This window comes from Periplaneta americana, chromosome 14 (assembly GCF_040183065.1).
Source record: "Periplaneta americana isolate PAMFEO1 chromosome 14, P.americana_PAMFEO1_priV1, whole genome shotgun sequence".
NCBI classification, from domain to species: domain Eukaryota; kingdom Metazoa; phylum Arthropoda; class Insecta; order Blattodea; family Blattidae; genus Periplaneta; species Periplaneta americana.
The window spans coordinates 83,939,579-84,011,667 of record NC_091130.1 but is presented as its reverse complement, the minus strand read 5'-3'; the positions used below and the strand labels follow the sequence as shown (position 1 = coordinate 84,011,667).

General features: G+C 35.0%; 1 protein-coding gene across 1 annotated transcript; it reads left to right on the top strand.

Moving 5' to 3' along the window:
- The first annotated feature begins 25,896 nt into the window (after positions 1-25,896).
- Positions 25,897-56,821, top strand: LOC138713523 (protein starmaker-like). Its single transcript, XM_069845694.1, has 2 exons — positions 25,897-26,267; positions 54,682-56,821. The coding sequence occupies exons 1-2, from the start codon at positions 26,241-26,243 to the stop codon at positions 55,885-55,887; spliced, it is 1,233 nt and encodes a 410-aa protein (XP_069701795.1). The 5' UTR covers positions 25,897-26,240; the 3' UTR covers positions 55,888-56,821.
- Positions 56,822-72,089: the final 15,268 nt, after the last annotated feature.

Below are 72,089 nucleotides of genomic sequence, written 5' to 3'. Positions count from 1 at the left end.
ACTACGATGAGTCGATAAAAACAGTTTCACAAATGTCTGGTCTCCAAGATTTATAGCAGCCGCCACGCCGAGCACAATGGAGCAGGTTCTGTTGTTTTGCTCCACTCCTTCCCACAACCGTTACACAAACCGCTGCGCATGCCCCCTTTATTCTAATTTTTTATTTTTGAGACTGACGTGTCGGCGAACAAATATGGCGGTACAGTCACCTGCACTGTTTAAGACAAAATTTCGTCGACATTTTCACAGCAATTCAACAATGGTTTCAGACACAGGCCTGTTGTTTTGAAAGACGGGACATGACAGTAGCGTTGCGATCGGAAGAACAACTGAATGTCACATAGCGTGGTAGGCCTATTGCTATAGCCCAATTCACACGAGGATAGTTTACAGGAGTCAAGTATTTGAAGCAACTCGACTTTCCTTCAACTTTCCCCGTGTGATATGGTCGAGACAGTCAAGTTGTGACTTGGCGGTCAAGCAGAATTTGAGTTGACGTTTCGTCAACTTTTGCATCCACTTTCCCGTCACGTGACCAACTTGACTCCACCAGTTTCCTCGTGTGAATGCTAACTTGTAGCAACTTGCAAGCAGATATTGTGGATAGTGTGCGTGTATGGTTTGTTTAAATTAATAGCTAATTAATTTAGATATCGAATTTGAGATTAATTTAACTTTCACACCCCACATTTTAAAAATTACTAATTCTGCTTACAAATCACTTGTATTTGTTATTTGAAATCATTCAAGCAACCACCTGTTTTTAGGTTAGGCCTACACCTGATTAGAAACAAGTAGAATATGCTACTATAATTATTTGGAATCCTCGTTGCAAAAACAGCGTTCATTCTGTCGAGCTGATACAGAATAAATTCCTTAGGTTCCTATATTATAAGATATTCAAAATACCTTGTCCATTCCAGTTCCAAACTAGATTATTGAGATGAATTTTTGGTTTCCATACGCTCAATGACACAAGAACGACTTACTATATGATATTTTTCAGAAAAATATAAACAAAAATAATACTGATTCCGTTGAAATATTCCATTTTATATCCCTCCAAATATATATAGGCCTAGAAGAAATTTGGTATTTCATGTCATTAGATCGAGACAAATATATCAAAACTTTTTTCTTGTTTTGACTCTAAAATTTATTACCGGTATCGATTTATTAAATTTCTGATTTGTTAATCATAATAAGAAAGATCTTTTTCACGTTTTCATTTCTTTTATTTCTGTTGGTAATGAGTAACATATATTAAAGTCGTGTCGCTGTTATTTCCAGTGTGACTCCTCCCCTTTGCTTATGTCTTAGGAAGTGAAGGCTCTATAAAGTCTAGGTAGGTAGTATCGTTCGCCATTTTTGTTCTTTGATTGCCGAACTACCAGAGGAGGAATCTATTTGCTTCACCGTTAAACATTATCATGTAGTAGCTCCTATGATAATAAATCATACGCACTGAAATTGAGCAAATAATTGAGCGGCAAATCACGTCCTCGTGTGATTTCTGCGAACGCCAAAGAAAGAGCCGAAATGGCGGGAGATTATATTAAGTATTTATCGAACCTTAGGAAATTCATTACATCACCAATAGCGAATGACAAGACGCACACGTTTAAATGTAGCCGACCTGCAACGTGATTGGCTGCCGGAAATAAGAGCGACGGTTTTTATAGTACCTATTTTATAACTGCTGTCCATGTGAATCGTTATCAATAATTATAAATTAAATTTGTGTAAGAAGGTGCTTTGATGGGCATCTAGCCTGTGTACTTACTTTTCTGTAAGTCATAATAAATAAATAAATAAAAATGAATATATAGACCCTATTTTTAGAAGTGCATGAGACGTCCGAACTTCCGTGGAATATACCGCACGAGAAAATTTCAATAATAATAAGATTGAAATTAAACAAGAGGCAATTATTTCAGAAACTTGTTACGAAACTTGAGGAATAAGGTGTCCAAAACATTAATGTAGAAGTGGTTGGCGAAACGGTAAAAAAAAAACTTAAAACAGTGTACCTTTAAACATACAACATTCAGTGCGCTTTTTTTTTTACGTGTGTAACATGGTTTCAAGTTTACTGTCTCCGTGTGATTTCAAATATAGCGTCAAATTTAAAGGCTTCAAGCACTTGACTTCTGTAAACTATCCCCGTGTGAATCAGGCTATGGTAACAACGGTTGAATTGCCAAAGTTACAATTCCCACGTGGGGAGTGCTTAATAGCTCTCTTGGCTATATTTATTGTGTACACAATGTTAGCATTGATAGGTTTCCTCTTTGATTCTCTGTCGATTTTTGTATTGTTTCTTTTACTTTCGCATTAATTGTCAATTAATGTTTTAACGTCAGCCAACTAACGTCAATTGGTAGCTTCTATCAAGTGACAGCGTGGTATCCATATAGGCAACATAGCGCTATAGTTCCAAGTTCGGCCGTTTAACTGTCATGTTCCATCTTAAAAAAAAAAAAAAAAAAAAAAAACAGATATAGCTCAGGGTTAAGACGCGAGATCCGCGATCCAATGGATGCTCTCGGGTGTGAACACCTAATACGCTGATTACCTGGTTGAGTTTTTCTTCGAGTTTTTCCCCTACTGTAAGGCGAATGTTAGGTAATGCAATGGCGAATCTCCAGATTCCACTGACACTAGATAAGCTCGTAGTTGATATGGCGTCATCAAATAAAAGTTCTAAAAATCGACAGTACATAGTCTGCACATCTTTAGGTGGAAACTGCATCTGGATAGTGCAAGGGAAATATAAGGAAAAACAAGCAGAATATAAGAATAACGGGAAGGGAAGAAGAACTAGGAGAATACAGTTAGTACTAGGGGACTACAAAGAGAACAAGCGGAATACAAAGAGGAAAAAAGAAGTGGAAGGAGAACAAGATGGAGACAAGGAAAATAATGGGAAATCAAAGAGAACAAGGGGAAGATGAGGAGAACCAGGGGAATACAAGGAGAACACGACGAACACAGAAAGAACAAAGGGAATACAAAGAGAAGAAAGAACGTATAAGGACAAGTGGGAGAGAAGGAAAACAATAGAAAGTCAAAGAGAACAAGGGGAAAGACAAGGAGAATATAAGGGGGGAAAAGGGGAAGATATGAATCATCATGGGAAGATGACGACATTAAGATGAAGATAAGGAAAACGAGGTGAACACTAGGAGAACAAGGGGAATACAAGGCGAAAAAAAGGAAACAAGGAGAACAAGGTGAATACAAGAAGACCAAAGGGGAAACAAGGATAAGAAGGGGAGTAGAAGGAGAACAAGGGGAATACACAAGGAGATTAAGTTGAATACAGTACAAGGAAAACAAGATGAATAGAGTAGAACAAGAGGAATACCAGAAGACAAGGGAGGTAGTTGCATTTTTATGTGACAGTAAATTCCCAAGTCCCCCCCCCCCCCGCTATACCTAATGGGGAAAGAGGAAAAGACGTAGCTCTGCGTAACAATGTAAGATTTTTCTGTCTGTTATGAAATACGTAAAGATTAAGACGCTGTTATGTTCCTGTGCGAATCAAAGGTCTACTTTCGCATCCCGCATACGATACAGATCTTTATAACGTCAACATATGTTCCTAAGGTATAGAACAGACGTAGTGCTGACCCGATGTCACATGAGCTCCCTAATTGCAAATGTATAACTTCGAAACATATCTGCATAGCTCAGTTTTGTACAGAATAAAATTAACAAGAAAAATACGTTTAATACTGAACAGTCAGTGGATCGATGTTAACGAGATCTGCGTGGATTATATTTATGAAACTAACGGTGTTACATTAACCTCTTATTGCATTTTTTGTATTAGATTTAGTAATCCCTCAGGAGCAGTTTATTACAATAGATATCAAAGACATTTTCACTGAAGGCGTAGTGCTTCATCAGATATAACAGTCCTAATATGTAAGTGGATTTCCACGCATCATTCCACGTTCCGCAAAAATTAAATAACGTAACTTAACATTTGCTTTACAATTAACTATACAAATGTACAACTATTCAAGCACTACTCTACAAAGTAAATAGATTTTACGCACTTATAATAATAATTAAAACTGAAAACGCGGTTGGTATGGTATTGTCGGCCAATGGAGTCTTTGTTACGTAGTTCATCCACATTTTCAGTTTGTGTAGTCTATTTCGTGGATCTAAAGGTTCATTGAGAGAGTAACGTTATACGTATAAGGCTATGTTTTCCGGTGAGATTCTGAATCGGCTAATTTCCACTCTTCTTCACTGAAGGCCTTCATAATCTTTGTGACACCTATCACTTTGTAACAATTGAGAAGGAAGTAATGGAGCGCCTGGATATAGAATTCTGTTCTTATGTTCCTCGTAATCATAAACAAAGTATTCTTTCATGTGCAATAAATATCTTAGACGAATATCTTACAATTCATTTTTGATTTTTCAGATAAATCAGTTCAAGATTATAAATTTATTTAAAGTTTCTCAATCATATGATTTATCATTTGTTGCAAATTTTATTGCTAATACATCTTACTGAACAAAATATATGAACGTTTACGCCTATACGGGATCATCAGATATTCAAATTTTATAATGATATCTAAAACGTAGGCTTAAATCCAATAGGGTTTTCACAGTGATAAACATAATAGTGATTTAAATAATTAATCATGAGTTATATGCAATAAGAATGTAATATCGTTGTGAGAAATATGTTCAATTTGACTGATTTGTATATAGTTTCGCCGATTTGTCGAAAATATAAAAATATATAAAATATAAATGTAAAATACATAGAACTCATGTTACATATTTTGTGTTTGTTGAATGGCATTGTTTCATATTAAACAAATTAAGAATCACCTGATGAACAATCATATATAGAAGATTCCAACAAAACAAATTGTATTTCATGTGAAACATACATTATTACAACATTGTAAATTTTAATTACAACATCAGTAATATTTGCATAATATCACGTCGAATCTTTGTCACATAGGCATAAGTACAAATATTTTACATTTTTAATAAAATTTTAACAATTTTTTATATAAAACAGTGCCATTCAACAAACACAAAATTTGTAACATGAGTTCTATGTATTTTACATTTATATTTTATATATTTTTACATTTTCGACAAGTCGGCGAAACTATATACAAATCAGTCAAATTGAACATATTTCTCATAACGATATCAGCTTCTTATTGCATATAACTCATGATTAATTATTTAAATCATTGTTATGTTTATCACTGTGAATACCCTATTGGATTTAGACCTACGTTTTAGATATCGTTATAACTACAGTGAGTTCAGTGTCACTACAGTGAGTGAGATGAGAGTAAAGTGAAAGACTATTATCAGTACCAATGTGAAACTTATGCAGGGCCTATACATATGTAGATTGTATTGTAAAATTATGTTCACTTATTAATTAGGTTATTTTATGTATTATTATTCTTAATTGTAATTATTGTGTTAAATTGTATTGTGTATTGTATAATTGTATTTGTATTGTATAATTGTATTGTGTATTGTAATTTTATTGTGTATTGTTTATAGGTCTTTTGTGTATACTACTGCCACCGGGTGCTTGCCCACTTGCAGTGTAAATACATACATACATAACATTTGAATATCTGATGATCCCGTATAGGCGAAAACGTTTATGTATATTCTTCAGTAAGAAGTATTAGCAAATAACAATTTGCAACAAATGATATATCATATGATTGAGAAACTTTAAATAAATTTATAATGTTACACCAAGCAAATTACTCTACTTTGTTTTAGGAACGAAGATACGCTATGATTGGATTCTTCAGAGGTTTTCCTCAACCGCAAGACGAATGTCAGGCAATTACATGGCAAATCCTCGGTATCATCTCGCCAATAACAATAAGGTAGTAGTTAATACAGCTTCGTTAAATAAAAGAATTAAAAAATACACTTCACGAAAATTCTGCCAGCTAAAACGCTTTGTATTCGGTCGGGATTGAATCGAGACGATTATGGTAATTAGTGGATAAATATCAGATATATTTACATTATTAATATGATAATAAAATGCACTAACTTTTCCATTAATTTTTATTGGACATTGCGTTACGAAATAAATGAAATGAAAGATAATTCTGCCGTTTAGAAAGGCACAGAAATGCTAGCTTACCATTACGCGTAGATCCTGAATAGACATATTAATCTTTCTTGTTATTGTTACCAGGTGTTTGAGAAAGGAGTAAAAGAGATAGGAATGAATGAGTACCATTACGCACAGAGATTGTACCGATATGTTAACCGTTATTGTAGTGCATTGTGCGTGAGACACATTGATTCGAGGCCGATCTCACGCTCACACGCACGCGAGCTGAAATATCAAGTATTTTATCCATGAAAGACATTCAGGGCCGTATTCATAGACATTTTTAGCGCCGGCTTTCGGTAAATTATCAGCGTTTTTCGTATTCATAAACCAGTGTTAGCGATAGGATATGATTTGAATTCTGTACTAGTAACCAGTGGATAGACGGGGCTAGCTTAGTACGCTCGTAGCGCGTGCTGCGAAATGTCTATGAATACCACCCTAAGATTTTATTTTGAAGTTAACTTTATTTTAACTCCTGTTCATTGTGTTTCGCAGTCTCCGAATACCGCCATTTTAATATTGATGTGAAACATGTGTGCATAGCCGCGTAGAAGATTGCGCTAGTCTCCAACCGATGGCGGGAGCATCTCTACCGGCTTAGCAGGAAACGCATACGGCTGATTCGGCTCTCATCAGTTGTTTCATGGAAGAATGAACGATGGTACATTGTCATATGTCTTGATCATGAAAATGGTCATCTCTGAGCCAAGCTACACATTCGAACCACCGAAATAAGTGGTGGCTAATGCTAAGAAAGCAATAAATCAGTATAATAAAACACATTGCAGTAAAGAATGAGATTTGTATCGTTTACAAATTTTGTGCAACATTTGGAATATATTAACTATTTATTTTGTGTTTTGTTATTTTCAACAAAAACTGATGAATAATACATAACAATAATTTACATTACAAAAAATTGTGGTTTGCTAATGATTAATTATGAAATAAATTAATATATAAAAAAAAATGTTCTCCCACTCATTTTCCTTGAACCTGACTCTTCCTGACCAGTGGTCTCACTCAGGGACCCTTGGCAACTCTGTTATCATTTGTTGAGAATGGAGTAATAGACTGGCTTGTAGACTATGTATGAATTGAAAGTTGATCCCTGCTTTGTGGTATCTCTGATCATATATAAATTTAACACAAATTCGTGTATGTGTTGTGCCCTAGGATGTAATACCCTGTAGCACTTTTTCTATTGGTCTATTATCTTGATCATTATATGAAATATTATAACGCGTTATAAATGTCTCGATAAGGAGTAGTAGTAGTAGGGTTTAAGAAGGGCGCGTCAGCTACTATGGCTATTTGCGCCCTTATCTAAAATTCTTAATATAAGAAATACATAAATAATATAATAATCAGTGCTAAAAGAACTTAAAAGCGTCGTCACGATAAAATGAGGCACACAAATGCAGTAGACATAAGGTGATTTCTACAGAATCATAAAAGTGAGCAGTTCTACCACACTAGGTGGTATTCAACACGAACAAATAAAACAATAAAACTAAGGCCACGAGAGATAACTTGTGAATCACATTTTCAAACTATAAAATTTTATAAAATATTCGGATGTATAGAGTCCGAAATATCAACAATGTAAAATCAAATATAAAACAACAAATGCAACCTCCGGATGTAAAGGGTCCGGAGGATAAGTAAAACGGATCAATAAAAAACTAAATCACCTTATCCAATCCTGTATTTGATAAAAATCTCAGAACTGCATTTGTACAATTAAAATCATTTCCAAGAGCGTCACGTAATGTCGGCCGAATTCCATATTGCCTCCGTGCATGGTCATATTTCCTGCAACGCAATAAAAAGTGTTCCACCGTAAGTGGAACATGGCACATATCGCACTCCGGCTGAGGTTCGCCACGTAGGAGATGGCCGTGTGTCAGATGACAATGGCCAATCCTCAACCGGGTGAGTAAAACCTTCTCGTGTCGCGACGCTCTTGTAGACGAATCCCAAACTCGAACAGTATTCTTTATATTTCGTAATTTGTTTCCCTCTTGTGCAGACCATTCTCCTTCCCATTGCCACCAAATTTTATATTTCACGTAGTTTCGAATGTCCTGCCACCTCTCGCGCCAATATACCAGAGAGCCATTCAGTGCGCCAGCCCTGGCTGCAGCATCCGCGGCCTCATTTCCTGGAATCCCTACATGGCCAGGAATCCACACTACTCCAATCTCATAATCAGAGCAAAGGAGAGTATGGAACAGCTGCTGAGTTCTTAGGACAAGCGGATCATCACAATTAAAAGACTGCAAGGACTGGATGGCACTTAAAGAGTCGGAACAGATAAGAAATCTGCCCCGAGGTTGCCTAATTAAAAACAATAAAACTCTGTAAAAAGCGTAGAGTTCAGCAGTAAAAACACTAGTATATTGGCTTAGTCTGTGTTTAAATATCTCTCCATTTGTAACGAAGGAACAACCAACACAATCATTTATCCGGGATCCGTCAGTAAAAACTAATGAATAATTTGGATATCGGGATAAAAGTTCACTAAAACGAAGTCTATAAACAAAAGCTGGTGTAAAATTCTTAAAACAGCGGCTCAGACTTATATCAAACATGGGACGTCGCATAATCCATGGTGGAGTGTGGTATACTCCAGTGTGCGAACTGATGGTAGATGTATATCCAGCTCAGAGAGCAGTTCACGAAACCGCACACCTGCTGGACGAGGTCTCCGTGGATTTTCACTGTATCGGCCGTAAAGAGACGAATGATGGAAAGAGTCGTAAGAATTGTGCTCAGGCTGCGAGCGGAGCTTAACAGCATATGAGCACAACAAAATATTACGTCGCCGATACAGTGATGGTTCTCCTGCTTCTCAATACAGGCTCGCTATCCGACTGGTTCGGAAAGCCCCTGTAGCTAGTCGTATCCCATGGTGATGTATAGTATCTAAAAGACGTAATTTAGATTTATTTGCTGAGCCAAGGAAGTTAATAAGTTGTACAAGAATGTATTGTCTAGCAGGAAAGGGAATTTACTGAACTCTGATCAGTCGCGAGCAGACGTTGACACATTCGTGAATACACATCACAATCTTCAATAAATGTATTCATTCACGCCACATCAAAGTAAGATGGATACTTACGTTCATGTTTAATTCTAATTGGCTATCAATGACGGATTGTTCACAGAACTACTTTCCTGTACGGAATTCCATTCTATTCACATATGATGTTATTGTAGTGATAGATATTCCGATGTGCTAATTTTCATTCTGTCTTATGATGACACTGTGGTTTTTTAAAGCATAAACGTCTTAAGGGTAGTTTGCCGACTGAAGGTGAGATGCTGTTGTTGAGAATACAAAAATTCTTTGATTCAAGTTTGCAACCTTTATTGTTAGGTTTTTGACGTTATTAAGTTTTAGTTGTTTTCGGCTTTTCGTCAGCTAAAACCAGACATGGATTGCAGAAGATATTTCAAGAAAGTTCGGAAGAAATTGCGACTTCAGTTGACGGGCACAAGAACGAACGAAGGTAACAACTAATTTATGTAAGTCATCCTAAATATTTGTAAAACCAATAAATCAAGTATAGTATTATTTGCAATTAATATAGTTTTGGACCTTAAATTACCTGAATTAAGAAACCAAGTAGACTTCTAATAGGTCTAAAAAACCCCTACCAAAAGTTTAAGGACAACCCTCCATAAAAGATGTTTTATTCCTGTCCTCATACTTATGTGAACCCCCCCCCCTCATTATGCAGGAACCAAATGCGTGTGAAAAGTGAATTTTTTACTGCAAACCCAATCTGTCTATCTTCCAAACTTTGGATTTTATAACACTTTGTCTGTTATGAAAATTATTTAAGAATGATATATTTTGTAGGAAAAAAATAATTACAGTACTCCAAAATGGTTTAACTTAACCATTTCACTCACGAATTATGTTTTTTGTTTAGAAAAGTTTAATTTTTTTTCTTGACTCTTTTTAAGTTTTTGTGAATTGCCCACAGTCTCATTTTTGCAGCATTATGCCTAGATTTCCAGATATGAACTGTCCACTTGAGAGGACAAGGTGACTAAAAGGACCTGTCAACAACTGACCACGAAGCTGCATTGAAGTTGCTGTCTTCTGTAGAGGACGCAGTGAATGAAAGGGTTAGATCAATGAATTTTGGAATGTGGTTAGATATTATCTTCAAGCATTGTCCTAAAATCTGCGCCTTCACGTCCACATTCACTAAATTTCGACCTATGAATATTTTCATTTTGTTTTCAAGGATGAAATACAACCTTTTCACACTTGTAGCAAACTGCACAGCTGATTTCTAAAAATGAGGGGAATAAGCTGGTTGACCAATGTTACCAATTCCCAATGTTATGATGTAGGCCTGAATTGTAGTGGTGGACCGGGTCCATTTGCAGCGAATTTCAGGCTCAAGAGAATTTTAGAAAATGACAATTTTTTCTAAAGGAAAAAAACAATCTGTATTACAATGCCAGCACGAATTGTTACAAGTTTTTAAAATAAAAAACAATAATTGCACAAGACGTACTTTAGATATGTTTAACTCTATCCCAAAATGTACCTACTATTCTAAATCAATCCATTCTGGAGTATTTTTTTTTCCCCTAAAAATATGTAACTTATCAATAAGTTTCATAACAGAAAAATTGTTATAATTCACAATTTGGAAAATAGACAGATTGGGTTTGCAGTAAAAACTTCACTTTTCACACGCATTTGATCCCTGTACAAAATCAGGGGGCTTCACATAAGCATAAGCACATATTTTATGGAGGAGTGTCCTTAAACGTTGGTAGGAGCTGAATCCTAATTGAAACGGGCATATTTAAAACAATTTATATATACAGTGGGCCAAAAAAGGCACAAAATTAGAAATACTCTATTTTCGGAAATACATAAAATTAATTTATAATGAATACATTGTTGGAAAGAGTAGACTTTAAAGATGAGCAGGACATTTTATTATATTTTTTGAGGCTCAATTAAAATCTTATGGAGATCAATACACAGTGATGCGAAAAATGTGATTTTTGAAGACAATTTATTACGGTACTTCAAAATGCAGAAACTGAATGTTGGTAAAGTTAATAGTAATTAATGAACTTTCAAATAACAAAAATTAACAATTATGCTCTATATTGCCGCCATTTGCCCTCACAACCATTTGTACGCGTCTTCTCCATTGTCCAATAGCACTGGATATCTGTCTTTGATCAAGCCGGTCCCAACATTCAAGAAGGCGTTGTTAAATGTTCAATATTACGAATTCTCATTTTGTAGTAAACTGATTTTTGTAGTTGACTCCATACAAAATAGTCCATAGGATTAAGATCTCGTTTGATACTCCAGCGGAAACCATCAGACAATCTGAGAAATGCGATCTTTCACGAAATAATCTCTGAGGAGGGATATCATGTCCGTATCTTTCTAATCAATCGTTGTAAACTTGAAACAGACCATTCTCGCTGAGAGAGGTTTCTTACAATTTGACGAGCAGATAAATTATCATACTGGTGCAAATGTTTAATGAAAATATTGTCGTCGTTCGTTAAGCGACCCATTATTCAAAAAATGAGAAATCAAAACGGAAGAAAACAAATGATGATAGCACAACAAATGGCTTGACCTGCTGAACTCGTGAGACCATAATGCTTAGTTCAGCATAAACGATCGGTTTTGCACTGCTTTACAAAAAATAAATAATGTTTAATAAATGGTAAAAAATTAAATATTACAGTACTTTCCCGGTCTACAAGGTCTGTGAAATTTTCCTATGAAATAAACTTTCAAGTGAAATCATTAGCTACTGGAATATAACCATTTAAATTTTGTGCCCTTTTTGCCCACTGTGTATATATAAGCTATATTAAGTATAATGAGTGAAATTAGCTAAGCAAGTATAATTTTGAGATAGCCTAAGAAGAAATAAAATAGTCAGTATAATTCCATTATAAGATATTATAATGGTGGTTTCAGAAAATCGTAATGAATTTGAGTGTGGTCACTGTTGGGAGTTGAACACAGTAGCCAACTGATCTGCAAGTCATTTGATATAAGTCAAGGTAGAACTTAACTTAAACTATGTGCATTTCGAAGAACAAAATATTGTGTCAGAAGGGTGCCACAACATATTTGGTGTCAGAAGCACACCACAACATATGCAAGGCATAACAAAAGCCTAAACTAACTTAACATAACCCAAACTTTCGTACTATCACCTCAGTTATATTGGTATGAATGAAAAAAGAGCTGTAAGGCAGTTGAAGGTGCATAAGCGGAATACGAACGAAATTAACTCAGCGGTAGTTTGGCCGTGATCTCTTTCCACACATATAATTGTTATGTCAGAGCTGAAGAATGCTGCATATGGAATTTTTGCTCTTCTAAAATTTCTTTTCCATTGGTTGATTATGAATCCGCTATATTTTTAAACATTATGAAAATGAATACTGTCAATTACAGCACACATTGTTTCACTAATTTTGACTTCCTAACAAATAACTGTTGAATTGCAAGTCTTTCCGTCTATTTCGCAACATACATATCTGGCGTAATCGGATGGTATTGTTAGCCACAGAAAGGTGTGGAAGAGTGACCCATGTATTCTCACTATTTATAAAAAGTTCCCAAATTCGTTACTGTAGATGCATGTTACCAACAGTCGAAAACTTAATAATGACGAAGTTTGATATTGGACTTTTCCTAAATATAACTTAATTTATTAATAAAATGTTCAACACCCAGTGAATGTAGAAGATATGGTACAATTATTTCGCTTTCCCAATATATGCAAATTGTATTCGAAATTTTCTCGCCTAAAATTCATTGTCCATAACTGGGTTTGATCCTGCAGACACCCACAAACACAGTTATAATTAGGAAATAGAAACCTCACCCAATGGACAGACGACGAGTTTCCTGGGAGCCGTTTTCTATGTAAATTCGTTTTAGGTTGTATAATACATTTCAATTCCTTTTGACAGAGCAAAGGGAATGTGGTCAGTTGGACAAGTACAATTTGTTACTTATAATTGATTACAAACTTTGTTCTGAACTTTGCACAAAATGTACAACGACGTAATCCTAGCAGAGCGATATATCAGCGTTCGACCGCATCATGCTCATTGGTCTGTTCAAACATTCGTGTTGCGATGCTATTGGGTCGATCTTGGAGCTGTAAACCTGTTCTGTTCTTGTTTTTTGGCCAAGTTTCAAGGCCTAAAGTCCCTCTATTGCCACTGGGAGTGACGTTTGGTGACCGTGATAATGACCCTATCGAGATAGGGACTACTGAAGAGGGGCGGGAATTCTGAAGGTCCAAACAGACCTCACACGACCTGATTCAGGGCTCCTCCTCGAAGACATCGAGATTGTAACAAAAAGGGCTTACTGTATAAAATCCGTACGCAATTAATCTGTTATTCCAAGAGTGTTTCAATTCATTAATTTCAATTACATTAAAAGAGTCTAACAGCAGCATATGTAGGCTACTGTATGTGCCAGCCGGTAGACCATCGCCCTGAACTCCTAGTTATATATGTTGATTTCTGAAGAAAGAAAACTGCAAAGCAGTCACACCTGCTGATAGCACTGCGTAACAAATTTTAACTTTTTTTTTGTGCGCTGGGCTTGTGATACATGTTTTCTATATAATTTCAGCCTCCTGAATACGAGTAATAATAATAATAATAATAATAATAATAATAATAATAATAATAATAACAATAATAATAATAATAATAATAATAATAATAATAATAATAATAATAATAATAATAATAATAATCCGTGGCGCTACAGCCCGTGAAGAGCCTAGAGCGACCAGCCGGCTGCTGGCCTCATGCCCACATGCCGAAGCAGAGAAGGAAGATCATCCAACCAGAATGGAGGTATTGTGTAGTTAGCACGATGATCTCCCCAGCTGTTACAGCTGGCATTCGCAACCAGATTTCGCTACCTATCGTAGCTTCCCAAGTGCATCACGATTCTGGGTGGGCACCGGTCCCATACACTGGCCGAAATTTCATGAGAAAATTTCTTCCCCCATGAGGACTCCAACCAGCGCGCATTCCGTAACGCGAGTCCTAGTCAGATGCCTTAGACCGCGACGACACGGCGCGGGACCCTGAATACGAATATGACAATAAAAACAGTTGTTGGTTACGGTTATTAAGAAATTTTCGAATTTACCTATATCTATTTAAAATACTGCTTTATATAATGACGATAAGGTTAAATATTCACTGTTCAAAAGATTACAGCTTTTTTTTTTTACATTTTATTTTACACTGGGCATCAGGTACAACACCAGCTGAAGTCCAACAATAGTCTGTTATCATATTGTTACTCCACTGTCCTTGGTATCTCTTTTCCATAGTTGAAATTTCTTGATGAAAGCGCTCACCATGCTCATCACTGAAATCGCCACAATTCTCGGGGAAAAAGTCAAGATGGGAGTGAAGGAAGTGAATTTTCAGGGACATTTTACAACCCATAGTTTCATACGCCAACAGTACATTTTTCACCAGTTCTTCATAGTTCTCACTTCTACAGTTACCCAGAAAATTCTCCTAGAATGCAATCCAGGTGGTCTCATTTCCTTCCAACAAAGATTCGAAGTGATTGTCCTTAATTATTTCTCTAATTTGTGGTCCATTGAGAACACCTTCTATTTTTGATTCACTAATAGCAGGAAATTTTTCCTGGATATGTTTAAATGCTTCAGTTTCATGATTCATCCTTTAACAAAATTCTTCATTAACGCCAACTTAATGTGTAAAGGATAAAGGGGGTAAATTTACTTTATTTGAGGTACAATTTATTACATTCCAAGAAGCAATGGTACAACCTTCAAATCCGCACATATAAACCATTCGTACTTTGAATATTGTCATTAAAGTACACTTTAAAGAAATACACATTTTACACAGAATAGTAACACCACGGAAATCTCCTAAAACAATTTTATTACGGCGAACCTGTTTCTTCCCCTCCAAATGGAACCGAAAAGGGCAATAAAGCAATTTCTGATTCTAGAAGTGGTTTTGACAGGATAGTATATTGCAAAATATAAACTATAGCAATACAATTAAAGTTCACAGTGAAAGAAATACACATCTCAAGTAAAATCAGTTAAACTCAAGCTAATTCATACCGCGAACCTCCAAATAGACTCGTAAAAGGGCAATAAAATCATTTTCTTTTCTACAAGTGCTTCTAACATGGTGGCCTACTTATACAAATGTTGTTTTCACATAATGGGTCTTCGCATTTGTAAAACAAAGTAGTTACACACGAAATACGGTGATTTTTTAAATAACATGCATAAATAATGATTTATAGTGTGCATCTCGGAAACCCGAACTGATGGAACATTTTGCTTGTAATTTTTGAATTCAGGAGATCGACATTAGTAAGAATTTGTTAGTTTTATGTCTGGCGCAAAATGACTGTTAACCAGTGTAATACGAGTATTGCGTCCTGCTGTAGTAACGTAGTCAGAACTGGAATTGGTTTTAATAAAATTGAAAAATATCCATAGTGACACCTGCGGCGGATAAAGTCGCAGTTAGGGTTTTCCTCGGGGATCTTCCGTTTCTACAGGTAGATATCACCATTTCGTCCAATCTACATTCTATCATTATTGCATAGTTCTTCCCGTTCACCGGCTAGCAACACGTAGAAAGAGTTGGTCTACGGACGAGCGAAGTTGCCTATTCGCAATCTGGATAACCAGCTGGTGCGGTTTTAAATGCGTTAATTTTAGGTAGATTCTGGCCCATTGTGCGCCCTCATATATGAGATAAATTTTCAGATCCAACAGGTGGCCCGAGTGGTATTCGTGAATCCAGCTCCGACAGATGGGCCATCCTGCCTCAGCTCCTCATAGAGCCAGGACATGCCCGCATACGAGTAGGGTGATAAGCCCCAGGGACCCGGAGCCCTAAACCTTCCATATTTCAGCATCAGAAACCCGTACTATCGCCGGGTTATTAATCGGATAAGTAAGAAAAAACCTTATATTTCAGTAGTAGGCCTATACATCCATGTAATTTGTCAAACAAACTTTTCTGACGAGACTGTGGCAAGATATCAAAATCATCAAGAGAACTGATCGATCCCAAACGTCTAATTTATTAAAGGCTGAAACGCTAAGGAATGGCAAAGAGGAAGGAAACATGGCCATTTGATACTGCCAATATTCTGAATGTGAAAGGCTCGCTCAAACAGAGATATAAAACTTGTGCTTAACTTGTTTACACAGAAATCGCATACGGTGTAGTATTCCCTTTTCCAAGAATCGAGGAGTGGGATGCTGTAAAGTGGGAGGCATCAGAACGGGGGTCATTGCGGATCCCGACAACGAACAGTTAGGCTGTACAGAGTATCTTCGTGCCCAAGTGACTTAGTTGGTCACAAATGAAATATAACAGACTGTCATCATCTCCGCCTTATCGTTACCATGATTATTCCTTTTTCATAGTCGTCCTGTTATTGTTCTGTCTTCATAGTACTGCCATCTTCTTTCTTGCCGTATCGTTTTTAAAAGTCATCATTTTGGTTACTGTCCTTTCTTTATTGTAGTATTTTGTATCATTACATCGTCATATCTTCATCGTCGCCATCGTGTTATTACTGTATCATCATTGTCGTGTCATTATTGTCGACATGGTATCGATATGATCATTTTCGTCGTGGTATCATTATTGTAGCATCATTGTCGTGTCATTATTGTCGACATGGTGTCGATATGATCATTTTCGTCGTGGTATCATTATTGTAGCATCATTGTCGTGTCATTATTGTCGACATGGTATCGATATGATCATTGTCGTCGTAGTATCATTACTGTAGCATCGCTTTCATGCCATTATTGCAGACGTAGTATCGATATGATCATTGTCGTCGTAGTATCATTACTGTAGTGTCATTTTCATGCTATTATTGCCGACGTGGTGTAGATATGATCATTGTCGTCGTAGTATCATTACTGTGGTGTCATTTTCGTGCTATTATTGCCGACGTGGTGTAGATATGATCATTGTCGTCGTAGTATCATTACTGTAGCGTCATTTTCATGCTATTATTGCCGACGTGGTATCGATATGATCATTGTCGTCGTGGTACCAATACTATAGCATCATTGTTGTGTCATTGTCGACGTGGTATCGATATGATCGTTGTCGTTGTAGTATCATTATTGTAGCATCATTTCCATGTCATTATTGTCGATGTGATCATTGTCGTCGTGGTTTCACTACTACAGCATCATTCTCGTGTCATTATTGTCGACATGATATCGATATGATCATTGTCGTCATGGTATTATTATTATAGCATCATTATCATGTCATTGTTGTCGATGTGGTATTTGATGTGATCAATGTCGTTGCATCATTACTGTATCTTCATTGTCGTGTCATTATTATCGACGTGGTATTGATATAATCATTGTCGTCATGGTATCATTATTGTAGCATCATTTTGTGCCATTATTATTCTATTGTTCTCTTTGTCATGCATCTGAAAACGGATGTAAAATTATAGCGTAAGGTTTCTATAATATTGTGCAGGCAATCATAGCCATGTAGTTGGCCGGGGTTCAGATTATCCTCGCTTTCTGATTGCATTGTTAGTTACATGGTAATTGTACATTTTTCACATGTCCAATTGTAAAGCTAAGGTCGATGAAGGATTCAGGAATAAGAAATCCCATAATAACCTACCATATGAACATTTATATGGAAACATCTTCTCCAAAATTCAGAAATTATTTCTCTATGGTCCACGAAAAACAGCTGTTGCCTCTTTACATCTGTGACTGGTCATGACATGACTTTAGCTTGCATTAAAATTCTGTCGTCACCGAACTGCGTTTTATGCCAGAAAGTTGAAGATGTGGATGAGTCTCATCTGGATGCATGTAAAACCTGGCAAAGTAGTCATGTAGGATTATAGGCTAGTGTTGCAAAATACTGGAAGTGTAAGACTGCTAATGACATCAAAGTTCAACTCAGCATTATTTGTATAACTTAACTATTGTCATGAAAGAAAGTGATTGCTTGATGTCCGCAACAATTTGAGATACCGAAGGGCATTGTTAGGAGCTCTTCTTGAACCTTAAATATTAGTTATTTGTATATTATGATATTTCTTTATATGTGTTACTTACATTCCAATAATAAGATGCTGTTAGATACAACGAACGTAAGTGCACCGTGAAGAGTAAAAATGTATGCTAAGCACAGCGGACGATAACGATGGGTTATTACTTATTACTAGGTCTGATAAATATATGCCGTTATACTACCAGTGCACTTCGTGCTCCTCTGACTGAGTACGTATCAGAGTTGGGGTGAGTAACGCAGTGTCTTTCGTTCGTTTGAACTCATGTTTATCATCACGGTAAGTTAGTCCTCAGCATTTGGGTTGTTGAAAACCACTCCTTTGACTTCGAAACACAACTATCTGTTAAAGAAAAATTTAAAAATATTATTTTCTTTGTTAAAGAAAAATTGCACTATTTTAAATACATTTTATGCTCGACCATGCCGAAATGTAGTAATTATACACCTGGTAACAGTCCTTTAATGCATGTCATTACGGAACACCTATTCATTAAAGTTCAGGTTTTCGATTATTCTCGGATATGCAATCGAAAGACAACGAGAGAAACGTCACGGAGGCTGGAAATCCAATACTGTCGCAGAAGGTTATGTTCTGTTACTATAATAATTAGCGTTAATTGTAAATAATATTCAAATAAATTCAACTTGTCATCTCGTTTTTCAATTCTAAATCAATTTAGTTAATGTTACATTACATCAAGGTCAATGACATTATTGTTCCTCGGAAAAAATCAATACTTTCGCGTCTGCGCACATCTCACAATTTACGAGCTATGAACAAGGTCACTTCCGATCTTCTGTCAGATACAAATAAAATTAATACTTCTGAATAATTTCAAGTTAGAAATAGGGTCGAACATAAAAAGTCGTATGAAACATGCCTATAATAGTAATTAAGACGCTCGTATGACAAACATACTCGCGTCTTAATTACTATCATTATAGGCTCGTTGCATAAAGTACTATTATTTTCTGCCTAAGAAAATACATCTAATATAACATTGACAAGTATCAGCCTTTTCATTTCACTATGTTAATATGATGGTGTATTAAGTTTTTGTTTTACATATTTTTTCATTTCATGTAGTGAATAACAAACCACATTTTCAATTTTTCAAGGGAGAATGATTACATGTTGCTAGAAAAAACAGCCCTATATGTAAAGAAACTTCCTTCCACTTCTGCAGAAACAATGGGGGTATAGGCATATTTGAAATATTTTACACAAGCATTATGTATCTCAAAATCTGTATCATTATTACAAATTTCCTCATTTGAAATTGTCACAATTTTCGTCCTCGGCATTACTCGGTTGTAATGTAACCGATCAACTAAAGTTCACTGCTAAACGAAACACTCTGAAATCTCCCACCCCAACGCAATTACGTACTGGTACCTGAAGTCAGAGGTGCATGAAGCGCAATGTAACAGCATACAATTCTTAGCCCTACTTATTACACTTTGGAATAATATACCACACGTAAGATCTCCTCGTGTGGGACTTTTTAACTAGAATAGACATCAAAGAAAATTTCTACAACAAATATAAAACAAGTAATTGGTCAGAATGAGGAAACCTAACACAGGTAATATCGATTTACTGTATCTGTTGTATTGTGTAGTAACGGTGCACCAATTTTGAGTCACGTGACATTTTAAAAATATTAACACATTTCATTTCCATATTATCAGGAAAGACACGGTTTCAGCTTTATAATATAGACCTTAAAACATCAAAATTTTATAAACGAAAACTTGTTATTTTGATTTAGTTGGCATTACAATATTAAAGAACATGATGAAATATTGTAATTACTAGCACGTGACTGCAACATGCGTAAGAAAAGTATTCAATTTTAAAACATTTTATTCGTTATATTTCCTACACAACTCAAATGACGGGCTCCACAGAATGCACACGTCGTCAAAATGCCAAGGGAAGATACCGAAATTTACAGTTCTGTAATATGATACCTTATAAAGCCATGGTAGATCATGCCCTTCCTCTCCTACTGCTGATCTTGAGATCACTCACAATAACATTTCCATGTTCTGAACTCAATAATGAAGATTTTTTTTTCCTAATCAAGATTTGGAAAACAAACGTCCGTTCCGACTTCAGAACTGATCCCTTCATTTTTCGCTCGGTCTCCAGCATCTCTTCTCTCATGGGGCCTGTAGCTGTAGAATTATCTTAGGCACAAAGGAGAAGTGAAAGGAAACGTAGAAACTCCCCGTCCATGTCCTTTTCGCTTACACAGGCTTACAAACAAACGCACTGTAAGGCACTCCGTCTGCATCAGTGGAGAATTTCAAGCGAACAGAGGAAGCCGAAAGTCCGTAAAAGCTATGATAATAATATCATGTAATGACACTTGACGTAATAATTATTTCCATATCACTTGCTGCTTTTAATCATTAAATAGCACACATGTCGCTTAAAAGATATTGCCTTTATTTTATTCATTTCTGGTATAGTCGCTCTCTTGAACATCTCCGAAGACTAACAAACCGACAAAGGAATTAAATTTCCCCCTTTTTCTTTTCCTTTTTCTTTTTTACGAACAAAACTAGTTACATCACTGTCGCGTATTTGTAGTTGCATCAATGGCGGAATTCGTATCTATCTATATTAATAATAAATCTGTAGCCGAAATTTTTCTGGTAATTTTCGATTTTCCAAAAATAATTCGTCCTAACATATATAATTAACCACCCTGAAACCGAAAATCGCTTTATTGACATTTTTGTTTGTATGTCTGTCTGTCTGCCTGTCTGTATGTTTGTTACCTTTTCACGCGATAATGGCTGAACGATTTTCGATGAAAATTGTAATATAAATTAAGTTCGTTCTAACTTAGATTTTAGGCTATATGGCATTCAAAATACATTATTTAAAAGGGGGGGGTTATAAGGGGGCCTGAATTAAATAAATCGAAATATCTCGCTTATTATTGATTTTTGTGAAAAATGTTACATAACAAAAGTTTCTTTAAAAATAATTTGCGATAAGTGTTATTCCTTGAAAAATTTTGATAGGACTGATATTTAATGAGATAAATGGGTTTTAAAATTAAAATAACTGCCATCTAAGGCCGTGTAATGAATTAAAAAACAAATGATTTCGTCTATAAGGGGCCTTGGACACCAACAATCGAAAGATATGAAATATAGCCTACAGAGAATGTTTCTGTGTTTGTATGAAGTAATATCGGAAGCTAAATTAACCGATTTGTATAATTAATTATTATTTCACCATTGGAAAGTGTAGTTTCTCTAGATGGACATAATACTATAATGTTATTACAGTAATTTCTGATATGATATAATATAATATAATATAATATAATATAATATAATATAATATAATATAATATAATATGATATGATATGATATGATATGATATGATATGATATGACATGATATGATATTATATGATATGATATGATATGATATATGATATGATATGATATGATATGATATGATATGATATGATATGATATGATATGATATGATATGATATGATATCATATAATATAATATAATATTATATGTAATATTATATAATATAATTTAAGTTATTTGAAGGGTTCAGAACCATAGTGGGCCAAGCGCCATTTACTGAATACGTAGAAAACAAGGGTTAAAATTAAGTTATTACCATAATTCAATGGAAACCTATAACAAGTAAAATAAAATATATACATTAAATCTAAATGATGTCAATCTTCATTAAACTATGGTTGCATGTAATAAGAATTAAGAAGCAGGTTAAAGGAATTGTCATTACACCAAATGAGTGTCTCTGGACCAAAATGATCGCATTTTAATTATTTGGATCCAATTTAAATGAAGTAACATAGTAAACGATTTATCCTTCTATCAAACACGAATGTTCCCTGGATCAAACGTCGTATTTTAATTATGTAATTACTTTATATTTATTTCTAACGGGTGCAGCGGAGCGCATGGGTACGGCTAGTAAAAAATAAAACTACAAAAAGAATATAAGTATATCAAATTATGAAAGTAAGTAAAACTGTAAACATATGCGATGAAATAATAAGGGAAAAAATTTGGTAGCATATTTAGGGATTCGTACTGAGTACCACAATGTAGAAGGACTTTATCGTGAATTACAGTATTAATAAAACTACAATGGCGAACATAGTTACAGTTTCAAATATTAGTAGAATAATGTATTTACGAATCAAATCTCTTTATTGTGAATATATTTACCTGCTGAAGAAAGGAAACGAGACAGTTTTAACTTCTATAAATATTTACAGAAAATTTAAGGGCCATATTCATAGACATTCTTAGCGCGGGCTTCCGGTGGATGATCAGCGAACTAACGTTTTTCGTATTCATAAACCAATGTTAGCGATATATGATATGATATGAATCCTGTACAAGTAATCAGTCGATAGCCGGGGCTAGTCTTGAATAAATCACAATTTCAGCCCATATTTATAGAAGAAAACAGTGGCTTCAAAAAAAAATTTTTTTTTTTTTAGGTTTTTAAACTAGGAGTTACTTTATCCCATTTTAACAAAAGCTATATAATAATAATAATAATAATAATAATAATAATAATAATAATAATAGTCGTCTTCATCATCATCATAAATATTCTATTAAACTACAGTTGGCAACTCGGGAATACTGAAACTGAAAATTCTTACTTCTTCAACTCTATTTAGATACGATATTATTCAATGTCATTCAAGCTCACACGAAAATAAATAAGATTTTCTCCTTGTTAATAATTGAAGACATTATTACAAAAACAACCTTTGTCAAAATTGTTATTTTTCAGGAAAACAATAAAAAGAAAAGAATAACACATGTCAGCTATTTCCGTTCAACTGGAGTTTTATCCTTGTGTCTATTCCACTTGACATGGTCCATTTTTTGACACTATAAACATTTAAAATAGTAGCAAATGCGTCCTTAACTCAATTTCATTAAATATGACTAGGACTGTTTTTGTAATAATATCTTCAATTTGTCTGCTTGGTTCATAAGATGTCAGTGAATGTCTAAGAAGACAAACCAGATGAAAATCTATCACGCTGGAACGAGTATCACAAGATCCAACAATTCTTCATGGATATTAAAATTACAATCAACTCCAGTAGTAATTATGATTGATTATTGTGAAGTGTTGCTAACATCAATGATTTCATCTAATTCAAACATAAACCAAAATAATTTTTAATTTTAATTTCTAATTGGCTTTCAATACCAAACCCCACTTCTTTTCTTCTACTTGTCATTATATATCGAGAAAAACTTACAATTTTAAATAAATTAAGTTTCTAATGGCGCATTTCGTCGACTGCTACAGTGGGTCAATTTTTAACAAATCGCTCACATGAGAGCTTCAGATTTAATAGAATATGCAGTGAAAATCACTAACAAACTCTTACAATGCTTTCGATATTAAGCTGTGAAATTTATCGTCATTTATATGTTTCTGTTCTTCTATAGCTTCGTTATTCCTGTCATTTCTAAAGACAATCATGGCGATATGTAATTGTTGTTGTAGAATATTGATACGAGCAGTGGAACATGCACTCTTACATTTAAATTTGTCACAGGTTTAGTTATAGATTTGTATGTCACATATATAGCCTGTGGTGTCCTTTCTGAACGCAAAATTATTCTAGTTGTTACGCCTTGTGAAATTTGGACCGTGATCACATTTCCATGATGAGCCTGCGTTCTAGGCCTACAATCCGTCACTGAGTAGCTAATGCTTGCCTTACTGTCTACTCGTATCGGAATAAAACAGTACTATCTCAGCCGGGGATGATGGAATGGGGAAAGTAACGGAGATAATGATGGTATTGATAGTGGTGAAAAGAGGAAGTGTAAATGAAGTAGATAGTGTTGGTGGAATGATAGAGGGAAACGGGAGTATCCCCGAGAAAAAGCCTCTGCAACGTCCTCTTTGTCCACCACATAAACTGGCCGGAGTCGTACCTAGGTCGGCTGGATGGAACACCAGCGCTCTAGCATTTGAGCAAATAGCTTACTACTACAATAGTGTAAAGTAATTATTAATAATACGCAAATGGTTAGCGACAGCGTCGCCAATGCTATCTAGAGGCTCGCTATGAGAACAAATACATAGCTATATTTAAACTGAAGAGAAGAATGTTAGTTTGATATTTAAGAAATGTAATAACTAAATAAATTCAAAGCCCTTTCTTTTTGTCATCTATATGAATTGTAAAATAAAATCTGAAGTTTAATAACTAAATGGGAGGAAGGAAAATTACTAGAAAAATAAATAATGATGACATAGTCATTTGAAATAATCGATTTGTTTGTTTAATTTACTAACTGCTATCTTCTTTCATTTTATATTTTTGTAGCTTTTGAAAGTTACAAATGAAGTGTTTGCTTTTTATACATGTGCGCTTTTAAGGACACTGAAATACTGTACTTGTCTACCAGCAAACTCATACAAATACTACTAAAAATTTTCACATTCACGCTGTGTTTTAGAAAGCAATTAGTTATCTTATTTCTAATTCCATGAAGACTTTCTCACATAACATTATAGAGCTCTCTTAAGATATTTTCATTTGTATGTGTAGATTTGTAAGTTCATAATCATTATGGAGAGATGACAATGCATCCCTACAGTCACTATGGGGTAGGTTTGTCATACTTATCTTCACAAAGTTTTATACCCCTAAACAGAGAGAGTGGATACTATCAAGACCTTGAATACGTGAAAAAATTGATTTATAAACAATAAAATTTCTTTATTAATAAACCGAAAAGTGCATTGTATTTTAAGACAGAATCCAGTCTATTAAACTGGTATCATTCTACATTACCAGTACATTGTTTATTACAATAGTTTGAGGTTTCTTGTACTAGTCATACTTTTCACTTTACTTCGTCAAGATAAGATACATTGATTCCTTTTCACTGCACATAAATTTGTAAGATTCAGTACAACTTACAGGGGCCATGTTATACTGAATGTCAACAATAGCCTTAATGGATGAGAAAGAGTTTATCTATTCCTCTCATCGTTAGCTACAATACTCAAATCATTCATAACCTCATTATGATATGGTCCTTACAATTACTTGTTTTTGGGGTACCTGCCAATTATTTCCGTTCATTTGAATATGGTGATTAAAAAGCCGTATATGGCACAAAATAACATCTCTTGAGTCATTTCCTCAAATTACAGGACGTAAGAAACAAACAGAAAAACATCGTTTTTAACAAATATCAACTCCCATGGACGCTGCTGTTAGTTATCTTAGCGAGCCGCTAGATGGTAGTCGTGGAGTACGTCGCCAATTTTTATCGTCACTTTCCACTATTGTAGTAGTCACAGACACTCACCACAAGTATCACTCAATCAGCGTTGGGAGTCGAACTCGAGGTCGACGAATACTATAGGGATGCCCTACCAGAGGCGCTGACAGAAGTTAAATATTGTTATGCTCCATATATTGCATCTTTTCGCCATCTTTCGTAATCTGTGAGAACTAACACAAAGAGTCTTAACGAATCGTTACGGAATACATTCCGAGAGCCTTGACTTCTCGCCAACCTGTTCGAGTGCACCATCTGTCCCACTATAATGGATTATATAAAAAAAAGAGATGTTGTGTACAAGTAAGGAGATGCATACAAGAATGAGAAATAAAGCCGTTCCGAGGCCTTGGGATTGTTCCCTCTCCGATATAAATACGAGAGAATTGGCAAACAAGAACAGCGAGAAGGGCAGTAACTGCCGATAAAGTTGCAAGAATTGAGAGACAATAAGAGTTAAAAAGACTGGAGAAAGGAAGACGATCCGCCATCACAACAGACGTCTAGTTTCCAAGCTACAGGAGTCGCGCTCACGCCGAAGCTGTCCGGAGCGTTGTTTACAAAACACCGGCAAAAAACCTGCACTTCGCTTTAATTGCTACGATGGCGTCGATCAAGCACTCGTTACTGGTAAGTAAGGTGTAATTCACTTTATATAGACTACCAGATGGTGAAAACAGATCAGAGCTGTCTTACAGTTTTACTTACTCAGTCTCACAGTCACAGTCTCTTTCAACTTACTCGTAGTTCCGTTAAGAAAGACACATTTTGTTCTGTTCGTAAAATGTAATAATTCATTACTTCACACGTAAAAATTTGACAGTAGAACTGTTTCCGCTTTCTATAACACTTATATATATATATATATATATATATATATATATATATATATATATATGAGTAGCTTAATATCAAAGACGGACATCTGACTTCAATCGAAATTTAGATAGCTGTGGTTTTTTATACAAATTTTCATGCTGTTGCCAGTTATAGTGAAACCATATGCAAACTCTAACATTATATTTATAAAATAAATTGCCTTAAATATTACAAAGAACACTGTGAATTAAAAAATTGCCTCTAGATCAAAACTATGGAGAAGACAGATGTCCGTCTTTGATATTAAGCTACTCATATATATAACGACACCGTATCAACGGCGAGATTGTTTGCGTCGGTAAAAGCGGTGATAATGTGATGAGACCCAGTCTGGCCATGGGATTAGAGCCTTACAGTTTTAGAAATACTCCGAACAACCGAGAAATGAACTCAACCGAGATTCGAATTCACGTCCTAGCGCAGTCAAGGATCAGATTTCAGCTTGCTAACCCTGGGCTACAGTGTTGAGTAACTTGTAATCAGACCATACCACCACCACCACCACCACCATCATCATCATCATCATCATCATCATCATCATCATCCCACTTCACGAATTTAGACTTGTGGTCTGCTTCTTCTTCTATTGCATTGTCTAATTTTAAAAGAAGCCTTTTCATATTAAGTCGTGAAATATGCTGTAGCATAGTTTCTTTAAATTTACCTATTATAATTGAAATTGAAGTGATCTTGGCGTATGTGCGATTCAACACACGTTTACACTTATTTATTTATTTACTTATTTATTTATTTATTCATTATTTATTTATTTATCTATTTATTTATTTATACATGCATTAATTTAATTTATTTTATTTATGAATATATTTAATTATTTAAATGCAGAGGCACTTTTTTTCCTCTTCCCGATACATTCACCAATGAAGAACCAAAATACTACTTCAGCTGTTACTTGAGTGTTTAGCCATGCTTCTTTCACAGGCATTTCCTTCCACCTTCCAGTTCGAAACCCAGTAAGGAGCCTTTGTATTCCAGAGCGAATTTGTGGAATATCCGCAGGAGTTAGTTCAACTCTGGCATATTTCATGAAAACATAAAACCTTGGCGTAGCATAATCAACTATGCCTTTCACGAGGGTTCGGCCTTTACTTGCCAAAGAACCAACAGCTTTCGACACTAGACTTAAAAACATTCACCTATATGAAATAGTAATAACAAAAGCGGAAGAAAACGACAAAAGAAAAATACACAAATAAGAAAACCACAATGAAGTCACGGCATGTCTATATCAAAGCATCGGGTTTCTGCCTTCCCAGTATCTCTCCGAACCTGTTATTTTTGCAGTGTTGCGTACCATATCTCAAGGTTCACACAGGTTACATATTGGTTTGTTTAATACACCAATTCAATGCAGATGTTTTCCCAAGTATTCATGGCCTCTACAGTTTAGATTTGAGGACAACCTTCATTTAGCCCAAATGCATTCTATAAACTGGTTGCTCTGGCTATTTACTTACTTACAAATGGCTTTTAAGGAGCCCGGAGGTTCATTGCCGCCCTCACATAAGCTCGCCATCGGTCCCTATCCTGTGCAAGATTAATCCAATCTCTATCATCATATCCCACCTCCCTCAAATCCATTTTAATATTATCCTCCCATCTACGTCTCGGCCTCCCCAAAGGTCTTTTTCCAGCCGGTCTCCAAACTAACACTCTATATGCATTTCTAGATTCGCCCATACGTGCTACATGCCGTGCCCATCTCAAACGTCTGGATTTAATGTTCCTAATTATGTCAGATGAAGAATACAATGCGTGCAGTTCTGCGTTGTGTAACTTTCTCTATTCATATTATTTTATAGCTCTCGTTGGATAGTTGTTGTTTGCATTCTTTTCATTGCTAAGTGCAAAGATGGTTTCCCGACGTTTCGAGGTTTGGTTCTACTTTTATCTTCAGGCGAGCAAAAAGAGGAAGAGACGAGAATGATTTCTTATTCGTTGTGGTCGTTACAGATGACAATCTATCTGTTCTCGTCAGAATTAGAAATAATATAAGAAAATCATCATCATCATCATCATCATCATCATCATCGACTTAATGGGTTCGGCCACCTGCCACTCCCGACTTCATAATTCTTAAATTTTTGTTCACAAGTTGAAATATAAGTTAATTTAAGGTATGATTGCATTCCGCGATCGGCCATGTTCTTATTGTTTCTTGTTTAATGAACCAGTATTACTATAGGCACACGTTTCAATATAAAATTATGCAATCACTCAGCCATCATTATTTCTACAGCGTGCGGTTTAAGAATCAGAATTATTTGTTAGGGTGACGTTAAAGCCATCAGATCTTCTCTCCACTTCACTATAAATCAAATTACTAGTTTAACCCGACATCGAATGACTTTAAGGCATCATTCACAACGGTAACTGTTTTAATTGGTTTATTTTACGGCGCTTTATCAACTGCGATGGTTATCTATCAGAGTGAAATGAAGGTAAAAATACCAGCGAAATGAGTCCAGGGCCCAGAGTCTAAAGTTACGCAGCATTTTTCTTAGTGAGTTAAGAGAAAATTCTGGAAAAAAAAAAAAAAACTCAACTAGGTTAATTGTCTCAACCAGAATTTGAACCCGAGCCCACACGTTTCACGGTCAGACATGCGAACTGTTACTCCACAGCGGTGGACTGAAAGATAACTTAAATTTATATATAACATTGATACGAGAACTAGAAATTCCATTAAATCTGACCATTCACAATAATTAAGTACCGGTACATGTAGATGTAACCGTAACTATGTAAAATTAGAAGCTTGTTAGTTACAAGATTTTAAGTTTCACTTTACAACAAAGAGAATATCAACCAATCATAAGACAAGAATGATGTGGGAATGGAAGATCGTAAATATAGAAACAATCGAAGTCATCATATTTTCCGGATGTTCTCAAACCTTAAAGGTACCTACGAGCAAACGAACAGTACTGCAAAACCTGAATATAATATCAAAACATTGTAACATAGAATATAGATAATACATTATCGATTCTATGAATTGACAACACAACTAGACCTGTGTATTCTTTACGTATTATACATTAATCTCTCTGATTATTTAAATACGTATTTTACAACAGATCTACGTTTAAGTTTGGAGTGCGAATTGAGCCTATTTCCAATCTGTAAAGTTTATGTTTGCATCAGTGCGAATAATTCAATCATAAAACAGGAATGGCATGATGATGTTACATCGACAATCGATTCGAAGACCAGGAAAAACCTATCATCATATTTTTTGCGTGTTCTGCGCTCTGAAGATGTTCATGGAACCGAGCAGATCTACAAAACATCAAGATGTCGACATTAGTGCCATAAGTAAGTGACAATATTTAAAAACACATTGCTCCGTAACAATACAAAATCGACTTTATACACAATTTACTCCATCATCAAAAACGTCATGAAAGAACCAATAGAGTTTATTCCCTACGCACTACGTATGTCTGCCAACTTGTTTTCCTTTTGTTTCTCAAAGATCATTACCATACTACAAACGAACATCTCTACAATATACTAAACTTCAGTCTAATCAAAATATTTGCCTGAGGAATTAACAATTAAAATATAAATACATAATTTTCAAGATAAAATTACCGTTGTTCAATATTTATCATTCAACACTCTGTGAGGGCTGTGGTAGAAATTGACACATTGCAACCAGTGTTTTATTTATTAACAGTTTACTTACTTACAAATGGCTTTTAAGGAACCCGGAGGTTCATTGCCTCCCTCACATAAGCCCGCCATCGGTCCCTATCCTGTGGAAGATTAATCCAGTCTCTATCATCATATCCCACCTCCCTCAAATCCATTTTAATATTATCCTCCCATCTACGTCTCGGCACCCCTAAAGGTCTTTTTCCCTCCGGTCTCCCAACTAACACTCTATACGCATTTCTGGATTCGCCCATACGTGCTACATGCCCTGCCCATCTCAAACGTCTGGATTTAATGTTCCTAATTATGTCAGGTGAAGAATACAATGCGTGCAGTTCTGCGTTGTGTAACTCTCTCCATTCTCCTGTAACTTCATCCCTCTTAGCCCCAAATATTTTCCTAAGAACCTTATTCTCAAACACCCTTAATCTCTGTTCCTCTCTCAAAATGAGAGTCCAAGTTTCACAACCATACAAAACAACCGGTAATATAACTGTTTTATAAATTCTAACTTTCAGATTTTTTGACAGCACACTAGATGACAAAAGCTTCTCAACCGAATAATAACAGGCATTTCCCATATTTATTCTGCGTTTAATTTCTTCCCGACTGTCATTTATATTTGTTACTGTTGCTCCAAGATATTTGAATTTTTCCACCTCTTCGCAGGATACATATCCAATTTTTATGTTTCCATTTCGTACAATATTCTGATCACGAGACATAATCATATACTTTGTCTTTTCGGGATTTACTTCCATACCTATCGTTTTACTTGCTTCAAGTAAGAGTTTATTTCTTAAATTTCACTAAAGAGCTAAGAAGACAGCTAATATTGAGTGTCGGATGCTGGATTTTGTTTCTAGCTGACAGTGCTTCGTTTCTACAAATATAAGTTGCTGTAATCTACCCATGGGCATGTCTTGATGTCATGTGTCTAGTTTAAAAGTTGAGACGTTTATTCTTCTCTGAATATGCAGAAAATTTCACTCACTTAATCAATTTCACTACTACTACTAATCACACATAAAAATCAGTTGATGTAAAAACAGGCTTACCTATAACTTGCCAAAACTTGAAAGCATCACTTCGATTTCACTGGTAGTTAGTAGTGTAAGTAGTAATGACAATAGTATTTATTAAACGACACTGCTGAGATTATTTAGCCTCGAAATTAAAAGTGGGTGATAAACGTCCGACAAATTTTGTGTGGCCCTCTACCAGTGATAGGTCATATGCATGAAGTCTACGACACGGGACAGACAGATTTAAGGCTAGTTCACAATAAACCGGGAACGGAAATGACAAAGAAAACGAGAAAGAAAACGGAAATATTGTTAAAATAAAATGTATTCAAATGTGAACATTCACAATTTACTATTAATTTATTAATTAATTCACATTTAAATACATTTATTTTGACAATATTTCCGTTCTCGTTCTCGTCGTTTCTGTTCCCGGTTTACTGTGGACCAGCCTTTACTCTCTTCCCGGAAGAATAGGCTACATGGTAAGAATTTTATTGTTCTCGGCCGAATTTAAGCCCTGAAACCTCAAATCCAATAGCCACATAATAACCACAATACAATTCAGGAATATCTACACTGATAGGAAAATTGATACAAGGCACAATGAACTTACTAATAGACTACTTAGCCTATACTTTGTGTAGCAGAACAAAGAAAATCTCACTTATAGTGAGTATGTAATAATGATATATTCAGAGAACATATTTTATTTCGTTTTGTTATTTAAGTATTAGTATTTTTGGGTAAAATGGAATGGGTAATATCGTTGTTAAACCTGCCACTATTTCGGTAGGTATTTCAAGAATTAAGTTGCGAATTAATTCTATTATGTTATGTGTGATATAAAACTTCTTGTCAATTTTCTTTCGCTTACACATATCAGCATCGTCAAAATATAAACATAGCATGGTTTCTACATTGTATACAAGAAGATTTGTACAACAGCTAGTGAATATTTTTGCGTACGCAGTAAAGCCTCTCTTAGTATCCACATTAGACGTAGGGAACCACTCTGCCTGAAAACAATTAACACCAAATTCACTGCAGTCCTGTACTAGTCCCATAAAAAACCTCTTCGCATCAAAATAATATAGTCTCCGTTGTATAACATACTGCTACTGCAATCGAATATAGAAATCGACCTTTTTTCGACAGTCATAGAGATAATAATGGTAAGCGTATACATAGTACACAATATCCATAGAGAAAATACAAGAATAATGGAGTTATCAAGCGATTGACAAATTATCCGAAACTAAAGTCACAAACAAGTTTTTTAACAATAATGAATAACATTTTGGTGCATATTTTGTACTTTTGCAATAGAGGAGGTGTATTTCACAGTTATTGACATATTCAGTGTAACGATCCAAATTTCGCGTTATCTTGCGAGTCCGTTTTTCTTAAAAATAATTTTTTAGGTATCTAGAAGGATGAATGCACGGTAACAAAGACATTAAGATTAGAAAGTTTCACCCGTATCGCTATTACCAAAAATAAGGTCCCTTAGTACTTTTAGTTGGTTATTTTACGATGCTTTATCAACGGCTATGGTTATCTAGCGTCTGAGTGAGATGAAGGTAATAATGCTAGCGAGGTGAGTCCAGGGTCCAGCGCCGAAATTTACCTACAATTGCTCTTAAAATAATAATAATAATAATAATAATAATAATAATAATAATAATAATAATAATAAAATAATCCATGGCGCTACAGCCTTCAAAGGCCCCAGACCGATCAGCCGGCTTATGGCCTCATGCTCACATGCCGAAGCAGAGGTGGACGATCATCCAACCAGAATGAAGGTATCGTGTGGTTAGCACGTTGTTCCCTCCAGCCGTTATAGCTGGTTTTCGTAACCGGATTTCGCTATCTATCGTAGCTCTCAAAGTGTATCACGATGCTGGGTGGGCACCGGTCCCATACACTAGCCGAAATTTCATGAGAAAATTTCTTTCCCCATGAAGACTCGAACCAGCGCGCACTCCGTAACGCGAGTCCTAGACAGGATGCTTTAGGCCATGACGCTGGACATTTGCTCTTGACGGGTTGAGGAAAAGTCCAGGAGAAAACCTGAACTAGGTTACTTGTTCTTACCAGAATTTGAACTCGGGTCAGCTAGTTTCACGGTCAGTTGTGCTAACCGTTACTTCAGAGTGGTGGATTCTCCTAATTATTAGTTCCAATTAAATTTACTTGTAGAAGTATTACTCAATGCTTGTGAAGATGTGTGTTCCGAGTTTCTTAAGAATACAATGTGATGAATCATCTTCACTGCTATAAGAACATGATACGTCGGGTGTGTCGGTATTCACAAGTCAAGAGACTAAATTACACCGGCACAGAGCAATTACGCTTCTGATTACAAGCATTGTGAGGCTGGAGCAAGCCGGCGCGGTAATATGCGGAAATAACCAACTGCCGGTACCTTAAAAACATGCGTCGAAAGTTGTCACGTTCCTCTACGGCAGCGGTGACCAAAGCAGCTATCGTGATTACATTGTGTAATCACAGACATTCAAACAGGTAAGGGAGATTGCTGTACAATTTCCCCTGTCTCATTCGCGTATTGCAGCAAGCAATGGTGGTATCATGTTGCTCTCTAAACCCTCTGTCTCTGTAAGCATGAAGAGAAGGTTTGTACAGAATGGGAAGACGAATTTTTTTGTTGTTCTGTCAGAGAAAATTTAATATTATGTTTGCTTTGCTCAACGGTTCAATTAGAAGTACACATAGCCTACAGAAGCAACATCAAAACACATTACAATAATTGTTACATCGATTATAGAGGCGTAATAGGTATAAGAAAACAAATAGTATAGTAATTTATCAGTAAGTGTTATTCTATTTTACGTGCATAAATATTGTTATTCTTTTAAATCTATTGCCTTAAAGTGAAATCTGTGAGAACTGAATTATAAATTAAATCATTGATTTGCAAACGGATGTAAATTTCAAAACAACGTGCAGGAACTTAGATTTAAAGGAGCTGAGATATTTAAAATAATGTGTAAAACAAAGTATTCCTTCCTTAAAACTTCTACAGCTAAGATATTAGCGTCTTTTCTTATACTTATGTATGTGAACAGTTCTTTTCACAAGTTACACTTACCAGACACAAAAAAGAGCTTCGCCTTATGGACGAAAATCTTAAAATATAGTTGGGAATCGCCGTGTCAACATTCAGCCAGACGTTGTTTATTTTCAGAAAGATGTACAGAAAATAACTGAGGGAAAAGGGTTTTGTGTTGTTTAACTTATCTTACAAATGAGGTCTGCTTGTTTTCTTATTAAATTATTAATGCTTTAATACGAAACTATTTGCTTCTTTGCAACAAAGCTATTGAGATAATGAATATTGATTATGAAAAAAACACATCCTACCTAGATATACATAGATAGACTGACCAGATCAGCATTTGCACGAACCACCACTGGTTGTAGTTTTCATCCCAACTACCTCTCCCCCATCTCCTTGCTTCATACCCTGTGTCTCGCGTGTAATCTGTTCGAGTTTTGGTCGCCGCTGCTCTACGGCGATAGTTCTAAGATTATATCGAACAATCGGCATCGTTACATGGTAGAGCCTATACAATTTAAAATAATAATAAACCTGGATTCACTTATACAAGGTACAGTTTATGTTAATGCGTGCAATTATTTTTGCATAAATTATGCAGATTTTTGTAATTCATAATCACCTAGAAAATTACTTTGTTATAGAAAATATATATTTCAAAGCCATTAAGATATTCAGTGATATTAGTGGTTTGTAACAAGGCCGAACTGTGTAGGGCATATAAAGAAGATTGCTATAAAGGAAAACTGTCCAAGGAGAGCAACATTTTCATTGTGGACACTAGTCTGAGAAACAAGAAGTGTAAATTTAAAAGGTGACAGGGATTCACAGTGTCCCCGTAATTGCGTGAAACGTTTGAATTAACGAGTGGGTGTATTTGTGGTATTTAGATTTTTAAGAAATTTGTTCTAATTTAAAGAACTGTGCGTTTTATTGAGAGTGAAATGAAAATAATGAAATAATGTGCTGTGTTCTTAATTGTTATTTTCTTTTATTTCTTTGGTGAATATACATGGTGGAAGTGAAATAACCCTCCACATTTTCAGAGCAAATAGCTCATGTTGTATGTAACAAAATGTGGAATACCATATTTCTGAAATGTTCATAGTTTTCTCAGAATTTTTTTTTTTCAAATGTTAGCACCCTCTTATTCAGTAACTATTGTGAGTAGAATCGTGACTTTTGTCCATATCGATAAAAGAATCATTCATCCCTCCGGCGGATTTCAATAGCGTGAATGGTTTTTGTGTATATTTAATTTAAAAACTATTCATTTCAAACCAATGAACGTTGCGAACAGATTGCAACGTCGTAGCGACAGAGGGAGGCTCGTGTACAGAGGCAGATCTGAGTTCGTTGATCTCTTATATATTTATTACTGGAAAAAAAATTACTGTGTTAGCGGTGATGTTGCCAGACTGCTGAAACTTGCAACTTAATTTTATAAATAACCGTGCATTTAATTATAAAACGTAAAATAAGCTTTTTTTTTCCTTTAAGTGTACCCTATCGCCCCTTTCACTTCCACCCCCTTATGCCAAATTCTATCTGCACAAGAATTTACAATGGAATTACTGTGTTTCATCTCAGTTGGTTTGTTGGGAAATCGTTACTATGTGTCTATAATAAAATTAAATGAGAAATATAATTCATGTAGGAAAATAATTCCAACCCTCTAGCAAACACCATATCAAAGCAAGAATCAGATTGTAACTTAGGCTAACACGTTGCCGCTTGGGAGCAAGTGACGTCAGATGTTGAAAATTTCGTTAATAATTCGTTTATTAATTTTACACTTGAATATAAGCGTTTAACGTTAAAATACCAACCCCGCGTGACATTTCCTAAAATATTATTTGTAACAATAATTCAAAAGTGATTGTGAATACATATTTACTACTTCGTCCACATAAAAGTAAAGATTTTAGAGAAAGCAGGGTCTTTTATATTAATGTTTCATTAATGTTTTCCCAATTGGTAGAATGATGTTGGTTTATGAAAAAGAAAATTCATACCGGTAATAAACTTTGAGCACTACAAATTTTCCATAGCCTACATGCACAATATGGCAGAGAGCATAATAATTATGTTGATACTGAGCAGTCTTTTACAGAATGTCTACTTTTACTTTATTACTATACGACCAGAATTACATTAATTTTATAATTAATAATTCAAGGCCTATTGTAATATAATCTATACTAATAATAAATCTGTAGCCAAAATTTTTCTGGTAATTTTCGATTTTCCAAAAATAATTGGTGTTAACATGTATAATTAACCATCCTGAAATCGAAAATCGCTTTTTTGAAATTTTTGTTTGTATGTCTGTCTGTCTGTCTGGATGTTTGTTACCTTTTCACGCGATAATGGCTGAACGGATTTCGATGAAAATTGGAATATAAATTAAGTTCGTTGTAACTTAGATTGTAGGCTATATGGCATTCAAAATACGTTATTTAAAAGGGGGGGTTATAAGGGGGCCTGAATTAAATAAATCGAAATATCTCCCTTATTATTGATTTTTTTGAAAACTTTACATAACAAAAGTTTCTTTAAAAATAATTGATAAGTTTTTTTCTTTGAAAAATTTTGATAGGACTGATATTTAATGAGATAAATGAGTTTTAAAATTAAAATAACTGCCATCTAAGGCAGTGTATTGAAATAAAAAACAAATGACTTCGTCTAAAAGGGGCCTTGGACAGCAACAATCGAAAGCTATAAAACATAGCCTACAGAGAATGTTTCTGTGTTTGTATGAAGTAATATCGGAAGCTAAATTAACCGATTTGTATAATTAATTATTATTTCATCATTGGAAAGTGTAGTTTCTCTGGATGGACATAATGCTATAATATTATTACAGTAACTTGTGAGTGAATTGAGCACAGGTAAGATTAAAATAGCTTCTTATGCACAGAAAACTTGATAGGTTATTCTGTATATTCATTTCCTGTATTTCTTAAAATAATGTTTATGAACATATTCATTTTTATCTCAGAGAATTAACGAACAACGAGAGTGTATTGATTTAGTATGCAGTAATAGTACGTTAGCTTAGCAATCCATTATTGTATAATTCAAATTTTAACTATGCTCAATTGAATCGTGTTAAAATACGTAAAATATATAAGCAATAAATGCAATGCAAAAAAATTGAGTAATGAGCCAAGCAGATTATGTTGCGCTGTTGTAAAAGCTGTTCCTGCTGAGATTCAAGAGCTCCCACAACAAATTAAAAACTTTCTAATTCGAGTACATCCGTTATCAACACACTTTTTACATAATATAATGTAATATAATATAATATAATATAAACATAATAATAAATCTGTAGCCAAAATTTTTCTGTTAATTTTCGCTTTTCCAAAAATAATTGGTAATAACAATTAAGAAACATGTTAAAGGAATTGTCATTGCACCAAATGAGTGGTCTCTGGATCAAAATGATCGCATTTTAATATTTTAAATAGAATTTAGATTAAGTAACATATTAAACGATTTATCCTTCTATCAAACACGAATGTTCCCTGGATCAAATATCCTATTTTAATTATGTAATTACTTTATATTTATTTCTAACGGGTGCAGCGGAGCGCACGGGTACGGCTAGTATAATATAATATAATATAATATAATATAATATAATATAATATAATATAATATAATATAATATAATATAATATAATATAATATAATATAATATAATATAATATAATATAATATGTTCTTTAGTCAACTGTTCGAAGGCGGGTCTGAACCTCACAAATGATATATACCAACAAGGCACTACTTATGAGGCAACTAGGCCAGGAGATAATGGGGTAGGGTGGCCAGTTCCATTCCCTCTCCATTGCATACATCGCCAACTAGCTACATATTACACTAATCAGACTTCAGATGCATATAAACAATTGTTTTTCCTTTGACTCGTATCATCAAGTGAGATGTACTGTCTGAAATAGGTGTAATATCAGCCAGAAAGACAATCAGAGGATAATATAATATAATATAATATAATATAATATAATATAATATAATATAATATAATATAATATAACACATAATGCAATAGAAAATAACACAAAATAATAAATATATAATACTGGAATAAAGAGTCTTATATTTAAAAGGATATCATCTTTGCAAAGAAAAATATATGTAGAAGGAAAAATAAGGCACCAGATTTGTAGTTCCTTTTTCAATCAGTCATTTAACGAAGCCTTATCAACTGCAAGGTTTTCTAGTATCGGTGGAAATGGTGAGAGCGAGTTGGTATTGCGCAAGATAAATACGATGAATCGCCATGGGACTTCTGACATCTACTTACAGTTGGGCTAGCATGTCTGACTGTGAAACTAGAAGGCCTGGTTTCAAATTCTGGTTTGGACAAGTTACAAATAAGTCCCAATTATAATTTTTAATGCTCTATCGTCCTTCAGATTCTTCGTTATTATTATCACCAACTTTACGGAACATCCTGTGCATGTTTTTACATGTTTGTGACACTCATATAACCCTAACCTGAGAACTGCCACGCCTCCCCGTAGTTATAAGATGAAATGTGGGAAAGAAACTTTTGAGCCGAAGATGTATAAAAACGTGAATCGAGATAGAAATTAAATTGGCCGATAGAAAAACGAGAAGTCAATGCTCGACCGACCTCCAAGGTCGACATGAAGGACGTTGTGCGGATATGCTCCACTACACGACGGTTCGTTCACCCAAGCTCCATCCCTGCATCCCTGTCACTCCAGGGACAGCGCGAAGGTTTCAGATTTGCACAAGATAAAAACTTCATAGTGCAGATTTCCTTGAATTGTTCCCGTAATCGTTTGTGGCTTAAAAGAAGATCTGTGTTCGCCACAATAGATTTTGGACCAATATGGGCTGTCGCGCGTTGGATTATTTAATGCATAAGAAGCCACAAGGCTAAAAATACAAGTACTAATTTCAACATTGCAGTGTGAAAGTGAAATTTGGACTATTCAGAAACAAGACGTATTGTTGATAGACCAAATACTTACTTACTTGCTTGCTTACTTACTGTACTTAACTTACTTATGACTTTTTAAGGAACCCGGAGGTTCATTGCCGCCCCCACATAAACCTGCCATCGCTCTATCCTGAGCAACATTAATCCAGTCTCTACAATCATATCCCACCTCCTCCAAACCCATTTTAATATTATCCTCCCATCTATGTCTCGGCCTCCCCAAAGGTCTTTTTCACTCCGACTCCCAACTAACACTCTACATACATTTCTGGATTCGCCCATACTTGCTACATGCTCTGCCCATCTCAAACGTCTGGATTTAATGTTCCTAATTATGTAAAGTGAAGAATACAATACGTGCAGTTCTGCGTTGTGTAACTTTCGTCATTCTCCTGTAACTCCATACCTCTTAGCCCCAAATATTTTCCTAAGTACTTTATTCTCAAATACCCTTAACCTCTGTTTCTCTTTCAAAGTGAGAGTCCAAGTTTCACAACCATAAAGAACAACTGGTAATATAACTGTTTTATAAATTCTAAATTATTGAAGATTTTTTGAGAGCAGACTCAATGACAAAAGCTTCTCAACCCAATAATAATAGCCATTTCTCATATTTATTCTGCGTTTAATTTATTACCGAGTGCCATTTATACGTGTTACTGTTATTCCAAGATATTTGAATTTTTCCACGTCTTCAAAAGATAAATTTCCAAGTTTTATACTTCCATTTCGTACAAATTCTGGTCACGACACACAATCATATACTTTTTTCTTTTCAGGATTTACTTCCGTACCTATCTCTTTACTTGCTTCAAGTGAAGTTCCCGTGTTTTCCATAATAGTTTGTGAATTTCCTCCTAACATATTCATGTCATCCACATAGACAAGCAGCTGATGTAACCCGTTCAATTCCAAACTCTCTCTGTTATCCTGACTTTCCTAATGGCATATTCTAGACTTCTAGAGCATACGTCCGCATTCTGTGACTCGCGAGCCAGCCGGGCCCCTGGAAAATGAAACAAGTGAAAGGGGAGTAGTAGAAGCTATACCCCAACCCACAACGGACTTTCAGTTCGTTGCGTGCAGTGTAGGTACATAACGTAACTACTGTAATATCACTGATGGCATGGCTTTATAGTCTCATGTCATTAATAAGACCATTGAAAATCCCACGGAAACGTGAGTTTCGGCCAAAATATCGATCCTTGTAAAAAATATATCAATTATTGTTACAATAATGCTAAAACTTATCATTTATTTCCCTATAATATCACAATTAAACATTGATAATAATATAACTTTCATCCATTCCATAATTCATCAAGAGGCACTATGAAGAAAACAAGAAATATGAACAATGTTATGGAGCTGGTTGTTGACACCATGAACCAAATAAAATCAAAGTCATTAAATATCGACAGTTTCGAAAACTACTATAGGATGTGGGGGATATGTGGCTTAGCCTTGGAGAAATCCTTCGTTGGTTTTTAGACAAGCGGAAAATAACTTCTGCTTTTATGAAGGAAAAGATAGTAATTATTGTTTTTTAAGTAGCGGTAATTGTCGCCTATTTTTGAAATACATTACGTTGCCCTAAGATTTCAATATGGTAATAAAATAATAATTACTGTTATAGGACAAAGAAATTTCCGAGTTGGAGAACGAAAATTGGCTGCTAGATTTGATATTCCTTTCCGAAATTTGAGAACACTGCAACAAATTAAATTGATAGCTTCAAGATATAAAAAAGATAGTTAATATGTACGACAGCATCAATTCTTTCCTTTTAGTTACTACAGATTTATGGAATCAAAATTTATTAGAAAAGAAGATATTTAATTATTCTTGCTTACACTCATTTGCAATACTGTATTAATATGACATATCAAATTGCAATATTACATTAACCTCTTGAACGAACTACAAATAAATGTTCATAACAAAAGATTCGTTCAATTCAGGACATTGAAACGTTTTTACAAATGTATAGAAATCGTTTTGGCTTAGAAATAATGACGGTAAGACCTGAATTACAACAGAAAGATGTATATCTCTTAAAATTGACATGTTTTTTAAAACACAGTATAAATATTCGGAAGGTGTTAATATTTTCAAATTGTTGAACAAATTAACATACGCTAATCTGACGTCTTACGCAGCCAAACTCACAGTCATGCATGGTTCCACATTATATTACATGTGAAGTACTTTTTACAAAAATGAACATTGTAAAATCAAAAAGAAGAACTCATATTACAGGTGAGCATTTCATTTGCCAGTTAAAATGAGTCACATGAAATTTCACTCCTGACTAATCAGTTACTCAAATGCCATTTTTCTTTGCATTATTGTTCCGGTTTTATTCTGTTGTACTTTATTAGTCATTGTTCTACGAAATTTGTGAAAAGTGACGAAAAATATAAATGAAAACATATCAATAATAATCACGGTGATCTGCGTTATACTTCTAAGATTACAGTCCGGCATTGCACATTAAATACTGTGATAAGGGGAAGCGTACTCATCCCCTTTCACCCCTTCCATTTGAGTGCAGAGCTTGTTGTGTTCTGCTGGTGTATTTAGGAAGGTACATTTTGCCGTTGTATGTTCTAGAGTAAAGTTAAAAAGTAAAGATGATAGCACAGTCTAGTACATACAGTCTCGAAGCTTGACTAGATGAGGGTACTAGAAACAATAGACTGTACCGATCTGTGATGAGGCGATAGTAGCGAGCCTAGTGGTTAACAACTATCTATGGATGCATATTCCCTACGTATTGAGCTTCGTGACTGTATATAATAGACTGTGGTGATAGTGCATCTCCTTGGGTTAGCCCGCAGTGAATTGGAAAAGCATCGGACAGAAACTGACCAATACGGACTCTGCTGTACGTTTCACTGAGACACATTTTAATTAATGTAACTAGTTTTTTGGGAATACCAAATTCAATATACAGTAGACGTAATCTTCCTAAGAAGAAGAGTTGCGTATAATTTCCTACATTAGAAGAAAACTGACTGAATTATAGAGCAACTCCAAATTGTAATTAATTAAAAAAAAAAAAAACATGCAGGAAAAATTGAAAACATCTTATAAGGCTAAATAAATTATATAGAGAGTTTCTACAAATTTGGCTTTTGCCTGCAGGAAAAAAGAAGATTGCAAAAGTATCTTAAACGTTTTAGAAGACAATTTTTTAATACCAAAAGATACTAATCAAATGTGAATATGATGATTATGATGCATTCCCCATCGCAATCACTATTATCAAGCTTCGTTAGTCACCCATGCACCTTCATCTAATGATAGATACTGTCCAGAGACGATGAGGTCATGTGCTTTTAAGTGTGCACCAAGACAAACTTGTACCGGCTCACACATTAGCAAGTTGTCTCGAGATGCTTATACACACGCACTTAACTCCGGCAGCCATTCATCATTCCGGCACGAGAAATTTACAGCTCGATGTTTCCACATTAAACCCCGTGGTGCCAGGCTCTCCTCACTGCAGACTTTTCGTTTAAGTTCACGCAACTTCATCGACTGGAAACAAAATCTTCCTGAGTAACGACCTCCTGTATCCCACCACAAGAAACAAAGCATCTTGCCAGCTCGGAGAACACATTATGTTTGTACGCAAGAAATAGGGTTCGAGTCCTGTGTAGGGCATAACCGTTATGAATGCGATATAAAGTTTGCTTCGTGCTAGAAATGAGTCCACCCCGTATTATCAGAGTCCTCCCTTTACGTAATAGCTTACAATCAAACATTCTCATGGGGACGGATAAAAAAGTTAATTTCTTTCTTTCACTATATTAATAATGTCAAAATAAGTGTTTATACAAAATTTGGGGACTCGAGCCAATTACTAGGGTCCTAAGAAAAAATAAATGAAATGAGTCCACCGCGTGTTATCAGAGTCCTCCCTTTACGTAATAGCTTAGAATCAAACATTCTCATGGGGACGTATAAAAAAGTTAATTTTTTTCTTTCACTATATTAATAATGTCAAAACAAGTCTTTATACAAAATTTGGGGACTCGAGACAATTACTACGGTCGTAAGAAAAAATAAATTCGTTTACAGAAAAAAACACAATTTGATTGCTTACTTACTTACTGGCTTTTAAGGAACCCGGAGGTTCATTGCCGCCCTCACATAAGCCCGCCATTGGTCCCTATCCTGAGCAAGATTAATCCAGTCCCTATCATTATATCCAACCTTCCTGAAATCCATTTTAATATTATCTTCCCATCTACGTCTCGGTCTCCCCAAAGGTCTTATTCCCTTCGGCCTCCCAACTAACACTCTATATGCATTTCTGGATTCGCCCATACGTGCTACTTGCCCTGCCCATCTCAAACGTCTAGATTTAATGTTCCTAACTATGTCAGGTGAAGAATACAATGCGTGCAGTTCTGTGTTGTGTAACTTTCTCCATTCGCCTGTAACTTCATACCTCTTAGCTCCAAATATTTTCCTAAGCACCTTATTCTCAAACATCCTTTACCTATGTTCCTCTCTCAAAGTGAGAGTCCAAGTTTCACAACCATATAGAACAACCGGTAATATAACTGTTTTATAAATTCTAACTTTCAGATTTTTTGACAACAGACTGGATGATAAAAGCTTCTCAACCGAATAATAACAGGCATTTCCCATATTTATTCTGTGTTTAATTTCCTCCTGAGTATCATTTATATTTGTTACTGTTGCTCCCAGGTATTTGAATTTTTCCACCTCTTCAAAGGATAAATTTCCAATTTTTATATTTCCATTTCGTACAATATTCTGGTCACGAGACATAATCATATACTTTGTCTTTTCGGGATTTACTTCCAAACCTATTTCTTTACAAGCTTCAAGTAAAATTCCCGTATTTAAACACAATTTGCTTCGAAAAATTTATTGAAACAGACACAACAACTGTTGAGCTATTTTTCAATATACAGTATTCCCCACCGGAATTAATAATAATAATAATAATAATAATAATAATAATAATACCTTTATTTAAGCTGGCACAGTTAAGGCCGTAAGGCCTTCTCTTACACTCAACCAGGATTAAAAGTTGCGTACATAGTTGAACATACAACTGGATCGGATTTAAGTAATTACATACAGACACGATTTAGGTACATAAGGAGATCAACAGAGGTAGTTACATAAAATTTACCTCATAAAATAAAAAGAAACATTGTGGAATACATATTAATGTTGTTAGAATCAAATACGAATCATACAAAAACAGAAGCCGATAATTCATTAAAAAATGTACACAGTAAAAATAAAAATAAACACATTGGGATACACATTAGTAATAGATTACAAGTAAGTAGGATTCACATAATTAAACCAGAAATCGTCAATCGAGTAAAATGTACACAATAAAAAATAAGAATAATAATAAAAAATAATAAACAAATAACGCAGTGGGATACATATTGGTGTTAAGTGATAAATAAAGACGATTTACGTAATTACACAATAAAAATAAACAAAAAATAAAAATAAATACAGTGAAATACATTGCATTAAATATTTACAACGCGTTAGGTCTGGCAACTCATCATAAGATATTTTTTTAATTTACATTTAAAAGAAATTAAAGTTCGGCAGCCCTTGACTTCAGACGGAAGAGAATTCCAGTGACGAGAAGTAGCAACAGTGAAAGAAGAAGAATAAAGAGATGATGTGTGGAGTAGTATTTCTAAGACATTTGTCATATGATGGGATCGACAGAGAGGTGCAAACGGCTCTCACACACTGGTTCCAATCCCAGGCGACAGACTTCTATGATACAGAGATATAAAAGTTGATCCCACGGTATGACAAATGTCTCAATTCCGGTGGAGAATATCTTGGAAAATGGCTCAATAACTCCTGTATCTGTTCCAATAAATCTTTCCATGAAATTATGTTTTCTTTCTTATACGGACACAGGGAAAAAAATTTGGTTCTCTTAATTGCGCTCGAGTAGCCAAAATTTGTGTGAACATTTGTTTTGACATTAACATCGTGGAAGAAAAAATATTAACTTTTAATCTGCCCCCATTAGAATGTTTGCTAGTTAATGTCGGCTTGACCAAAAGGTCTATTATGGGTCTAGTGTAGGTACTGGAAGAGGAAGGAAGTTTAACTCGTAAGAGAGAAAATTAGCACGGACAGAAATTTGAATTACATAACCTCCTGAGTCCCAGAGTGAAGTATACTATACTATACTTCATACATGATTTTGATATAAGATGTATGTTCAGAGACCCCAAGTATAGTATAATATACTTGCATTTGTGTCCTAACTGTAACCTGCAGCATTTTTTGAACATTTTTCCTGACAATAACTTTTTTTTTAAGTGTAGAATTATACTGAACTTTAAAAATAAAACAACAAATGTCTCAGGACTCAGGAGGTAAACCATCGATACGGTGTTCCCATTTCCCTCCCTACTAACTTTTCTCCTCACACTCCACTTCTTTCTCTTCTTCAATTCGTCCTCTTGTCTTTCCTTCTCCTGTTTCTTCAATTACTTACTTTCTCCTCTTCCTAAACATTTCACATTCTTCTTCGACTTTTTCTTCTCTTTATGTTACACTTTCCTCTTTCATTTCTTCATTTCTTCTTCTGTTTCGTCCTCACCCTCCTCTTCTCCGTTCTCTTCCGTCTTTCATCTGTTCCTCGTCGTACTCAAACTCTTTTTCGAAAATCCTATATTCTCCATCCTGCTATATTCCGCATGCTTTGGCCCATTGTTCGTCATATACACGCGATGAATGTCCAAGTCCGACAGCTGGTCTGGGTGGCATTCGTAAATCTAATGCTGACAGGTAGGCCATCCTGCCTCAGCTCCCGATGGACTTAGGCCCCGTTTCTAGGAAGAGTAGACTGAAAAGTATCAAGGACTAAGAGTACTCTCGGAAGAGTAGACTGAAAAGCATCAAGGACTAAGAGTACTCACGGAAGGGTAGACTGAAAAGTATCAAGGACTAAGAGTACTCTCGGAAGGGTAGACTGGAAAGCATCAAGGACTAAAATTACTCTCGGAAGGGTAGATTGAAAAGCATCAAGGACTAAGAGTACTCTCGAAAGTGTAGACTGAAAAGAATCTAGGACTAAGAGTACTCTCGGAAGGGTAGACTGAAAAGCATCAAGGACTAAGAGTACTTTCGGAAGGGTAGACTGAAAAGCAACAAGGACTAAGAGTACTTTCGGAAGGGTAGACTGAAAAGCAACAAGGACTAAGAGTACCTTCGGAAGGGTAGACTGAAAAGCATCAAGGACTAAGAGTACTCTCGGAAGGGTAGACTTAAAAGAGTCAAGGACTAGGAGTACTCTCGGAAGGGTACACTGAAAAGCATCAAGGACTAAGTGCACTCTCGGAAGAGTAGACCGAAAAGCATCAAGCACTAAGAGTCCCAAGCCCTTCCTATCATCGTCAGCTAACAGGTGGGCCATTCTTCCTCACCATCTAATAGGGCCCAATAATACTTAGGGACTCGGAGCCTCAAGACCTTCCTATATTAGCATCGGAAATCCGTATTATTCCAAACACTTTACCCAGGACTACTTTTACTATTGCAGATGATAGATGAAATGATGGGGAGTTGGAGAGTGTTGGAGGAGTAATAGAGGGAAACGGGAGTACCCCGGGAAAACCCTCTGCAACGCCTGTTTTGTCCACAAAAAATTCTGTCATGACCTGGCCGCGGATCGAACTCTGGCTTTCTGGATGGAAGACCAGCGCACCAGCACTTTAGCCAAAAATGCGGTCTAGCCCATAGTATCCAGAGTGTTATAAAATGACGTTCTAATGAAATAAATGACGCCATGCTGTCAAAGAAGAATAATTCCATCTCCCTCTTCCGGAATCGATACCAGGTTACCGTGATTATATCCACAAGCCTACCAGCACCCCGCGATACGATGCAATGGAGTTATGTATTATTTTCACAGACAATGAATAGAGATCATACAGCATGATTACAAAAGCCAAGCTTCACAGGGTGCCAGGTATCGGTTTAAACTGAAATAGTTTGTGCGCTGTCTGATGTCTGATCCTGCCAAGCGGATTACCCTCCTGTGCAAATCAGGCAGACAACCGGGCCCTATCAGATGGAATTCACTGAAGTCTCGGCGTGGGACAGTTTTGATAAATGCCAACCACACACGAGTGTTTCAAGATGCAGTGATATGCTAATAACTGCAAGCACACATTGTACGAAGTCTGAGCGAGTTCCTTTATGTAATTGGTTATTTCACGACTCTTTATCAACAGAGATGGTTATCTAGTGTCTGAGTGAAATGAAGACAATAATGCCAGCGAAATTAGACCAGGGTCCGGCGCCGAAAGTTACCCATCATTTGCTCGTAATGAGTTGAGGGAAAGCTCCGGAAAAACCCTCAATCAGGTAATTTGTCCCAACCAGGATTTGAACAGGGGTCCGCTCAATTCACGGTCAGACATGCTTAAAGTTACTCAGCAGCGGTGGACTGAGCGAGTGCCATTCTGTGTACACTATACATTTATGAAATGACAGATACTATATGCTCTGAGGAATTTCTTGCACAACATATGAAATCTTTAATAATAATAATAATAATAATAATAATAATAATAATAATAAATTATTAATTATTATTGTTAAATGCTAATGAATATCCAAATATGACCAAGGGACCAACATCAAAGACAGGCACATTGCTAAAAATATAAATCTACTGCAAGTATTAACTGCAAACTCTAATAATGATACTCAGAAAACATGAGTAAAACACAAAACAAACTACAATAGGATAGCAGATTTAACGCTGGTCAAGTTAAGATAGCTACTAGAGATAAACAACGATCGAGAAAACGAGACTAACAGCGCCCGCAAAGCTGAAAACCCGCACGACAATGTTGTATTACGTCGCGTCCTTGATGTAAAGACTGGTTGTGAGTGTTCCGAGACTCGGTATTGATTATCTCCCGAAGTCCCTAGGTGCCGAAGTCAGCAGTTGTTTATACCTGACTGAACCTTTATCTACTTTGGCAACTGTTATATACGTATAAACAATCAAGTAGCCTATTTGAAACAGTGTATAATAATCCGTTCTCCAGTCTTTATTTAATTACTGGGCCCTTATTAAAAGGCTAAGAATTTTCTTTTCATATGTTTAAAATCAAGTGTGCAGTCTCAAGTAAAAATATATTAATGTCATGTTTTATGTTTCTTAGAAATGCAAATTTATTTGAGAATTTTTTTTATATAGCCATAGGTAATATCCTATAATGGAACCAGAACATTTTGATAACTAAGATGCTGTTCTGTTTTGTCTTTTTGTCTCATTTAAACATTTATGTTATTTATTTCAATGATGTATGTTATTCAAAGTTACGAAATCTTCCAAGCCGACCAAATGCTATTTCGAGAATGACGAGCGAGACTCGAAAGACAAATGCAGCGAACACAGCGAGCAAGAGCGGCAGTTAGTTTTCTTCATCTCTAATAGCTACAGCATCTATACCAAACTGTAACTTAATTTAACATGTCAGTGCATTTAAATTTTAAGAATGTCTTTTCTTCTACGTCTTTTATTATTTCTCGAGTTTGTTTAATATTTAGCAGCAATTGCATTTGTTAAATTCAATATCATACTTTGTGTTATACTTGATTAGTTTAATATGTCTTATGGCAGACCATAAAATGCATGGCAAGTTTTAAAAATATATAATTATATATATATATATATATTTTTTTTTTCCCCTAAATAAAGAGAACATGGTATCACCATTCCAACTACAACAGTTAACGAGTATAATGAGAAGATAACCAAGTACACTCATTTAATTAAAGACAAGTTTGAAAAGGAGAAAAAGTTACCATAGTTCACACATTCGTGTCAGAAACTGGAGTGACAGCACGCTCACTTATAAAAAAAAAACTAAAGAATTGCGACGATCTCTACATTGATGGAGACGGGATCATGAACAAATGTAACACTTCGATTTCTACGCAGCTGTCCTGCCATTTTGGTCTAATAGTGATCAATTAATGGATTTAAATCCGATTAAAAGACGATAATTTCTAGACAGTAATAGAACACTTAATTAAACATGTCAGTTGCATAATACGGATTTAATAGTAAGTTTACAAACTTTTTAAGTTCTAAATTAGCATTTAAATAAATAAAAAAATTCTTCATCGCAGAAACTGGTATTAATGTGAAGAAGATTGACATGAAATTAAAATCATATGGCGATAATTTTTATCTTTAATAATTTACCTCTCTTCCATCCTTCCTCTGTACAGAATTTAGACCATACTAGGAGTTCTAGATGTTGTCAATACACTGACAAATTTACTGCTTCATTCATAACAACACTGAATGGGAAAAAATTTTCGTACACAGAGACAAAAACCCATATAGGTGGAAGGTGTTCAATGATAGTCGTTTTAAGGGACGAGCCCTTTCATTCCTCTACGCTTAGATTTTTCATAAATAATTTCTTTACGTAATAATTTTTATCGCGTTATCTTTTCAACCAAATATATTTTACATAATGCTTCTGCTACGTTTTACAGTTTAAGAGTACTTTAATACTTGAAATATTAATAAATTTCTTTAAGTAATTGATCTTTGGCAACATTATTACTAGGCTTCTTATTCCAGCTATCTATATACTGGAATGAAGTTGCCTGATTCGGAGTATATGTGACGTCACAGCACAGGTACAGGTACGTTCGTATACAAAATAGTTACTCATCCTCTGCCCTCTTTCTCTAGAAAATCAAAATTGGACGCAGTCATAGTGAGTAGTCTTGTCGATCACTGCTCTTACTAGTCGTATTATTTAAATAACTACATATTTGTGGCTGACTGAAAGTTCATTGCAGAGATAAAATGCCTTGAGTAAGATGCTCAAGCGTGTAATATTGTAGGGCATAGTTCAGGATATTTTAACTAATATTTTCACTGTAAATGTAGACAACATTACATATAAATTGTGTAAAATGAACGTAAAAATGACAAAAATAGTACAATGAAAGACATTGAATACCAAAAGGTGCAGAAAGTGTGTTGAACGTAATCCAAAAAGACCAGTATCATAAAAACTGAAAATTATGAAGATATTAACTCGACGTTAGCATGAAGTTGTGTAGCCTACCATGATGTTCAATGCCAGCATCCTAATTAATAAATTATATAACCTACATTTTAGGGAATTTCTAGAAAAGTGTATGAAAATTAGTGGCTTTTAAGTGATGAGCGATATATGCAATATACTATTGAAACACACACAAAAAAAAATCAGTCAATAGGAATATCTTCTACTACATCATGCACCAATAACATCATGTGCTATTGAAAGAATTTCTTGCAATATAAAACAATTTCAAGTGACATTCGCATATGTTCAAGTTCTGTAACTTACGAATGCACGTTATTATTCACTGCAAAGATCACGACGAAAATGAACATTACGGCTCAAGCACGTGTTTACTTGTAGCCTATAGCTTCAGGATGTTGGGAGTTGACTGTACTCCACGAACACGCAGCGACGACTTGTTTGTTTATATTCTTACTCGTTGCATTACCTGTATTCGGCGTACTATATACCCAATGTTTCTTTAACTTCAGTCTTTAGTAGCTGGAATAAGAAGCCTAATTATTACTAAGGTTTGGATAAAGTAGCTTATCAGGATAGGCTGTGTAGCTGTATAGAATAGGGCCTGGACTTGCTTCGGACTAAGTAAACACTACCCTCTTCCACTACCTAAAACTCTACCTGCTGGGAACAGCGCTCCCCACCCCCAGCTAAAACATCAGTGAATGGACAGTACAGCCGATAGGAACAGAATATATGTCGTCACTACTGTCGGCTTGAGGGTCACGCGACAACTAATTAATGTTTGTAAACAAAACGCACGGACAAAGAATGCTTATCCTGATACAGCTACTTTATCCGAACCTTAATTTTTACTGAAATGTAGAAGTATGCTCACCCTAAAGCGTGACTTCCGCAGGACTTTAGTCGTAGAACGTTTTGCACAGCGGCAGTGTTTGTTTACATCATTTCCCCTGACTGCTGTGGGGAAGAGGTTTAAGTGGTACTGAATTTACTTTCAATGTTGCAATTTTTCTATAAGGAAGTCGATTTCCTACTAAACTAATAGAAATTACGCAAAATGGAAAAGCAAAAATTCAATTTATTTTACCTTAAGCATTTACTCTGAGACATTACTCTTATTGGACACCTTCCAACTTGTATATTTAAACTGATTTGTTGCATTTCGAAACTTTTTTAGTAGATTATTTTACTTCGCTTTATCTACATCTTAGGTTATTTAGCGTCTGAATGAGATGAAGGTGATAATGCCGGTGAAATGAGTCCGGGGTCCAGCACCGAAAGTTACCCAGCATTTCCTCATATTGGGTTGCGGGAAAACTACGGAAAAAGCCTCAACTACGTAACTTGCCCCGACCGGGAATCGAACCCGGGCCACCTGGTTTCGCGGCCAGACGTGCTAGTTACTCCACAGGTATGGACCCATTTCGAAACAAACGTCGCCAAAGCAACAGAAATGAAGTAATTGAAAATAAAAGCTCAACTTTTTGTGAATGAAATTGCGTTATCATCTTGATGTAAGCTTTACTTGTAACGACGTTTCAGGAATTTCAGAAAGTTTTCTGACTTTCTTTTACGTGAATGAAGAAACAATCTATCACACAAAATTTTACACATCGAGAAACTGATGTTCTGTCATGTAGACTCTACTGCAATTAGAACTAAAATGTAAGCACAGCATAAAGCTCTAGATATAACGCGTGACGTATATGCTCTCAATTACATTTCTGAACACAAATAAAATAATAACAGTAGCATAACGTTTACATAATATGATAAAGCCATAGCGTCTAGACGCAGCCCAGTCCTGGGAAGATAAGAAAGGAGGAATAAGAATGTGATGGAAATATAGGTTTATTAGATAAGGAGTAACCAATAATGCTTAATGCAGAATTTGGCTACGTTGACCATTTTTCATTGCTGGTCGCTGAAGTGGACCTAACAATATTCTCAAAGGTCTGAAAATTTACGATACCACTCTTTATTATTATTATTATTATTATTATTATTATTATTATTATTATTATTATTATTATTATTGCTGTTATTATTATATTCTATTTACTTTTTCTCCTCACAATGAACTTGTATCTATCTTATATTTCATAAGGAATGGGAAATTAAAAACCAAACTCTCTGAAGAACAACAAAATTGATTCGTTCCACTGTAAAACATGCTGACAACGTTTTTTTAGTTCGTTATTTTACGTCACTGTATCAACATCTTAGGTTATTTAGCGTCCGAATGAGATGAAGGTGATAATGCCGGTGAAAAGGGCCCGGGGTCCAGCACCGATAGTTACTCAGCATTTGCCTCATATTGGATTGAGGGGAATCAGCGGATAAAACATCAACTAGATAACATTCCCCGACTGGGATTCGAACCCGTGCCATCTGGTTTCGCGGTCACACGCTCTAATCGTTACTCCACAGGTGTGGATCTGACTACATTTAAAGTAGCATTTTGTTAAAGTACATCAATTGAATATCGAAGAACGCAGCGTCCTCAGACACTTGTAGAAATAATTTGACAAGAGACATATTCAAATGTCGGAAGTTGATGATCTAAAAATCACACAAAAATAACCTACAAAGTGACCTCAATTTTCTGAAAATATGAAACTAAAAATAAAAAAAAATGACCATGATTTTAATAGAAAAATACAAACAAATTAGTATATTTCAATTATGGAAAAATACATTGTGACTAAACTCAGTCGCAAAAAAAACTGTTTTGTCAACTTTATTTTACTTTACTTTCAACTTTTTTACATCTTTACTTGTGTGATGCAATATGCTGACTTCGAGCACTGAATTTGCTGTATTTATTCTGTTGGGTTGAATGGGGGGAAGCACGTAACACACATGATCAGGAGTCAAGGCTGATGCAATCATAAGGAAAATTATTGTAATACTCAATCGAATTGCATAAGCAATCTACAGTACGTTCTCGAATATAGACTGTGAGTACACCGTAAAAAAATTGTCTTTTCATTAACAGAAAAGAGCAAAAATGCAACAAAAAGTAGAACATTTCCTAAAAAAAATACCAATAGACAATAATAGACCGAAAAAAATGCAAAAGAAATGCTAAATAAAAGTAGGCTAGTATAGTAGTTCGAGTTGAAGTGAAACGAGTTTGTATGTATCCTGCATTGTCTGTGATGTCTCAGAAAGAGATTATATTTCATCAACTTCCGAAATCTAATGATTAAGCTGAATTTTTTCTTGCATATTAATCTGTGTGTGCGTGTTGCAGTTGTGGTGGTACTCAGCACTGAACATTTTGCTACAAATATGATAGCCAAATCATAGGTTTAGATTAATATTCAAACGAATCTCTCATATTTTATTCTATAATTTCATTGTTGTGACCTGTTGTGACCATTCCTGGAGATTGACAGTTGGTGTCTTCTAAACTACTGGACTTTATTCTGAGCGAAATTAATTCAATTTAAAGTCCACCTCATTAAAATTATAGTATCATTATATTTGCTTATAGTTGCTAAAATACTTTAAGCAACATCTTACAGACATTCATAATTATATAATTCACCATATATATAATTATATAATTCACTAATCACCAATTGATTTGGACAGAGCTCAAATGTATCAACCATATATTGAAAGTAATGTAAAGAGGAAATCGTAATATCAATTAACTTCAGTATTCACTGTACCATTTTGTGTCCTTCTAATGATATTAATTCAAATGTGTATTGCACTGTATATGGACAAGCTTATTCGTGGAGCAAGAGTTAACGAGCGTTGTAATATTATCCTTATTTTTAACTGAAACGAAAACGAGGTATATTACTGTTAATAATAAAATTGAATTATATGTTCCAGTTAAGGAAATGTCTTAAGAAACGAGCTTAGAGACATAGAATGTATGAATTGCACTCCTGATAGCATATTCCACACAAGAAATATTCAAGTAAATCCACATACAAACGGAAATGCTAAAAAATTAATACTAGGAAGGGTCGAATTGTTCTAAACTTAATAGACAACATAGGTTTTGACAGTGATCGTGAGGAGAGTTCTAGTTAAGAAATTCTATACAAAAATTCATAGTAAATGAGATGACTTAAGCCGATTTCATCAACAGTCACAATTCGCTTGTAATCTGAATTCTTCGAGGTATTCTTGATGCTACACGACGACATTTCGCTTGAAGTGGAATCGCTATGGAAGGCGTTTGATTATATTCCTAAGAAGCTTACTTTTCATGCAGTAAAGTTGTTTTCACTACTTACTTTTTCAGATGGTCGTGGTTGTCAGTCTTCTGCTGCAGCATGGACGCGGGGCGCCTTCAGTGTTCCTGGTACACCCACTGCTCATCACCACTGATACTCAGCTGGCTATACAGGGTCATCCACGGCTGTTCCTTGCCAACGTCGGCGATGGAAGCGTGATCGACCAGCAGAGTCAGGTGACACAGGTGAAAGACTATGACGAAGGCATAGAAGAAAGCAGAGATTGGAAAGAAGATGATGAATCTGCAAATGAAACAGGTACAAACAGTCAGAAGCAAGACTCGAATGATTATACAAAGAAGTCAGAGCAGGGCTCAGAGATGGAGGAAAACAAGGATGACTCTGATGATGGCTCATACCACGAAAATAATGAAACGGAAGAGAAAGCAGAAGAAGCCGGTGATTCAGATGATGGTTCGTATCATGAAAATGATGAAACGGAAGAGAAAACAGAAGAAAAATTAGAAGATGCAAGTGATTCAGATGATGGTTCATACCACGAAAAGGATGAATCAGAGGATAAAGTACAAGACCAAGAGAAAGATGAAAGCGGGAACGAATCAGACGATGGTTTGTATCACGAAAATGACGAATCAAGTGAGAAAACGGAATCACAAGAGACACAAGAAGACGAGAGCAATTCTGATGATGGATCATACCATGAAAACGTCGAATCGGAAAATAAAGCGGATCGAGAAAAGTATGATGATGGTTCATATCACGAATCATACCAAGTTCAGTCGACTCAAGATAACGAACAAAACGAGCCCATAAACGTATCAGAAAATAGACAAGGTAAAGCCGAAAAAGGAGGAGGCAAAATAGAGGGCGTTGAAATAGGAATAAACCACAAAGAACAAACAAATCCTGAGTCAAAGAGAGATATCTCAAAAGTCAATGAAGAAACTGAAATGAAAAGCAATGCAGACAAGAGTCCAGTTAATGAAGAAGGTGATAAAGACAACAAGGCAGCTAAGCCACTTCACGTTCCAGAGGAGATTGTCATCGGCTCCATAGACAAGGCTCAAGTTGAAGTATCAAAGAGCCAAAACGTACCGGTTGCAGCAAAAGGAAGTGACGTTAAGGATTCTTCAGCGGCTGTGAAACTGAATCCGCCTCTGAAAGAAACAGAAGAAGTGCAGCTCGCGCCGGTCGTGTACCACGTTAGTCCGAAATTACACCAAGACGCAGAGCCTCCAGCTACAGCGGCGTAGGACGTTACAGACTCTAACATATTATTTACGTGAATTCATTTACTAGTTCTATGGTTTTTTGTTGTTTAAAGAGCTCAGAAGTCGAAGCTTCTGGCTCATAAGAATGTATCCCATAATAGTTGAGGCTTGCACATCACTTGGCATATGACAGAAAATTAAAATGTTCGATAAATTTATCTTGTCATGCTCACTATCAAATGTAATAATTGTACCACAATTTTTCTCTCTATATTCAAAAATTTTCACAAAACCGTAATTTAAACGTTTTGAACCAAACGTTCCAACAGGATAATTCAGAATGGGAGAAGTATTTTATTGGAATATAGGAGGCGCACATACAAATACTGTTGAGTTATGGAGCCTCATTTTCTCGCAAAAGAGCATGAAATTGAGACATCTCTTGGAAGATGTGCAATACCATTCTTACCTTCATTCGTAATCTGATTGATGTTTTTTGTTCTACATCTTCATAACAGTTAGTGATACTATGACAGACTGCTGTAATGTTTGTATAAATGTCGACAAATAGTTATTGTCATTGCCTTCTTGCTTTCACAGGTCATAAGCTCTAAAGTTAAAATATGCTCAAATTCAGTCTGCATGATTACACATCCATTTATTAAATATGTTATAAAACACCGGCTACTATTATTACAATACCATTAGTACACATTACTATTTCATGACAGCATAAAGACAAAGTGGCAAACGGTGGCAAAGTTGTAGAAGTTTTTATAACTGTGAAAATATATCTCATCTCTAGTAATTGAGGTTTCGCTGACCCATCATTCCCTATCTCAAAATATTTGTATAGTTAGCATGTACTTCTACTAAAATATTTCAATGTTATTCTTAAATCACCCCGTAGATATTACAAATTCAATTTTGTATTAGGTTGCAAAACGCACATAAATTTGAAAGATGTTTTCCTTGATTATGTACACATTTCCTTCAAAAATAAGTCTCCAGAACAATTGCTCCCATGTATTTATATTAAAGAACTGCATTTCATGATGAAACTTACATGTATTATATTGTAAGGTATCAAAATATTCAAATATATGCACTAGATGTAATTTACGCACATATACACTAATAATAACTAGGGGTGTGATTTAATGGCGATTATTTTACTCTGATTTCGATTATTAAAATCGTTTAATTTCGGTAATATTTCTTGAAAAGCAAGCAATTTCGCTCATATTTTGCATCCTAAAGGAACTTAAAAAATAATAAAATAACGTTTTTTAAATTATTATTGAAACAATCATTTTGAAACTAATTGAACATTGTTTGCATAACTCATTAAATTCATAACTCAATTACATTCGACTTTGAGGGGTGACGGCACTGCTTTCTTGATCTCACGAAGGCACTTGGGGGAAAGAGAAATAGTCGATGTTTGCTTGCGCTGCTTCCTGAAAGTAGTCCCTGAAACTATGCGTACATCGTTGCCATATGTCAATCGCATGTATGCTGAACGATCAAATATTTAGAAATATTCATAGTTATATATTATATTTTCACGTTGTACTTGGAAGAAAGAGTAATTTCTCGTGCGAATTTCCATAAAACCTGATTTTTGTTAAAAACTTCGTGATTATGAAGTAATTTCGTGGATTTCGATCAATTTTTCAATTAACTTTGGATTTTCATTAAAGTATTTGCATCTTCCATGCATAAAATTAATTTTTAGCAGATTTTGCTTATATTTTAATACCAAAATGTCACACGCCTAATAATAACACAAATTCTGTAATATACTACGAGGTCTGGCAAAAAGTTTAAAAGCTATGGCCGAGAATGAAAGACTATCGGCAGTTCACCTTCCGAGATGACATACCAATCTTCTTCGAAGTAGGTCCCTTCTAGTTTCACAAAGTTCTTTCACTCCAGAAGCACACTTCAAAGTCATTTTTCAATAAGGGTAGCAAGTTCTTCGTGACATTTCTTTTATTTGGTTCAATATAACACGGCATTTCAATATATATATATATATATATATATATATATATATATATATATATGGAACAATGAGAAGTTGCTACACAATAGGGGCAGAGCGCCTGCCGGACTTCTGAATTTTTTCATTTGGCCAAATAGTTCTGCATAAGATTGCTGAATGGAAAGAGGCATTATCGTGATGGAGTTGTCAATCACTACACTGCCACAGTTCCGGTCTCTTGAATTTCATATGCGACGAAAAACTTTCAGGAAGTGCATCAGGAGTATAAATTTTGATCAACCAAATCCTGAGTACCAAACATGACAATTTTGCTCCAAATCTGCCGCGTTTTCTTTGGTTTTGCAGATCTTGTTATCTTTCAATTCGATGACAGGACTTTTGTTTCTGAATCGTACTCGTGAACTCGGGACTGATCTCAATTTAAGTTATGGTTAGCACATTGCAACATGCCTCTGGACACGTGAAGACGCTCACTTGTCATAATCTTTGTGATAAATTCTGCCTCAAAGTGATTCGTGAGCAAACTGTTAGTCAAAATCGTCTGCACACATCTAAACAAAAATTTCTTCTTCATTTCAAATCTATCTTATCGTAATTCGATCGCTTTGAAATTTCTGCTGGTTTCAGGACCTACCAGAATTCTAGTCGTTCTTAAATGAAGTTTGTCCAACTTTGAAACTAAGATATCAATCTTTAATTTTCTTTGCCCCCATGCCACTAACAACGGAAGCCCTTTTAACCCCATGAATGTCTCCTATTGCATATCATTGAGTTCCCGACAAAATTTGATGCAGATTCCCAGACCAGTGCGCTCGGCCATGACGGCACAAAACATAAACAACACAAGCACAGAGCACACAACAATATTATATTATAATGGCTCCTTGGCAATGATTAAAGGGAAGCAGGAGGCTAAATTTATTTATTCAGTTATACATAAAACTGTCTACGATCACACAATACACACTTTCACCTCCTTACTGCAACTGTACTTCGTTCCACAATGTCTGACAGGCGACGTAGATATTGCCGGCAGAGGAGAAGAGAAGTATAATTGCTATTTAATCAATGACAGGGGTCTCATTCTAATCTTGTTTTGAAGTTGACCAGGAGTAGAACGCTTCAGACCGCTCAATTTCAAGATAAGCGTGGAATGAGACCTCTGCCATTGGTTCAATAGCAATTATCATTCTCTCTCTCTGGCGGCAACGTTTACGTCGCCTGTCAGACATTATGTAACGAAGTAATAAAGCTTGAAAATAGTCCTAATAAAATAAAGTCGCATAAATTTTTACCAGATCTCGTACAATTAAACTGCCACAACACACATCAGGAATGTTGGGAAACGTATCCGTGCCACTACACTACAATATGAATGCAAAAACAAATTAGAATTTTAGAGAAAATAATAATAAACAATCTCCATACATAGTCCGGAGTCAAAAAGAAAAAAAAAAAAACATAGAAGATGGTAAGTATTAGGGGAGAGTCGGGTAGTATCGGACATCGGGTAATATCGGGCAGTGAGTTTCTTTCATCTACCACACGATGATAGTACCTGATTGACATGGTTACGTTTCTGTGATGTCGCATAGAGAAACGTAACCATGTCATTCAGGTACTACAATATGGTGGTAGATGAAAGAAACGCACTGTCCGATACTACCCGATGTCCGATACTACCCGACTCTCCCCTACTCTTTTCTACTACGACCATCACTGTCACCACCACACTTTCTTTCGTTACTCAAAATACTGCAACTTCCCATGATTTTACTAAACGTTTAAATTAATTGTCACAAAAAAATAGAATAATACCTACAATACGAGTTTCCAAAAAAAAAATACTAAAATTAATTGTCCACTAAGGAATACATAGTATATCACATAATTTTCTCCATTTAGAAAGCGCTATGCCTATATATTTCATTTAAATAAACACAGAAATTACTGCAGGAAACATATTGAGCAAAACTCCTACTTCATATGATAAAAGGTATAAAATAACCTTGGCTAAGGGGATTTGTGAATGCATGAAACAGATCATTAAAAATTTGTCAATATTTCAACTACCAATGCATAAAAAGCAGCCAAAAATTTACGTAATTATTATACCGTTATAATAGGATTTTTATTAACATTTTAAGGTGTGAGACATACTACATAGTATGTAAGATACACTTCAATTCACACATAGAGCGCACATCTCAAAAACCAATTGTGTTAAACAGCTGAAATTTTGTTCAGACTTTCAGAAATCAAATACCAATGTTAAAAGTCAATTATTATGAAATTAATATAAGAATTTCAAGTATTTTTTACTGAAATTATGATTTTTAATTACAGTGTTTGTGATAATCAAATGAAAACATTTTTTTAACATTATTAATAATACAAAGAATATACTATTATTGCTGTTGTTTAGTCAAAAGTCCGAAAACAGGTCTGAACCTCACAAGTGATACCAACATGGCACAACTTATGAAGGAACCAGGCCAGAAGATGGGATAGGGTGGCTAGTTCCTTTCCCCCTGCATTGCATACATCGCCGATTAGCTAGATATTACACTAATCAGTTTTCAGATATACACAATTATTGTTCTTCCTCTGACACTTATCGTTAAGTGAGATGTACTAACTGATAATAGATGTACGTATTAGCCAGAACCTCAATCAAAGGTAACAAATATTATTATAATATTCTATTTTAAAGATTGGCTTATTATAAATTACCTTTAAAAAGAAACTTCGTACATAAATAGTTTTTAGATGTATGCACTCATACGGATATATGCAAAAATAAATAAATAAATAAATAAATAAATAAATAAATAAATAAATAAATAAATAAATAAATAAATAAATAAATAAATAAATAAATAAATAAATAAATAAATGTTTTCAATAATATGGGTAATAGTGAGTAAAGAAAAACCTATGCACCTAAAAGTTATGTCTCTCACCTTAAAATATTCCTAAATAACCCATTACACCGGTGTCAAATTATATAAGATTATGGCTGTAGCTCCATGTGCTACGTCAGTTCAAATTAGAGGAAATACTTTTCAATACGTTCACCAACAATTTTTCTTCAAATGTAAGCCCTATACTTCTATGTGTTACTCATATAGTGTGGAAGGCAGAACTATAAACTACTTTCCTATTATTTGATATAAACAGAAAATAAATGACCTATTGATATTTCAGTATTGTTGCTATTGGGTCTCGCGAGTACGGATTACCGACGGAAGGAATACGAATCAAACACTGCGATAAGGTAGAGTCGGCGAAAGGAAAGGTCACGAGATAACTTTAATGATATTCAAGAGTACAGTCGGAAGAGAAATGACATCGATATAATCAATCTTGAGTTGTGATAGTTACATTACGACTTTAGTTTGTTCCATTGCATGAGAATACGCGTCTTGTATCGCACGGTATTATTATTTCATTCGTAAACATATGTTGCGCGTTTAATTAGCTTCGAATTTTTCTCTTGCTACGTTCTTTATTTCCACAGCGATGTCCTCATTTGCTCATTTTATTGGAAGAGACAATACTTCAATTGGCTCGCACCTCTCCCCTCTCGGCGTGCCTACATACACACGTCAAAACAGACAGCAACGCCACCATTGGTTTTCGGTAATCGTTTCTTGCGCGAGCTATACTGTTCAAAATATTACAGAATTGTTAGGGAAAATATGGTTTTATGTGAGTGTCAACATTATAATATTAGTAAGTACCGGTACTACAAGATTTGCTGGAAAAATATTGGAAGATAAATATTCAGACAAATGTTGAATAGCCTAATGAGCGACTAAGAATTTGTCATGCTGCAGCAAAATTGTGAAATAATAGAAATAGGGCTATATTGAAAAAATGAGATAACTGGATATAAGAAAGTGAATAACATTCACTAAATTAACAACTGATATCTCTGTCTCAATTATAACACACCTATAATACGAATCTTCGGCAGAAATATCCAAACTGTCTTTGCAACTTGAAATTACATAGCAGTGTGAAATTCGTCACGTGCAAATATTAGCAATTCATATGAGCAGCAAGTGTAAACTGCACACTTATGAAGAGGCAATTAAAAGCCTTGACATGAGTACCAACACGTACGTATTAATGCAGAAAGCACTCTACGAATGTTGAGTACTTTTACACAGCACTGCCAGGAGATTGTTGAACAATGGAAATTATCAATAACCTGTTATAGTTTAAATTATTATTTTAACTTAATTTTCTGTGTCTAAAATCTGCCATGTGTTACAAGTAGTAGTAGTAGTAGTAGTAGTAGTAGTAGTAGTAGTAGTAGTAGTAGTAGTAGTAGTAGCAGTAGTAGTAGTAGTAGTAATAGTAGCAGTAGTAGTAGTGGTAGTAGCAGTATTAGTAGTAGGAGTATTAGCAGAATAGTAACAGTAGTGATAGTAGTACTCTGTAGTAACAGTAGTAATAACAATAGTAGTTTAGCATTAGTAGTAATAAACTGATTTATGCAGGTTATGTAAACCTTCAATTGAAAACATTTAGCATATTAATTTCATGATTCCACACAATAATTCACTGGGATATAAATACAGTGTGTCCGCAGAAACATTGAGGGTTATAAACTGCTATAATTCTGTCACCTAGGGTGCTATTCATAGACATTTCACTAGCCCACGTTACGAGCGTGCTAAACTAACCCCGGCTATCGACTGGTTACTTGTACGGGATTCGTATCATATCATATCATATCATATCATATCATATCATATCATATCATATCATATCATATCATATCATATCATATCATATCATATCATATCATATCATATCATATCATATCATATATCATATCGATACACTGGTTTATGAATACGAAAAACGTTAGTTCGCTGATCATCCACCGGAAGCCCGCGCTAGGAATGTCTATGAATACGGCCCTATGTGTTTTACGAAATTCATGCCAGTGTCATTAGAAAGAACAGCTCAAAGAATTTCAGGAAATGTGTAATTGATAACTGCTGATCAAAACAACAGATGGCAGCACAAGAAGAAAGAAAAAACGCCGTTTCCGCAATTTCGCTTGTCATTAAGTCTTGTTGGATTTAAGAAAATTGTATTAAATGATCTGAATGTGAGAAGTGAGAAGGTACTCCATCTTGTTGGAAAAGAAATTCATTGCCTTCTTCTTCCAATTGTGGAAACAGCCACTCTGTAAGCATATCAAGGTAATTCATACCGGTGACAGTGTTCTCTTGAAAGAAAAATGGGCCATACACTTTCCGTTTCGAAACGGCACAAAACACATTTAGCTTAGGGGAGTCACGTTCACCCCCAAAATAAAACGTGAATTCTCGCTCTCCCAAATCCTAACATTGTGCTTGTTTACCTTTCCATTGATGTGGAACGTTGCCTCGTCACTAAAAATGAATTTAGCTGAAAGGTCTTCAACATCCGTCATTAGTGTCAATAAATTTTCACAGAAAACACGTCGTTTTGCATGGTCATCAGTAGGGAACGGATTTTTATGTGCTAAAAAATTTAAATATATTTATTTTTATGTGATAAAAAGTACGAAAATATTTGCTAAAAATAAAAATATATTTCTTTTAGATATGACAAAAATACCTTACTTAGCTTGAAAAAGAAAATGTTACTAGGTACTCACCCACCGCACTTCAGTGCTAGTAGTTGGCCGAGAATTGCAGTCAACAACAAAGATCATCTCCAAATTCTCCATCACAAATGTATGCCGATTATATCTGAACAACGACTTATACTGTGAAAACGATCTTTCCATATCACAGGACGTCGGACGTGGATATTTAAAGAGAGGAATATCACAAACACAAACACCGTCAATTTCACCTACAGGAACACCCTCCAATACTTGAGCAACTTTACACATTTTTTTTTATATCCACTGTTTTTCCCAAACACATTCTGGAATTTGTCCCTTAGTATTTGTACTTCTGAACATGGTAGCGAGTCTAGTTTAATTTTCACGGCACGCACCTCCTTGTTTCAGACAGCAGGTTTTTGGATGTTTCGAGTTTTTTATGGTGTCTCACAAAAATCTAAGATTTGCTAATAGGAAAGGCAAATCTTTTTTAAACAACCATCTTTCAGTATATCTTGAAGGATATCGATTGACGAAGCCCGGTAACTGAGAATCACAACAAGACGTATTGCCTCACTTGATGGACAACACCGAGAGGCGAGAGATTTGTTTAAATTTAATAATGTTCATACCCGAGCTCTTATCTGTTGTGTTTCACAAACAAAGCGTGGAATGAAATCATCTTCAGCAACAATAAACATTCCTAATTATGTGTTGCAAGATCTCTCCTCTTGTGCATGTTAATTTATTCTCTAGTAACAACACTGATATGCTGCCTAGCAGTTCTCAGAACTTGAGGCGATATGTATCACGGATACACCACACAGCGGTTGGAAACACGAAGCAATCAAGAATTCTTAAAAAGTTAACGTACTGCTGAGTGACATAATTCCTTTAGTTTTAAAATGTTTAAAAGTTCTCGTAAAAATTATTTAAGTAAAAAAACTCCAAGATTTATGTGTTTATAATAGATTTCCTGAAAATTTGTATTTACATATTTTTTTTGTGAAAATATGTGTTTTTATGTGAAATAAAATTCGGGTTTTAAACTTGAAACTTCATGTACGGAATTTTTTACTTTGTTAATTGTGTTTTATCACACGCAGAAAAATATTTAATTACATAGGAATCCGCTCCTTAGTCATCAGGTTTCAACTTATGCATTAAATGCAGTTTGTAGAAGTAAAATCGCAGACGAGAACGTAGGACCTTTGAAACGGTGAATTTAGAGATGTTTAACTGCAGGCTAGCTCTACGCACAGACTTTCGAAAAGTATTTGTACTACGTTCCTGTGGATTCGCCATAGCCTAAACAACCCCCTAAATGCTGCAGAATTCACATAGACTTGAAAATTTAACATTCAGATCATTTAACACAATTTGCTTATATCCAAGAATGCCATAATTACAAGCGAAATAGTGGAAACGGCGTTTTTATCTTCTTGTGCTGCCATCTGTTGTTTTGGTCAACAATGATCAATTACGCATTTCCTGAAATTCTTTGAGTTGTTCTTTCTAATGACACCGGTATGAATTTCGTAAAACACATAGTGACAGAATTATAGCAGTTTATAACCCCGGAATGTTTCTGCGGACACACTGTGCATTGGCAGATGAATCAGTTGAACATGACGGATCAGTTATTATAGTTCTTGGCAAATTTAATATAAAGTCATTTACAGTGAGCACGCACAACCATATTATCAAAATATAGCGTTTTATGAATTGAAATTACACAGGTCTAACAGTCAACTGATGTACAAAATTACCAATAGTCATGTCAGAAACATGTAGGAATTCCTCTTATTTTTCAAAAGGGTTTTTAATATTTGCACATCGATTAACGACACATTCAAGACCTGACAGAAAAACATCGTTAGAAGATTCCTCAAAAAAACAACTTATGACTCATAGTCAGTTACAAAATGTAACAGATTAAGTTTTCTGAACTTATAGTATTGTGGGTCTATTGTCATAGCACAAAAATTATATTTTTATACATTTGTACTTACGTTGCTGCGCTAGTTTAATGAAGAGAATGTAGATTATTTGTGTTTAATTTATTATTATTATTATTATTATTATTATTATCATCATTATTATTATTCCTGTCACTTATTAAACCTGGTGACCTGTTACGGTCTCACTTCATCGTTTCAGCGGACGGCCCAAAGATCTTGTTCCTAAAGGGCGGTAATTTAGTGCTTGGCGTGGTGTTAATGTTATGTTTTATTTAACGACGCTCGCAACTGCAGAGGTTATATCAGCGTCGCCGGATGTGCCGGAATTTTGTCCTACAGGAGTTCTTTTACATGCCAGTAAATCTACTGACATGAGCCTGTCGCATTTAAGCACACTTAAATGCCATCGACCTGGCCCAGGATCGAACCCGCAACCTTGGGCATAGAAGGCCAGCGCTATACCAACTCGGCAACCAGGTCGACACTTGGCATGGCATCCTTGTTCTAGGCATCCTAAGTAAATGACATTGTCATTTCTGTCTATAATTTGGAATTTTCTCTAAAATTGGGTCAATATTTATTATTATTATTATTATTATTATTATTATTATTATTATTATTATTATTATTATTATTATTATTATCATCATCATCATCATTTAACTTAGAAATTTTAAGAACAAGAAGGCAAAATGGTTATATTCAATACTCTTAAAAATCTCAAAATGTATTTTTGTAGCACGACTTAAGCTGCATTTGAAGGGTTCAGAGCCATAGTGGACCAAGCGCCATTTATTAAAAACCTAGAAAGCAAGGGTTAAATTTAAGTGAATACCATAGTTTAATGAAGATTGACGTATCATTTAGTTTTAATGTGTACACTTTATATTACTTTCTACGTGTTTCCATTGAATTATGGTAACAACTTCATTTTAACCTTTATTTTCTACGGTTTAAGTAAAAGGCGCTTGGCCCACTATGGTTCTGAACCCTTCATATAATGGCTAAGTAGGAGAAACTTTTTTACTTTTACTAGCGTCAGACGTTATGGAATATTTCATCTGTTAACTTTAAACTATCAGGAGTTTATGTATTGTCTATAAAACGGATAATTGAGAAAAGAAGAGAATCTAATCTAAAACCCCGCATTGTATTTATAGAGTACGTAAAAGCATTTGATAAATTTGTAATAAATTGTGAGACATATTGGAAGGAAGAGACTATTCTAAGCACTTTATAAAGATGTCAAAGGATATATAAGCAGGCACAAATATAATTTTAGATCACTGTTGTAGATTCAAATCAAGGTGTAAGACAAAGGTGTTCTTTGTCACATAAATGCTGGCCTAGCTATTCAAGACTTGCAAAGCCGGCGTAAAATAAATTTTAGAGTAGGGAATAGGATTTTTAAATAAGTACTTTATTATATGCAGGCGATCAGACACTTTTAGCAAAATCGGAAAATGAATTAGGCCTACATATGGCCGCACATCTTTTAGATAGTATAATACAGAATTATAATTTAGATACATCTAGTAAGAAATCTAAAGTTGTGGCCATGAAAAGTAAATTTCCGACAATATCTAAAATCGTGATTTATCAAAACATTACAGAACATGTCAATCATTTTAATTATTTAGGTTATGATATCTCATACAACGTCATTGTCTAATAAACAAATTGTGTAAATTCCAGTATATGTGTGGGACTATTAAAACACACTCAGAGATGAAGCTAGGAAAGATACTTACTTACTTACTAATGGCTTTTAAGGAACCCGGAAGTTCATTGTCGCCCTCACATAAGCCCGACATCGGTCCCTATCCTGTGTAAGATTAATCCAGTCTTTATCATCATATCCCACCTCTCTGAAATCCATTTTAATATTATCCTTCCATCTACGTCTTGGCCTCCCCAAAGGTCTTTTTCCCTCCGGCCTCCCAACTAAGACTCTATACGCATTTCTGGATTCACCCATACGTGCTACTTGCCCTGTCCGTCTCAAACGCCTGGATTTAATGTTCCTAATTATGTCAGGTGAAGAATGCAATGCGTGCAGTTCTGCGTTGTGTAACTTTCTCCATTCTCCTGTAACTTAAAGCTAGGAAAGATACCAAAATGAAATTTATAACGCAATTGCCATGCCAATATTTTAAAATTTATGGATGCGAAACGTGGATACCCAATAGAATACAAGAACTAACGGAGAATGTCGAAATGAAATTTCTACGATATTTAGCTGGATAGAACAGCAGAGATGAACTCAGTACCGATAACCTCATAATCTGGCGAGAATTACAAATATTTAATTTAAATTATGTAAAAATAGGAAGGAAAAATAATTGCAAAGACCATATCTTAAAAATTTATCAATCAGCGATAAGGAGACTTACAGACCCATTGGTAGGGGATATGTTGGTCGACCAAGGAGACAATGGGAATACGACTTTAATTCTTAAGTGAGTGGAACGGACTTAAAAGGTCCAAGTGATGTAGGTGATGATGATAATGATGATCACTAAGGATGAGAACTTTATGTATAAACATTACTTTGTTTGAGAGTACATAGATCTACGTTGCTGATATTTAGTATGACGGTATTTCAGCATAAAATAAATGCTTTCAGAATATGAAATTCCATAGGAATACAGATACGATATGTGAGGAATAAGTGATATGCTGGAGAATACACGTGCATATTTAAAAATATTTTATCAATGTGTTTCTTAACTTATTGAGTTCATTACTTATTTACTAATTCTCTTTAGGTTGTTCATCAGATTATTTCAATGGTATAATTAATGCTCATATTACATACGTGTAATGTTAAATTCAAACATATTACAAGGTCTTATGTTCTAGTAAATAATTGTCACTCTTTTGACTAGTGTTAGCAGAAGCATAAGAGCGATAGCCCTGGTATGTGCGGTAATGTTTAAGAAAACGTTGTGTGAGAAGATTCTCCAAAAACGAAATAGGAAGTTTAGCTTGTTGCTAAATCATTGGGCGAAGGAAGAAAAGTCATTAACCAGTGTTGGTCAAGTAATATTCTGCAGTGCAGGGAGAACAGGTCGAAGTTGGGTTAGTAACAAAATGCGTACTGGACATCCCATTTTACAAAATGTGTCAAGTGACAGCATGTCATGTGGACAGGACTTCTTCAGCATTTGAATTCATGCTATACTTCAGAAAATTGAAAGTCTCGGAAGAAAATAGAGAGAAGATAATTATTGTATCACAAAGTTATAGGCATAATGTTATTTCTAGTAAATTTGGAAAAAAAATTAAAGGAAAATTAATTTTGAACACCAATCTATTCGTGTTTTTCGCATATATAGGTGAACCGTAAGTAGGTAATTTGTTTCAGGGGGTTATTCTTTGAGTTTTTTCAAACAAAAAAGTTCCATACAATTTTGCTCGTTTTTGCTTCCTTTCCGAGATAAAAATTGTTTTATATGAAACATTTCAAAGTGCGTTTTGAGAAAGTCATTGATTTCATTCTCAAACTGTTCAGGCAGTTTAAGAGCGCAGTGTATTATGATAATAAATGTTTGAAATAATTTTAATTTTGTCCCTTAAATATGCAGAAATTTGATCCTAACAAATGTAACATTTTAATATTCCTTTTCAGAACGAAAAGTTACATTACTTTGTTCGGAACAAATTTATGAACATTTAAAGGACAAAACTAAAATTATTTTAATCATTTATTATCATAATATACTGCTCTCGTAAATTAACTGAGCGCATTGGGAATGAAATCAATGGCTATCCCAAAATACGCAATGAAATGTTTCATATGAAACAATCTTTAACTCAAATAGAAACCAAAAACGAGGAAAATTCTATTAAACGTTTTATTTGAAATATCTTAAAGAATACTCTCCTGAAATTAATGACATAAGTTACGGTTCATTCCGTATATTACATTAGTCCATTTAATTTTTGAGAGAATGTTTTTTTTTCTTTCTAACAGAATATTTGAGTAATTTTAAGAGAATATTTAGATGAATATTTAATACTTTTTAGAACATTAAATTCTCATCCCTAATGATGATTATAGCCCTACTGTTGTAATGACGTCTAATTAATGCTAAATGCCCGAAGATGCGACAAGATACACAGGAATGGTCAGCAGCTTTAAATAATTCTGCAAGCAAAACACTTTTGGGAACGCGCAGAAGAACGGCAGGAAGAATAGTATTAGTTTCAACTTTTTAACTTGTTTTGCACGTTTTGTCTTGCTTGTTTCTCCCCGCTTTCATGTATCTCACAGCACCAAGTTCAAAGATAGACAGACAGGCAGGCATTTTCAAGTTATTTTCTCTCAGTTGTTTTATATGTGTATGCTAATTTGATTTGGCTCTTTATATGCGAACAGTGAATTATGAATCTTATTAGGATGTTACAGCTGGTATATGCATATTTCTTTTAACTTTGCATGAGACTGGCATGGTGGATTCATGACAAGATAAAGCCATTTTACAGCTACGATCACAAATCACAATTTAATTACGTGCCTAAAGTATGATAGCTTCGAATGGAAATATTTATACCTTTGAATCATGGCAGTGGTGAATATCCTAACCCTATCTACTGCGCATTGGAAATGATTTGTTGTACTATCTCTACTCGGTGACTAACGTCTCGTGACAGCTGTAATCTCTGGTGTCAACAGGTATAGAAACCGCAGCACGCAGAATTTAAGAAGAAGTAAATCTATGAAAAGATATCAAACAACAAATACAATTATTCTCATCATAGGGTAAATGTTGGTAATATTGTGATACTAATAATATTATGAAAGTATCTTCTTTTTTTTAACTGAGCGAGAGGAAGATCGTTTTTTTGCGTCAACGTATTAAGGAAATGTTCGTGGACAAGTTTCTGCACAAAACCGGTCCTTCTCCCGCTCAGTAAAATTATAAAAAAATTCTCAAAAAGTACTATCATAATATTATTAGTATCACAATATTACCAACCTTTACCCTACATACTGATATACAAACTACAAACATGTTTTAGAACATAATACCTTATCTAGTTGAAGAGCGTGTGTTCGATTCTGAGAGAAGGAAAAAATACGATATGTACGTCAATATATTTTCCAGGGCCGCCCTCGAACAGACAATTATCATTTAAGGTGAGAAGGTACTGTCTGTCTAGGCAATGTCAATTTCATAAAGTTTGGGTGCACGTTCGTCAAAATTTATTAAAGACATCTAAACAAGATTTTCAGGGAATGTTTTTACATTCTTAATCTTTAATAATATCTACTAGAAACTGAAGAATGTTAACAGGAGATGAGATATTTTTTTTTTTTTAATTCTACAAACATTTGAGCTAAAATTTAATATCAATATTTGAAAAAAAAAAAAAAATTCCAAGAATTTCATAGCATATCGGAAATTCAAGAGCTACGGCTTGCTGATCCACCGATAACAGAGCCTACCATTTCCCCGCCCCTGGCGTCGGAAAGTCGCGAACTACGACTTGTTAGGTCCTTCGACTGCGATAACTAACCACGAACCTACAGTCGCGCTCAAACCTCCTGACGTTTGCAGGTGTGTCTGCTTATGGGCGATAGCCAATAGCGGCAGTGCTGCGTTGCAACATATGGGCTTCGCAGACCCGCCGCATAGTCGCCGCTTAGAAATCTCAAAATCAAATAACAAGTGCGCTGGGAAAATTGGTATGTTGTTGGGACCCTGCATGTATATATGATGAATGTTTAATGTTTTCTGAAAACATAGAAAAAAAATCACATTTCTACCCCCAGTGGTTCCAATTTTATGGGTTAATACGGTAACATCCCGATAAGACGCTGTTCAAGGGACCGCGTGCAAATCTCGTATTAATCGGGACCGCGTATTAGACGGGTATAGTAATTTTGACTTATATACAGTATCTATTAGCATTTTTTCTTTATTGAAATACATTATTCATGTAAGGTAATACAGAATTATTCCATTATGTAATTACTATACTGTACGTCAATGACATTTACAATATATATTGTACTCAATTCTTTCGAAAAAATAATTTATAGTTATTTGTCGCGTGCGTGTTTCCAAGTCCTCATGTTTATCACCTTCACTTTCCTACGCTTACATCCTTCCGACGTCGCAGCTGCAGAGATTAAGTCGCGATTTTTTATTATTGTCCTTAATGTGGATGATGGGATTTCTAATGAATCAGAGAGTTGTTTCTGATTAAGAGTACTGTTTCCACCGTAATTTCGTAAAGATTTCCATTTTTTTCCGTCACAGTTTCCTCTGTCTCATTGCTTTTATGCTGACTTCCAGCAATGAAGTAGTGGACGATGTTTATACAGCTGCGATGCGATAAGGAATGTTTATCATATGTAAGAATTTTGAGAACCATAAACTTCAAACAAAGGGTCTCTTCAGAATATAAACAGAGTTATCTCTTTGTGAGAGGAGAGAAGAGAGACTACTAAATTGAAATGTCAGTTCAATTTCTGATGGTGTTGTGTGCAGTTGGCTCTGTTTAAAGTACGGTATATGAAAGTGTAATGTAATATCTTTTTCGTGTGTTGGCAATTTGACATTCTCAAAACAATTAATATGTCTCTTAGTGAGCCCAGTACAAGTGGGAATGGTGGATCGAGTGGATATGACAGTAAAATTCGGAAAATGGT

Bases quoted from the DNA above. Each gene is read 5' to 3' on its own strand.
- LOC138713523 (XM_069845694.1), top strand. From the start codon at position 26,241: ATGGCGTCGATCAAGCACTCGTTACTG. The intron at 26,268-54,681 runs GTAAGTAAGGTG...TTACTTTTTCAG, and splicing joins CGATCAAGCACTCGTTACTG to ATGGTCGTGGTTGTCAGTCT.